Source organism: Camellia sinensis, chromosome 1 (assembly GCF_055761805.1).
Source record: "Camellia sinensis isolate YWXY chromosome 1, ASM5576180v1, whole genome shotgun sequence".
Classification (NCBI taxonomy): domain Eukaryota; kingdom Viridiplantae; phylum Streptophyta; class Magnoliopsida; order Ericales; family Theaceae; genus Camellia; species Camellia sinensis.
The window spans coordinates 12,056,703-12,128,791 of NC_138961.1; the positions used below are offsets into that span (position 1 = coordinate 12,056,703).

General features: G+C 34.7%; 5 protein-coding genes across 20 annotated transcripts in view; 2 read left to right on the plus strand and 3 right to left on the minus strand.

Moving 5' to 3' along the window:
* The window catches only part of NUP1 (nuclear pore complex protein), an 11,162-nt gene extending 10,105 nt beyond the window's left edge, over positions 1–1,057 (plus strand). For all 8 annotated transcript variants that reach the window (XM_028231121.2, XM_028231124.2, XM_082922990.1 and 5 more), the window contains one exon: positions 1–1,057. This exon is cut by the window's left edge and continues 994 nt beyond it. In XM_028231121.2, the coding sequence (XP_028086922.2) occupies positions 1–573 (573 nt within the window). In that variant the 3' untranslated portion in view covers positions 574–1,057.
* A 23,782-nt stretch (positions 1,058–24,839) lies between these two features.
* Positions 24,840–33,001, minus strand: LOC114287680 (uncharacterized). Of its 9 annotated transcripts, none has more exons than XM_028231113.2 (5): positions 32,807–33,001; positions 32,398–32,517; positions 31,440–31,687; positions 25,751–25,998; positions 24,840–25,385 (listed from the first exon to the last, which is right to left on the minus strand). In XM_028231113.2, exons 3-5 carry the CDS (start codon positions 31,648–31,650, stop codon positions 25,035–25,037), a joined length of 810 nt encoding a protein of 269 aa, XP_028086914.2. In that variant the 5' UTR covers positions 31,651–31,687; positions 32,398–32,517; positions 32,807–33,001; the 3' UTR covers positions 24,840–25,034. The 9 variants fall into 9 exon arrangements, with proteins under 9 accessions (XP_028086914.2, XP_028086917.2, XP_028086915.2 ...); XM_028231116.2 differs by having other exon boundaries at positions 31,440–31,650; positions 32,398–32,466; positions 32,807–32,990; XM_028231114.2 differs by having other exon boundaries at positions 32,398–32,466; positions 32,807–32,990.
* Positions 33,002–44,176: 11,175 nt separating this feature from the next.
* Positions 44,177–46,375, plus strand: LOC114287678 (mitochondrial acidic protein MAM33). The gene is made up of 3 exons (XM_028231108.2): positions 44,177–44,426; positions 45,046–45,374; positions 45,978–46,375. Exons 1-3 carry the CDS (start codon positions 44,265–44,267, stop codon positions 46,156–46,158), a joined length of 672 nt encoding a protein of 223 aa, XP_028086909.2. The 5' UTR covers positions 44,177–44,264; the 3' UTR covers positions 46,159–46,375.
* Positions 46,376–49,168: 2,793 nt separating this feature from the next.
* On the minus strand, positions 49,169–52,320 carry LOC114287677 (uncharacterized). Its single transcript, XM_028231107.2, has one exon. The coding sequence runs from the start codon at positions 50,522–50,524 to the stop codon at positions 49,367–49,369; it is 1,158 nt and encodes a 385-aa protein (XP_028086908.2). The 5' UTR covers positions 50,525–52,320; the 3' UTR covers positions 49,169–49,366.
* Positions 52,321–52,496: 176 nt separating this feature from the next.
* Positions 52,497–56,684, minus strand: LOC114287676 (dnaJ protein homolog). Its single transcript, XM_028231106.2, has 7 exons — positions 56,457–56,684; positions 56,141–56,310; positions 55,323–55,491; positions 55,077–55,218; positions 54,504–54,780; positions 54,223–54,421; positions 52,497–53,026 (listed from the first exon to the last, which is right to left on the minus strand). The coding sequence occupies exons 2-7, from the start codon at positions 56,288–56,290 to the stop codon at positions 52,704–52,706; spliced, it is 1,260 nt and encodes a 419-aa protein (XP_028086907.2). The 5' UTR covers positions 56,291–56,310; positions 56,457–56,684; the 3' UTR covers positions 52,497–52,703.
* Between the last annotated feature and the right edge of the window lie 15,405 nt (positions 56,685–72,089).

Below are 72,089 nucleotides of genomic sequence, written 5' to 3' on the forward strand. Positions count from 1 at the left end.
AAGCCTTCATTTAACTCAACATTTAGTTCTGCGTCTCCGTCAACTGGGTTCTCCTTTGGAGCATCCTCGGTTTCTGTTGCTGCTACCAACAGTGCCCCTATGGTGTTTGGATCATCCACTCCTACTAGTGGCTCATTGGATTCCATTTTCATGTTCACTTCAGCTGCTTCTACTGCTACTGCCTCTTCCCAAGCACAGCCCATGTTTGGTAGTGCTGTTCCTGTCTTCACGGCTGCCTCAGGTAATGGTGATCAGATGAGCATGGAGGATAGCATGGCTGAGGACCCAGTACAGGCATCCATCATGCCTGCAGTTCCGGTATTTGGTCAACCGCCCATCTCAGCTCCGTCATCTGGCTTTATGTTTGGTTCAACTGCTCCATCGCCAGGGCTCGCCTTTCAATTTGGTAGCCAACAACCAAATCAGAGCGCTCCGCAAAATCCATCTCTATTTCAGTCATCGGGTAGTCTAGAATTTGGTGCTGGAGGCAGCTTTTCATTGGGTTCTGGTGCGACCACTGACAAGTCTGGTCGAAAAATTGTCAAAGTAAAACACAAGAACCGGAAGAAGTAAGACATTAATGTTGCAGGTAATTGGCTTCTTGGCCATCACCCATGGTTATATGGGTTAATGTGAAGATTATTGTTATTCTGTGTCTCGGAGTTCTCAGTGTTCGCAAATGTCAGATCAGACCCTTCAGACCTTGAAATTCTAATGATTCTGTTGGGTCCTTTACATTTTGTTTTTTATGGGCAAATTTTCTTTGTTGCTATGCAGGCTTTAAATGTCGCAATTTTGGTTCTCTCTAGTGCACCCAAGAACAATTGTACTGTATCCTTAGGACTAATATTTCATAGGGTTTCTGGTCTGGAAATTTGTGTTATCGGCCCTTTCTGTAACATGAAATGGAAAATACCCGAGGATGTATTTATTGTTGTTGCACATCTTTTAAAGTCAGAAAATGCGGGCCTTCTTTTCCGATTTGGTATACAATACAAGTTTGGGTTGGAGGTTTTTAATCCCAATAATCAGCAGAACCCTATCAAATTTAACAAAATGTTCTATGTTTTTTGTTTGTCTTCTCTTTGATGCAGCTTATATCAGCAGTAAGTTTATGGACTATTGTTGAAATCTATCATAACTTGCTGTTGCAAAGGATTTAATGGCCTTTTATGATGCTTTTGTTGCCTTTTGGGTCATTTTTCTGTGGTTTTTTAAATTTTTTATTTTATATCATTTTTGGTGTCTGTCTTGTTATTATATTATTATTAGTCCACTGAGGTCATCAACCAGTATAAGGAGAGTTCTCACTCTCTGTCAAATGGGTAACACAAAATAACATAGCAGAATGAGAAGATGCCTTAAAACTGTGTTCTTGTTAGTGATGCAATCAATTCTATATAACGACATCAAAATGTTCGTGCTCAGGGAAAAATGGATGAACAAGGAGAAAAAGTCCGCATTTCTAATCAACATAGTGGCTCCTTCATAAATAGTCAAGGTGAAGATCATTCTCTATTTCACATTCAAACAACACCAGAATAGAAACATGAGAGAGAGCGAGAGAGAAGAATGCAGTCAGTATGCTGTTCCAACCAACTTATATGTATTTTATTGCAACTGTTATATAAGTAATAGCGGGCACTGGTATTGTTGTAAACACAGCCCTCAGGGATTGGAACTCTAGCCTCAGTTCGTTGATTCCTCCCACCCCCAAGAAATGGTGTTCTATCTGTGTAGGACTCAGATTGACCAGTGGCATAAGCCCGGTGTGCTTCTGTGGCTGCTGCCCCACCGTAGCCACCACAAGGATCAATTGGGCTTGCATTGGTTGGGTGGTGGTGATTCAATCCAGCTTGCTGATACTGATGTAGCCGAACCTGCGCCTCCTTGAGAAAAAATTCTTCTTTTCGTTTGGTTTGTTGGGTTCGAAGTGATAACAGTTTCTCCTAGTACTGTGTATTTATTTGCATTATTTTCTGAAAATAACAACACAATAAAATGTTAAAACTCTCAATAATGGAAATAAGAAATTCAGCCCATCATGAGATCCTTGTTTGACACATCATTCCACCTTTTCTCTCAGGGTTGTGGGGAAGAATTTGAAGGTCAAGCACATACTCAAGCCAATGAATGCGTATTCAACTAATCAATATTTCTCATCATTAGGAATGTAAATATGTTGGTTAATCATTCCAAATTATCATCCCAAAATAAAAATTCAAATCTAGCAAACTATCTATTAAGAATGTTAGTATATACTTGTTAATTAGAATAGTTTTAGCTTTATCATTATTAATTGTATAGCTTTACTTTATGCTTTCGGTGTAATTGTTAATTGTATAGCTTCACTTTATGCTTTCTGTGGTAGTGGGTTCTTTGGTATCCAATGCCCATATTTCTCTCTATAAAGAGAGACTTCATTCTCTTTGTAAATTAATGTATATACAAACATTTCAGAGTTTCTCTCTCGCTCTATAGCTTCTCTCACTCTCTCAAACTAATCTTACATGGTATCAGAGCCCAGTGTTACATTTCTGGCAATTTTTTAGTCCCGTATACAGTGGCACACTACATCAAACTGTTCGAAATTTTCTCCTGATTCCAACGGCACCAAGCCCGTTCTCAGAAAACCTAACACGCGCCCTCACGCGCCGCCCTTATCCTCTGCGCGTCAACACTTCCGCCACCACTCTCACACGCGCCCACACGCGCCATCTGCTGTCGCTCACTTCTGCCACGCGCCAACATGCGCCCACACGTCCGCGGCTCCCATACGCCGCGCCTGCTACCGTACGCGTTTCGTGCACCACTTCGCTAGTGTGCACCCGCGTGCGCCAAACCAGCTAACGTGCGCCGCGCCTGTCTGCTACCGTGCGCCGTCGCCTACCTGCTAACGTGCTCCTCCCTGCACTCTGCTAACGTGCGCCGCTGACATCACTGCTGACATCATCTCTGTCCAGCATACCTTTCCTTGCTATTTTCGACCTTCCGGACTCACTGGTACACTCTGTTTTACCTAATTTTGCTCCTACGGGTCTATTCCTATTACTTTAACCCTACTCAACTAGTATTATGGATCGTCATGATGCCTCCCATCCCATTTCCGTCATTTTAAATGGTTCAAACTATGTTCTGTGGGCCCAAGCCATGTCCTCTTTCCTCAAAGGCAAGAAGCTCTGGCGAATTGTCACCGGGGATGTGGCTAAACCAGTCAAAGACAGTGCCACTACTGAAACTCCTGTTCATACTGCTACATATGAAGACCGACTTGAGGAATGGGACAGTAAGAATTACCAAATCATTACCTGGTTTCGTAATACCTCTGTTACCTCTATCAGTCTTCAATTTGGCCGCTTTCAGCTTGACTCTGTAACTACTCCTGCGAAAGACATTTGGGATTTTTTGAAAGAACGATACTAGACTACTGGTCTTGCCCATCAATATCAACTTCAGAACCAACTTCACCGCATGCGCCAAGAATCCACTCAGTCCATTAATGACTTCCTTTCTCAAATATACTTTGTTTGGGATCAGCTTGCTCTTTCAGAACCAACCTGGCATGACCCCGAAGATGCCGTTTTATTTACTATCCATCGCAACCAGCAAAGGTTGGTGCAATTTCTCATGGCTCTTACCCCCTCTTTTGAGCCCGTACGTGCCTCTCTGCTTCATCGCCATCCTTTGCCCACTCTTGAACAAGCCATTTCTGAGTTGCTATCAGAGGAGACTCGTCTAGGTACTCTTCAAACTCATCATGTGGACTCTATTCTTGCCACTCCTCTGTCCCGGCCATCATTTACCCAGCGGACAACTGCTTGCCTCTATTGTCAGAATCGGGGCCTTCCTTCAACCCATCTCCTGGTCAATTGCCTCGTCAGATCCTGCCGCTACTGCAACAAACTTGGTCCTGGTCATCTGCAACAGGATTGTTTTCGCAATCCATCCCGCTCATCCTCCAATAGCCACTCCTCTCGCGGTGGCTCTTCCCGGGGAAGTTTTCATCGTTCCGGCAACCAGTCTCATTACACTGCTACTTCTGCTTCCGAGAATCAGTCTTATCACACTGCTGATGCTGCTTCCGGGAATCAGTCTCATCACACTGACACTGCCCCCTCTGCAGGGTTCTCTGAGTCACCTGCTCCATCTACCCCTCACTTTTCTCCAACGGATGTAGAGGCCATGCTCAAACAACTTCTCTCCTCATCTGGTACACCTCCTCCTACTGCTTTGTTTATAATCCCAGGTAACTCTTCTTGGTATTTTGACTCTGCCTGTTGTAATCATATGACCTCCAGTTCTACTATCTTTTCTTCCTTATCTTCATCTCCTCATATTCCCTCAATACATACTGCTGATGGTTCCCTCATGTCTGTTCGTCATGTTGGTACTGTTTCCACCTCTTCTTTATCTCTACCTCACGTTTATCATATCCCTACTCTTACCTTAAACCTTATTTCCATTGGTCAATTATGTGAACTTGGTCTAACTGTCACATTTTCTGCTACTGATTGTTTGGTACAGGACCCTCAGACGGGGCAGACTATTGGGATCGGCCGTAAGCGTGGACGTCTCTATGAACTCATTCACCTTCATGTTCCTGCCTCTCCTCAGATTGCTGCTCCTATATCTACTTCCTTATTATCTCCCTTTCATCTTTGGCATTGTCGCTTAGGGCATATTTCTGTTACTCGCTTAAGGTCTTTGGTTTCTAGTGGACAGTTGGGTCATGTAATTCCCGATAATTTCGATTGTATACCCTGTCAACTTGCCAAACAACCTACTTTATCATTTAATAAGAGTACTTCTGTTTCTCTTGCCCCTTTTGATCTTATACATTCGGATATTTGGGGGCCCTCCCCTACTACTACTATGGGGGGATCCCGCTATTTTGTTGTTTTTATTGATGATTTTTCCCGGTTTACTTGGCTTTTTCTCATGAAAAATAGGTCTGAACTTAAACACATTTATTATCGATTTGCACAAATGGTTCACACCCAATTCTCCAAAACCATCAAAATTTTTTGCTCTGACAATGCTATGGAATATCGGGATTCAGATTTCCTTTCCTTTCTTCAGCATCATGGTACACTGCCTCATCGTTCCTGTGCTGGCACGTCCCAGCAAAATGGCCGCGCTGAACGGAAACATAGGCATATTCTTGACACTACTCGCGCTCTCCTTCTCTCTTCTTCCTGCCCTGAAAACTTTTGGGGAGAAGCTGCCCTCACTGCTGTTTACACTATCAACTGTGCTCCTACCCCTGTCATCCATAATCAAACTCCCTTTGAACGTCTGCATGGCACTCCCCCTCCTTACGCCAATCTCCGGGTTTTTGGCTCTGCCTGTTTTGTTCTACTTCAATCCCATGAACACACCAAGCTTGAACCTCGCTCTCGTCTTTGTTGCTTTCTTGGGTATGGCATTGAACATAAAGGTTTTCGCTGTTGGGATCCTCTCTCTAAACGTCTTCGTATCTCCCGCCATGTCGTTTTCTGGGAACACCAAATGTTTTCCTCGCTATCCTCCTTTCACTTACCCGGACTTTCCACTACTGCACTGTTTACTAATCCTTCCATCGATCTTTTCTCTGCTGATTTTGATACAGGTTCCTCCTCCATCGAGACATCCTTGCTCACCCCTGATCCTGTCCAGCTTGCTCTACCTGAAGGTCTACCTCTTGTTGCCACACCTCCTTCTCCACCGGCTCTTCCTCCCACCGATCCTCCTACGGGTCGACCACGCCGGGTAACTCAACCTCCTATCCATCTTCGTGATTATATTGTTGGATCTGCTGCCTTCTCTACTTATGAACCTACCTCCTATCGTGAGGCTTGTACTAATCCTCTTTGGCAGCAAGCTATGACTGATGAACTCCATGCCTTGGACAAAGCTCATACTTGGGATCTTGTTGATCTTCCTCCTGGCAAGACTGCGATTGGCTGCAAATGGGTTTACAAAATCAAAACACATTCTGATGGCTCTATTGAACGCTACAAAGCTCGTCTTGTTGCCAAGGGTTTCAACCAAGAATATGGCATTGATTATGAGGAGACATTCTCTCCTGTTGCTCGGCGTACCTCTGTTCGCAGTTTACTTGCTGTTGCTACTGCTCGCCACTGGGGGCTCTTTCAGATGGATGTCAAAAATGCTTTCCTCAATGGTCATCTTCTTGAGGAGGTCTACATGCAACCTCCACCTGGGTCCACTTTTCAACCTCATCAGGTTTGCAAACTACAGCGTGCTCTTTATGGTCTCAAGCAAGCGCCTCGTGCTTGGTTTGCTAAGTTCAGTTCCACCATTCATGACTTCGGATTCACCTCTAGCTCCTATGACTCTGCTCTTTTTATACGGACTACTTCTCATGGTACTACTCTTCTTCTTCTGTATGTGGATGATATGATTATCACTGGTGATGATAAAGCTGGTATTCTCCACCTCAAACAATTTCTCCACCAACAGTTTGAGATGAAGGACCTTGGTACTCTTAACTACTTCTTAGGCCTTGAAGTCTCTCATGATTCTACTGGTTCCTATTTGTCCCAGGCCAAATATGCATCCGATCTTCTGGCTCGGGCTGGTCTTACTGATTGCAAAACTGCCTCTACTCCGGTTGATCCTTAGATTCGTCTCACTCCTCTCGATGGGACTCTTCTCTCTGATGCTACTCTTTATCGCTAGCTCGTCGGCCGTCTTGTCTATCTCACAGTCACTCGTCCTGACATTGCCTATGCTGTTCACATTGTCAGTCAGTACATGTCGGCTCCTCGCACTCCCCACTATACTGCTCTACTCCGCATCCTTCGCTACCTCAAAGGCACTATGTTCCATGGTCTTCACTTCTCGGCTTCTTCCTCTCTTGACCTACGTGCCTTTTCCGATGCTGATTGGGCTGGGGATCCTACGGATCGACGCTCCACCACGGGATTCTGTTTCTTCTTAGGGGATTCTCTTCTTGCTTGGCGTAGCAAAAAACAATCCCTCACTGCCCGCTCTAGCACCGAAGCTGAATACCGAGCTCTTGCTGATACTACTCAGGAACTTCTCTGGCTTCGCTGGCTCCTTGCTGATATGGGTGTTTCTTCATCTGCTCCTACCCCTCTCTACTGTGACAATTAGAGTGCCATTCAGATTGCTCACAATGATGTTTTTCATGATCGCACCAAACATATTGAGATTGATTGTCATTTTATTCGCCAGCATGTCACCTGTGGAACTGTTCATCTTCTTCCTATTGCTTCAGTCGATCAACCCGCTGATATCTTCACTAAGGCTCATCCTCCTGACCGCTTCAATGATCTTGTTTCCAAACTCAACTTGGTTGATGCTTTCCCTCCTTGAGTTTGCGGGGGGCTGTTAGTATATACTTGTTAATTAGAATAGTTTTAGCTTTATCATTATTAATTGTATAGCTTTACTTTATGCTTTCGGTGTAATTGTTAATTGTATAGCTTCACTTTATGCTTTCGGTGGTAGTGAGTTCTTTGGTATCCAATGCCCATATTTCTCTCTATAAAGAGAGACTTCATTCTCTTTGTAAATTAATGTATATACAAACATTTCAGAGTTTCTCTCTCGCTCTATAGCTTCTCTCACTCTCTCAAACTAATCTTACAAAGAAATTTATCGTAGAAGAAGAAAGGTCAACTTAAAATGGTTAATAATTTGAGAGTCATATAGACTTAACCTTCCGGTGCTTCCTTTGCTAATTTCATAATTTCATCAAGGAACCTTTGCTCGAGACCTTCAAAAGTCAGTGTTGAAGGCTTGTCCTCGTAACCAATTTCCATGTCCTGCTCATGAGCCTGAAATCCAGATTCCATGTTGGGTTGTTTCAATGAATCCACTTTTGGATCAGGCATCTGTCCCTCGTAAACAGAGCGAGCTGCATTGCCCCCTTGACCTGCTTCATGACTAGGGTACGAAAATAATATATATTAACTATGTCTATTGCAACCAGTTCACATGAGCTCTCTGGCTAACAATAATCCAAATAAAGGTGTGTAGAGAGAATGCTACTATTCAAATAAACATTATTCATCATAACTCGCCTAGGGATGACCATTGGTTCAATGGTAAGGACTTAGCCTAATAACCTTGAGGTTATGGGTTCAAGTCTTGGGACCACCACTTTGTGCATTATGCCGAAGGTTAGGTGTGTACTCAATCTTTCTCCTCCTAATTGGGCGTTGTTTTATCATAACTCGCTTAATAATCAAGCTCAACTATGCTACCAACCAGCCTACCAGCTTCTCATAAATTTACTCGACTCCTATTTTATCTTCTCTTATGCTGCCACTTATTGATCACAACATCCTGATTCGCCTAAAGTGTTTCTAAACATGTTCTTTGATAGTATTCTCTGCATCACTTAATTGGCCTCAAATCATTTTTAAAATGTATCCTTTTAGATTAATGGGTAATCTATGATCACAACATTGCAGAATCATGGCATTGGTTGCATGGTTCAGCAAATATCATTCAGCAGATAATGCATTCATATGGTAAGTGTATGATTTAAGCATAAAAAGAACCAGCATAATTAGATGTTCCGAATTTCTCAAAGAACTTTTACCTCTAAAAGAAAACTTACTGATTAAATGCAAGAGCAGAAATGGGTTGTGCAACAATACCAGGTTTGAATCAGCTTAGAAGAGTTATAAGCAAAAAGTGCTCTCTCTTTACCATGGTGCTACATGTAACCAATTAGTGTATTAACTAGTGTACCAACATTAGTTATGACATTATTATTGACTGTGCAATACATATAATTAAACATATTTTGTCTTATTTATTTTTTTATTTATATATCAAGATAATTTTGTTCAAATATCATAATAATTAAATTAAAATATCAACTATATAAAGAAATCTGACAACGAAAAAATTAAATACACGATGAAAAATATATAAAAAATAAATAATTCTCAAATAAAATCCATAAAAATTTGGTTGTTATAATTGAAATTAAGTTTATATAGAATTTTATATATAAATACAAAAGACATGTTGATATAATTTATTTTTAAAAAAATAAATTTTAAAATATGTCACATATAAAAATAAAAAAATTAATAAAAAATAAAAAAACTATTTATATCATTGTTTGGGCATCATGATCGCGTGGTTGGCGTAACCGCGTCGATGTCAACGTGAGGTGTATACCCCCCAATTAATTTCTTTTTGGTAGTTGTAAATTGGATAATATCCATATCCATATCCATATCCATATCTATGTCCTTATATAAAGCGTCGATCAGATGTGTATAGTAATTGTGCCTTGCTGAAAAGTCAATTTTAACCTTCTATTTTACTCTCTGTCCATTGGCTCTTAAGGGTAGCAATGGAAATTTCACATATCTATCTTTTTTGTCCTTTGTGGTTGATGTATTTCTATGGGCTGAGCTCAACCATAGCATTGATATATACTTATTAATAGTGACTTATAGATTGAGTGAAAGTATTTACATAATTACATAAATATTTTTGATCAATTATGAAACATAAATTTTTTATTTTTAACAAATTACAAATATACTCATATTATTTGTTTAAAATATGAATTGGTCCTATAATACTAGAAATTACAATTACCGTTTGTTATAACTTTTCATTTAACACAATACTCAAGGAGAAAAAAAATACTAATTCTCATATGTAATAATAAATTATCAAAATCATTTATTGAAAAATATTTCTCGTATCATTAAAAACTGTTAATTGACTTAGTGATTTATTTATTAACAAAATGATTAACTTGAAAGATATTTTTCATATTAATAAAAATTGTTAATTTACTTAATGATTTACTTATTAATAAAATTAGTCATTCGCTATGCCAGTATGATTTATTTATTAATAAAATTGGTCATTTGTATATATATGTATGTATTTTTTTCTATTTCTTTATTAGCTCAGTGAATTATCTTAGCAGTATTTTTAGATGAGAGAATTATCTTAGTATTTGTTTTATATTTATCTGTTGAGAAAAGTTACACACCATAATTTTATATATATATATATATATATATATATATATATATATATATAAATTAGGAAGAAATGTTAAAGACTCATAAATTCATCCAAAATGATATGGTAATAAAATTGGAGTCTACATCATTGTTGTATAACAAATCAAAAAATGATACATATCATACCATATAATTCTATTATATATCTAATGATATATTCTATTCAATTTTATAGAATAATATTTTATTTTATTTTAAAAATTATCAAAATATAAAACTTAAATATACTACAATAATAGTACGGACCTTCTTAAACTAGTATATATATATATATATATATAACACGTAATACATAACACATTGGTAGAAATTTGTTTACACGTAACACATAACACCTTATTGGTAGATTAATGAAGTAGTAGAGAGTTAATCTGTTGCACGAAAACATACCAAGATACCTTGTTTAACCAAAATAAAAAAAGGTATTGTATATATTGTATTAACAAATTCACGCTCGTTAAAAGCAAATGTTAAGACTGCATTTACTCAAAAAAAAAATAAAAAAATAAAAAAAAAATAAAATGCTAAGACTGCATTTAGTTTAGTTTTAAAATTAATTTTGGAATATAAAGTTTTAAAAAGAGTTTTAAAAATTAAAAATTTCTTTGGTTATAAGTTTTCAAAACTAGTTTTTGAATTGTATATTTTGAAAATAATTTTTAGAAATTTGAAAATTCAAAATTTGTTTGACTATTAGTTTTTAAAATTAATTTTTCCAAAACAGAGTTTTGCTTTTTGGGTTTTGTGTTTTTGTTTTGTCTTGTAGTCAAAACTTTTTCATAATATTATAGCAGTTTTATTTACTTCTTTTACATATCTAATCTAAATGTGCTTTCTAGATGAATCTAATCTAATCTATAGTTCAGAGTTTCACTCTATATATATTAGTTCTAATAAACATTTTAAAAATTTTATCACTTTCTTTTTTGATTTATATCCACTCATTCTATATACATTTTTACATTTAAAACGTTTCACATTTATGGAAAAAAATGTCTAAAATTATTGAATAATGAGAAATATAAAAATAAAAAAATGTACTCAATTTAAAAATTAGTACAATTTTAATGTTGAATGTATTTATTAAATTTATCTTTCATTTTATCACATTTTGTTTACTATTTAAGTATATGTAAATCATACATATCTGAAACATAACAAATTATTTAGTCAATACTTAAAAATCAAACTAAAATTCTATAGTGGTCTATCGAATTTAAATGTAGCTAATTTGGCCCATTAATTTGAAAAATAATTTTTTATTTGATCAAACAACAATGATTCATCCCCCTTTTCTCCTCACCCCCTTTGACCCCTCTCTCTCTCATTGGTTACTTTTTCTTTTTCTTTTTTTTCCTACTCCTCCAATCACCACCCGTCACGTGGCAAAAGGGGGTGAGGGGGTGACCCCCAAAAGGGGTCCCAAGCATTATTCTTGATCAAAATAACAATTCATGTTATTTCAATTTTTTATATGAATTGGGAAAGCATGCATTACAAAGTTTCATAATAAAAAAATCAAAAAACCCAAAATCAAACAGGTTTTTAGGTTTTAAGTTTTGGGTTCAAATGGATTTTGAAATGTATTTTTAAAAATCCAAAACCAAACAGGTTTTGAGTTTTGAATTGTGAAAATTGAATTTAAAAAGTAAACCAAACAGAGGTGTTAGGGCACTTTAAAATGTAATAAAAAGTGTTTTGAAAAAAATATAAATAAGTTATGCAACTCCTCTCCATACTATTGTGCTCCATATTTTTCCATATTTCATTATATGTAGGGACGGAACTAGGAGAAGACTATAGGGGACCATGACCTCCGTGTTTCTATGAAAAATATTGTTTGTCGTAGTGTTTTAAGAATATATATACTATTTTATATGTAAAATGGCCCTCCAATATAATATATATATATATATATATATCTCATTCTTCTTCCCTCTTGTATTCTCTTTATATTTTTTACCAAATTTTTTTTTTCATCCCATTAGAGATTGTTTCTATGGCATATAATTTTTTTTTCTATGTATATATATAATTTATGTCATATTGTACATACATGTGTATTTGTGTATATGGTGAAAAAATTATTGTTCTTTTGGCCCATCTGATAATAAAATTCTAGGTCCAGCCCTGATTATATGGCCCACAATAAAGATTTGAACGGATCATTTAGTAAATCTTGTAGTGAATATCATCTATGTAAAAAATTAACTTTATTGAATATTGATGAATAGATGAATTAATGACATTTTATTTTATAAAATAGAAGATTTAAGTTTAAACTCAAATTTGTTGTCTATTTAAAAAAAAAATATTGATTTTTTGCACAACTCATCTTTATTATAGGGCTTACAAAATGAACAATTTGAATTGAGTATTGCTATTCAAGACCAAAAATTATACACCTATCTAATTTTCAAGTCCAGTGATATGACAATCAATTATGATATTATTAAAGATAATATTCTCTCATATATTTTTTAATTATCAACTAATCATATCACTTATGCATCATTAGATTCAAAAAATAGACTTGTATATTATTTTTCATGTGGATTATTGTTATAAGCCTGAGATAGGCCTCACAAAGCTAGAGTATAAACCGAATATAAATAATAATGATATAGATGCAATAATGGTTGTGTAAGATTGCTCAATTCCCACACACTAACTACGGATTAGTTTTTATATTTCAAAATCGCTCCATTATATATATATATATATATATATATTTTTTAAAATATTAACGTAAAAATAAGTGAAATAGAGATTTCAGATATGAAATATATTGTAAATAAATATTATATGTATGGAAAAAATATTATGTAAAATTAGTTCATATAATATATATAAAAAATATTATACAAATTAGTATCTATATATTATATAAAGAAAATGGTGTTTTTATGGAGAAGCCTTCTAAAAGTTCTAAACCCTTATTATAAAATTATTGAATTTTCTTAATTTTAAACAATTAAAAAAATTTTCATTGACTAACTTCCATTTATCTTTTATTTTGCAACCCCACATCAAGAAAAGAAAGAAAAAGTGAATTATTTCACTTACATAAAGTGAATCTTATATTCTTATTTATATAAGCAAAAAGCGATTTTTAGTGAGAAACCTTATGATTAATATTTCGTACTAATTTTTTTAATTTTCTCAATTTTAAACAATTAAGAAAATCCCAATTGGCTAACTTCTAATTTAACTTTTATTTTGCAATCCCATATAGAGGTTTTGATTTTAAAAATAGTTTTGTATGAGGTTTTCAAACTGTCATAATATCTCTTCTTAAAAGTATTCTTTTGTAAAATATACAGATATATTGATAATCTCAACGTCATTCTTATTGCTCCTTAATATAAAAATTATGAGATAATTACGATAATTTTAAATTTGTATTTAAAACTTATAAATCATACGATAGATTATTATAGTTTTAAATTTATATTGTGTCAATTTTAAATTTTAATTAATAGATTGCTTTTAAAATAAAATTTAAAAGTTTTAATTAATTAATTTTTGTATAAACTGGTTGATCTTTTGACCTAACTGATTAAGCTAAATCGTTTTTGGTTTGAATGATTTGCTGGTTTAACCGTGATTTTAGTGGTTTTACAAAAATATATTGGTTAGATTTGTTTGATTCGAAATAAACTAAAGAATGACCTAAATAAAGATTGAAAGGCTAAGATTGTTTGATTAGAAATAAATTTCTCGCCCAAACAATTATTAATTTTTATTTTACAATCCAACATCGGGAAAAGAAAAAAAAAAGTAAATTGTTTCACTTATATAAAGTGAATCTTATAAAGGAATTAAGAAAATTCTCATTGGCTAACTTCCATTTACCTCTTATTTTACAATCCCAGAGAAAAAAGGAAAAAAGGAAAAAAGTGAATTGTTTCACTTACATAAAGTGAAACTTATGCTATCATTTATATAAATTATTGATTTTTGTTAATTTTAAACAATTAAGAAAAGAAGAAATTTACAATGTGCATCATTCCAAATGGTGCACATTGTAAAAATGTTATGATTTTTAATGATGAATGTTATGATTATTTGTGATGTGTATTATGATATTTTGTAGTAAAATTATAAATAGAGAATTTATGATGTGCAGCCTAAAGTTAGGAATGATAATGTTATGACATTTTGTGATTTTTGTTATGACCTTTTGAGATTTTGTTACGACATTTTTCAGTGAAAAAAAGTTATGACTTTTGTAGTGAAAAAGTTATGACATTCTGGGTTTAACTTGTGAAATTTTATGAAAAAGTTATGAAAGACATATCATATGCACCTTTTTGAGGGTGCACATTGTAACATCTCCCTTAAGAAAATCCTCATTGACTACCTTTCATTGAACTTTTATTCTATAATCTCACAGTGAATTGTTTCACGTACATAAAGTGAATCTTATGTTCCCATTTATATAAGCAAAAGGAAATTTTTAAGGAGAAGCCTTATGATCGATATCTCCAACTACTTTATTTTTTGATTTTCTTAATTTTAAATAATTAAAAAAATCTCCGATTGGTCAACTTCCATTTAAATTTTATTTTACAATTCCACATAGAGGTTTTGATTTTAAAAATAATTTTATATGATATTTTGAAACTCTCATAATATCTTTCCTTAAAAGTATTCTTTTGTAATATATATATATATATATATTGATAATCTCGACATCACTTTTACTGCTCTTTAATACAAAAATTATGAGATAATTATGATAATTTTAAATTTGTATTTAAAACTTATAAATCATGGGATATATTATTATAATTTTAAATTTATATTGTGTCAATTTTAAATTTAAATTAATATATTGCTTTCCATATTTAGTGATTGTTTAAATTTTAATTAATTAATTTTTGTGTAAGCTAGTTGGTCTTTTGACCTGACTGATTAAGTTAAACCGTTTTCGGTTTGAATGATTTACTGGTATAACCATAATTTTAGCGATTTTGCATGTTACGGTGATTTTTTTCTTACTCATTTAGTTTTTAAAAATTATTTAATTACTTCCCTTTCAAAAACCAATATGACAATTTTTTAAAATTCATATATTTTTATTCTAAAATATTGAAGTATTAGAACTATGTCATTTTTTTTTATAACAAAACATAATTTTAATTATTAATTGTCAATATGACAATTTTAATCTATATATACTATATATAGGTAAAGGAACGTTTGAAACAAAACCTTTAAACTTATATATAAAATTTTATTTACGAAAGATAAAATATTAAAAAATTAAATATAATTATCATATTTTTAATAAATAATATATTATTTTATCTCGTACATAGCACGGATGATATACTAATTATATATTATGTAAATAGTTGATAAATGTTTAAAAAAAAATTTCAACCAATTAATAAATTAAAACTGCCCTAAATAGTCTAAATCGTAATTTGGTTACAATTTAATTTATAAATTTATTCTCAAATTCTCCGAATCACACCCAATGTCTTGGAAGCAAAAATTCAACTTGATATGTAAGGTTACATACTATATATTCATCGTTTGAATATTAAATTTTCACTTAACATTCACATTGGCTAATTATTATTATTTTAATTTGGATGGAACTTTTTTCCATAAATCCCTATTCAAAAGTTTTTCCAATACATTGGACATGCATATTTTATTTTTTATTGCATCACGCGCACATTGAGTTACTTTTTGATAGAAATGTTATTTTTTATTTTTCAAACTTTAAATTTATACAAAATTGTGAAAATTTATTCAAAGATGGGATTTTTTTAATTTTATTAAAATTTATTTTAATGGAACTCAAAAAAATCAGATCTTTATACTTATTAAAAAAGTCTCAGTAAAATAGTAATTATTCTCAATACAATTTTTTTTTAGTACTCAAATAAAATTTATTGGGAGATTTTCAAAAAGTGGTGTGTAGACAAAATAATTTCAAAATAATAAAAGAACAAGTGATTTATGTATAAATTTAAGCAATAAAAACTTATACTTCCATCATTTTGAAATTAATATTTCTACCCTTCACTTTTTTAAAATTCTCCCAAATTTATTTGCATGTATAATAACTAAAATTATATATCAAAATTTACTTGGATAAATTAATTAAGATATGAATATGACCGAAGATACAGTCATTTATGAGTGATTATTTAGTGGTTTTTAAGTATTATTTCATATTATTTATCACTCGACAAGTGTTAAGTTGTGTCCCAAAATACTAATAAAAAATATTAACTCCACTCTTTCAACCAATGAATGTTAACTTGGGCGCCATATGAATTTGTCTCAAAATCACCAAATAATTTTTGGTCAATTACATTGGTGTGGCAATGCCACGTCAGCACAAGACGCTGACCACAATATGAGATCAAATAGAATAAAGAGTAAATTAGGCTCACCTCCTTAGAGTTTTGAGAAAAATGCAATTAACTCTAAAAGTTAGGCATAATTATAATGATACTTTTTTAATAAGGTTAAAGCGATCAAAATTAATACATATGATGAACATATATCGAAATAAATAAAATTAAATATACATTTTAATATAAAAGAGATGAAAAAAATCTAAGTGTTATGCAAATTTAAAACTTTGAGAGAGTTATATGTAATTATATTAGAAGTGTGAGACTAATTTTATTTTCTTCAAATATCAAGAAAAATAAGTGTAATTTACCCTAAAATAAAATAAAAACAAATTAGTTTTGAAAGAGGGATTGATGATGGTAAAACTAAAGGGCAGTGGAACAACCATCAATCTGATCTCTCGTTAGCAATGGTGGCAATGACCAACACCCTCCAATCTAAATGATGGACTCTTTCACAAGATAGCTATAAGAAAATTGAGAGAGATTGAGAGAGCAATTTAGCTCTGTATGTTTTTGGTTTACAAGACAGAATGATATGAAGCCACCAAAAGGTAGCAAAAGGAAAGGAAAAGCAAGCATCTCTGTGCTAGCACCAACTATGCAACAACTAGCAAAAGGAAAAGAAAAGAAAGCATACAACTATGCAACAACTATCTACAGATATTATCTATTAAATTATTAAATATAATATCTACATATATTATCTACTATTATAATATTAACATCCCCCCTCAAACTCAAGGAGGACAAACATCAACCAACTTGAGTTTGGAGACAAGGTCAATGAAGCGGCCAGGAGAATGAGCTTTGGTGAAGATATCAGCAGGTTGATCAACAGAAGAGATCGGATGGAGATGGACAGTACCATGAGTAACATGTTGCCGAATAAAATGACAGTCAATCTCAATGTGCTTGGTGCGATCATGAAAAACATCATTGTGAGCAATTTGAAGAGCATTGTGATTGTCACAAAAGAGGGCAGTAGCGCCAGAGGGAGTAACACCCATGTCAGCAAGAAGCCAACGAAGCCAGAGAAGCTCCTGAGTAGTATCAGCAAGGGCACGGTATTCGGCTTCGGTACTAGAACGAGCAGTAAGAGATTGTTTCTTACTGCGCCAAGAAATAAGAGAATCACCCAAAAAAAAGCAAAACCCAGTAGTAGAGCGGCGGTCAGTAGGATCGCCAGCCCAATCAGCATCAGAGAAAGCACGAAGCTGGAGAGAGGAGCGGGCGGAATAATGAAGACCATGAAACATGGTGCCTTTGAGATAGCGAATGATACGAATTAAGGCAGCATAATGTGTGGTACGAGGAGCTGACATAAACTGGCTGACAATATGGACGGCATAGGCAATATCAGGACGAGTAACAGTGAGATAGACAAGACTGCCAACCAGCTGACGATATAGAGTAGCATCAGAGAGAAGAGTGCCATCAAGAGGGGTAAGACGACTCTGAGGCTCCAGGGGAGTTGAGGCAGTCTTGCAATCGGTAAGACCAGCACGGGTGAGAAGATCAGATGTGTACTTAGCCTGAGAGAGAAAAGAACCCGTGGAATCATGGAAGATTTCAAGACCCAAGAAATAGCTGAGAGGACCAAGGTCTTTCATCTCGAAATGATGGCTAAGAAATTGTTTAAGATGAAGAATACCATTGACATCATCACCGGTGATAATCATATCATCCACATAAAGGAGAAGCAAGGTGGTCCCTTGAGCAGTTTTGCGGATAAACAGTGCAGTATCATAAGAGCTGGAGGTGAAACCACAGTCATGAATAGTAGAGCTGAACTTGGCAAACCAAGCGCGGGGAGCTTGTTTGAGACCATATAAAGCACGTTGAAGTTTGCAGACTTTATGAGGTGGATAAGTAGACCCAGGGGGAGGTTGCATGTAGACCTCCTCAAGAAGAACACCATTAAGAAAGGCATTTTTCACATCCATTTGATAAAGATCCCAGTGGCGGGTAGTAGCAACTGCAATGAGGCTGCGAACAGAGGTGAGACGAGCAACAGGAGCAAAGGTCTCCTCATAGTCAATACCATATTCTTGATTGAAGCCTTTAGCAACAAGGCGAGCTTTATAGCGCTCAATAGAGCCATCAGAACAGGTTTTGATTTTGTATACCCATTTACAGCCAATGGCAGTCTTGCCAAGAGGAAGATCAACAATGTCCCAAGTGTGAGTTTTGTCTAAAGCCTGTAATTCATCAGTCATAGCTTGCTGCCAAAGGGGATTAGAGCGAGCCTCCCGATAGGAGGTGGGTTCATGAGTAGAAAAAGCAGTAGAACCAACAATAAAGTCACGAAGACGAGTAGAAGGTTGGATTACCCGGTGTGGTCGAGCAGGAGGAGGAGGAGCCACAGGAAGAGACTCAACAGGGGGTGAGGAGTCCGAGGGAGCAAGATCAGGACCATCAGAGCTGGCAGGTGCTTGAGAAAGACCAGTAGGCAAGGCAGTCTCAAGAGAGTCAGGCATGGGCAGTGAAGGAAGCTCATCAGAAAACAGATCTGCAGAAGGGTTAGTAAAACACAGAGAGGGTGAGGGAACGGATAAACGGAATTGAGAGAGGGAGGAAAACATTGTGTGTTCCCAAAAGACCACATGACGAGAGATACGGAGACGCTGGGAGAGAGGATCCCAACAGCGATACCCTTTATGTTCAATACCATACCCCAAGAAGCAACAAAGGCGAGAACGAGGTTCAAGTTTGGTACGTTCATGAGGTTGGAGAAGAACAAAACAGGCAGAGCCAAAAACCCTAAGGGTGTCGTAAGGGGGACGGGTGCCATGTAAACGCTCATATGGAGTGTGATTATGAATGACTGGTGTAGGGATACAATTGATAGTGTAAGCAGCAGTGAGAGCGGCTTCACCCCAAAAATTTTCGGGACAAGAGGAAGAGAGAAGGAGGGCTCGAGTAGTGTCAAGTAGATGCCGATGTTTTCGTTCAGCACGGCCATTTTGTTGGGACGTACCTGGACAGGAACGATGAGGTTGAGTACCATGACTCCTAAGGAAAGAAAGAAAGTCAAAATCTTTATATTCCATGGCATTGTCGGAGCGAAAAATCTTGATAGTTTTAGAAAATTGGGTTTTAACCATTGCAGCAAAATTGTAATAAAGTTGTTTGAGTTCAGAGCGATTTTTCATAAGAAACAACCATGTAAAACGAGAAAAATCATCTATAAAAACAACAAAATAACGTGCGCCTCCCATAGTAGGAGTAGGAGAGGGTCCCCAAATATCAAAATGAATGAGATCAAAGGGCGCAAGAGAAACAGAATCACTTTTATTAAACGACAAAGCAGGTTGTTTTGCAAGTTGACAGGACACACAATTGAAAGCATCAGAACTTACAGTACCCAAATGACCACTAGAAATTAAAGACTTCAAACGACCAACAGAAAGATGGCCCAAACGATAGTGCCAAAGCTGAAAATGAGATAAAGGAGGAGCAGTGGTAGCAGTGGTAGGAGCAGTGATTTGAGAGGAATCCGGAACATGAAGATGGATAAGTTCGTAGAGACGTCCTTGCTTACGGCCGATCCCAAGAGTTTGCCCGGTCCGAGGGTCCTGCACCAAACAACCAGTATGGGAAAAGGTAACAGTTAGACCATGCTCACATAATTGACTAATGGAGATAAGATTTAAAGTGAGAGCAGGCATAAGATATACATGGGATAAAGATAAGTGAGAGGTGGAAACAGACCCAACATGACTTACAGACAGAAGAGACCCATCAGCAGTATGGATAGAAGGAACATGAGAAGTCGAAGAGAGAGGAGTAAAAATAGTAGGATCAAAGGTCATGTGATTACAACAAGTGGAGTCAAAGTACCAGGAAGTGTTACCTGCGGTGGTAGACAAAGCAGGAGATGGAGGAGTACCGGAATGCTGCCAAAAATGTTGAAACATGGCTTCAACATCGGTATGAGAGAAGACCGGAGTGGAAGGATCTACAGGGACAGAAGAAGGTGAATCTTCGGAGGCGGCAGCAGCAGTGCGTGGAGCAGGCATGTTGTTAAATGGAGTCCCAGAACGGTGAGAGTTGCTGCGGGAAAGATTCCCGGTGGAAGGACCATGGCGAGAGGCACGGGTAGGATTGCGGAAGCAATCTTGTTGGAGATGACCGGGGCCAGTCTTGTTGCAAAATCGACAAAGACGAACGGGACAATGAACCAGAAGATGAGTCGATGGAAGATTGCGGTTGTGACAATAGTTGCAGGTAGTGGACCGCTGTGGTGAAGGAGAACTCCGAATCTGGGGAGTAGCAAGAACAGAGTCCACAGGGTGTGGATGGAGAGTACCAAACCTGGTTTCCTCGGACAGGAGTTCAGAAACGGCTTGCTCAAGAGTAGGTAAAGGAGTGCGATGTAGGAGAGATGCGCGGACGGGCTCAAAACGAGGAGTGAGAGCCATGAGAAACTGAACCAAGCGTTGTTGGTCACGGTAGGTAGTAAACAAGGCAGCATCCTCAGTATGAGGCCATGGAGGCTCAGAAAGAGCGAGTTGATCCCAAACATAATACATTTGGGAGAGGAAATCATTAATGGTCTGAGTGTTTTCTTGGCGCATACGGTGAAGATGACTCAGAAGCTGATATTGGTTAGCAAGACCGGTAGTCTGATAGCGTTCTTGCAAAAAATCCCAGATGGCCTTGGCTGGAGAGGAAGCAGACTCAAGTTGGAACCTACCAAACTGAAGGCTGATGGATGTAATAGAAGTATTGCGAAGCCAGGTGATGATCTGATAATTTTTACTATCCCAATCTTCTAGTCGGTCGATATATTTGGCAGCGGAGTCCGTGGCAGCGGAGTCCGTGGCAGCGGATTCCGTGGTTGTTGGGACTGGTTTGCACACATCCCCAGTAATGATACGCCAAAGTTTCTTGCCTTTGAGGAAGCCAGACATGGCTTGTGCCCAAAGGACATAATTAGTCCCGTCAAGAATAACGGAAATGGGGTGATTAGAGGAATCCGGGCGATCCATGAGGGAAAAATAGCACAATGGCGGTAGAATCTGAAAAAACCGAGGTTACCAATGAATTCAGAAGGCCGAAATTAGTGGGAAAAGGAGTGAAACGACCCAAAATATGACCACAGAGGCACAAAAATGAGAGGCAAAGGGGCGCGGCGCACGTTAGCAAGAAAGGCGCGGCGCACGTTAGCAAAAACAGGCAGGCAGTGCACGGTAGCAGAGAGGGCTGACGTGTGCTGACGTCAGAAACACGCGGCGCACGTTAGCAAGGTAGTGCGCGGTGCACGTTAGCACGGGACAGTGTGGAGGACGCGTAGAGCGCGTGTGTGGCGGAAGGCGGAGGCAGGCGACGAGCCGGTCACAGAAGCGGCGCGTGAGAGCGCGTGTAACGTCGGATGGGGTTGAAATTGGTGGCGTTAGAATCGTCCGGAGGAGACGAAGGCTCTGGTGTGGTGAAAAATGTATTTCAGAGATGGACGAAAAAGGGATACAGATGAAATGCAATCTGTAGAAAAAAAAAAATATGTGTTGGCAGAAGAGGCTAGGCAGAAAACCTGTGCTCTGATACCATATAAGAAAATTGAGAGAGATTGAGAGAGCAATTTAGCTCTGTATGTTTTTGATGTATTTAGCAATCAAATGGAACCTCCATTATATAGGAGATGGTTTACAAGACAGAATGATATGAAGCCACCGAAAGGTAGCAAAAGGAAAGGAAAAGCAAGCATCTCTGTGCTAGCACCAACTATGCAACAACTAGCAAAAGGAAAAGAAAAGAAAGCATACAACTATGCAACAACTATCTACAGATATTATCTATTAAATTATTAAATATAATATCTACATATATTATCTACTATTATAATATTAACAATAGCGATTAATATGTTAATAGTTAGATAAGATTACAAAGCAAATCAATGTCTCCCCATGATATTTCCTCTACATTTTATTATTTTGAATGACATTTTATTTCTAATTTCACCCTTTTAATTTTTATTAACACCTATTTGTTGAAATTAATTCTATTTGTGTAAAATTTCTATCTGTTGAAATTTTATCTATGTAAATTTCTATCGGTTGAAATTTTATATGTCTAAATTTTATCTGTCCAATTTTTTATCTGTCTAAAATTTATTTGTTGTTAGAGGATTTGGTTTAAAATTTTAATTATTGAAAGAGGGACGTAAAAAAATGTGTTTGTAGGTTGGATTTACTGACACATCATGCAGAATTATAGAAACAAGCATACTGTTTTACCAGTTTTCTTCCTATTATCACCAAACGTTGGAAAGACTACAAATTACTCTTTCATACTGTTGATATAATGTGCTTGTTTGTATCCAAACAATCACTTTTGTTTGGTTAACTCTAGTTATGTTTTGGGTTGGGTTTTGTTAATTAGAATTAAATTATGTGGAGGAAATTTGTGGGAAGCTAGAAGAGGAATAGAAAAAGCTGCTAAAGGGGCTGTTCAATTTAGACCCCTTTTCTCCTCTGTTTTGATATTCTTCTCTATTTTCTGCAGGAAAAAAAAAAAAAAACAGATTTGATTTTGTGTGTTTTAGATTGATTTCTTTGTAGTTTAAACACAAACTTGCTTCCAAAAACACCCAACATAAAGTGATATCAGAGCCGAGTTCGAAGTGGAAGCTTAGATTTGAAAAAGAGGGCTGAAAATAGGTGTGTCAAGAAGAAAAGTGGGTTTTGCAGAAAATCTCCTTCGCTAACTCAAGCAACCAAAGTATGGGTATTCAGCAACCATATATGCCCATTTTTGCTGGAGAAAATTATGATTATTGGTGTGTGAGGATGAAGACCTTATTTCAGTCCCAAGGTTTATGGAACTTGGTACAAAATGGGTATGATGAACCCGATTCAACAACTACGTTAACATCAGCACAAGAGCAGCAGCTAGAGGAAACCAGAAAAAATGATGCTAAAGCACTCTTCTTCATCCAACAAGCACTCTCTGATGAGTTGTTTCCAAGAATCATTGAAGTCAAGAAATCAAAGGAAGCATGGGACATTTTACAACAAGAATTTCAAGGAGACAAAAAGGTGAGAATCATTAGCGCCAGTGGTGCCACTTCAAGCTTATTTAATTCCACTTGGCAGCCCACCAAGCGTTCATTTAACTCAACATTTCCGTCAACGGGGTTCTACTTTGGTAGTGCTGTTCCTGTCTTCACGGCTGCCTCTGGTAATGGTGATCAGATGAGCATGGAGGATAGCATGGCTGAGGACCCAGTACGGGCATCCATCATGCCTGCATTTCCGGTATTTGGTCAACCGCCCATCTCAGCTCCGTCATCTGGCTTTATGTTTGGTTCAACTGCTCCATCGCCAGGGCTCGCCTTTCAATTTGGTAGCCTACAACTAAATCAGAGGGCTTCGCAAAATCCATCTCCATTTCAGTCATCAGGTAGTCTAGAATTTGGTGCTGGAGGCAGCTTTCCATTGGGTTCTGGTGCGGCCACTGACAAGCGTCGTCTTAAAATTGTCAAAGTAAAACGCAAGAACCGGAAGAGGTAAGACATTTTAATGTTGCAGGTAATTGGTTTCTTGGCCATCACCCCTGGTTATGTGGGTTAATGAGAAGATTATTGTTATTCTCAGTGTCTCGGAGTTCCCAGTGTTCGCAAATGTCAGATCAGACCCTTCAGACCTTGAAATTCTATTGATTCTGTTGGGTCCTTTACATTTTGTTTTTTATGGGCAAATTTTCTTTGTTGCTCTGTAGGCTTTAAATGTCGCAATTTTGGTTGTCTCTCTAGTGTACCCAAGAACAATTGTACTGCATCCTTAGGAGTAATATTTCATAGGGTTTCTGGTCTGGAAATTTGTGTTATCGGCCCTTTCTGTAACATGAAATGGAAAATACCCGAGGATGTATTTATTGTTGTTGCACATCTTTTGAAGTCAGAAAATGCGGGCCTTCTTTTCCGGTTTGGTATACAATACAAGTTTGGATTGGATGTTTTTAATCCCAATAATCAGCAGAACCCTATCAAATTTAACAAAATGTATCATGTTTTTTGTTTGTCTTCTTTCTTGATGCAGCTTAAATCAGCAGTAAGTTTATGGACTATTGTTGAAATCAATCATAACTTGCCGTTGCAAAGGATTTAATGGCCTTTTATTTTGCTTTTGTTTCCTTTTGGGTCATTTTTCTGTGTTTTTTTATTTTATATTTTACATCATTTTTGGTGTGAATTGTTATTATATTATTATTAGTCCTCTAAGGTCATCAATTAATATAAGGAGAGTTCTCACTCTCTCTCAAATGGGTAACACAAAATAACATAGCAGAGCGAGAAGATAATATGGATATGAGAAGATGCCCTAAAACTGTGTTCTTGTTAGTGATGCAATCAATTCTATATAACAACATCAAAATGTTCTTGCTCAGGGATGAATGGAAAAATACAAGGACAAAGATCTTCACACAAACAAGGAGAAAAAGTCTGCATTTATAATGAACATAGTGGTTCCTTCATAAATAGTCAAGGTGAAGATCATTCTCTATTTCACATTCAAACAACACCAGAATAGAAACATGAGAGAGAGCGAGAGAGAAGAATGCAGTCAGTATGCCGTTCCAACCAACTTATATGTATTTTACTGCAACTATTATATCAGTAATTGCGGGCACTGGTATTGTTGTAAACACGGCCCTCAGGGATTGGAACCCTAGCATCAGTTCCTTGATTCCTCCCACCCCCAAGAAATGGTGTTCTATCTCTGTAGGACTCGGATTGACCAGTGGCATAAGCCCGGTGTGCTTCTGTGGCTGCTGCCCCACCGTAGCCACCACGAGGATCAATTGGGCCTGCATTGGTTGGGTGGTGGTGATTCAATCCAGCTTGCTGATACTGATGTAGCCGTGCCTGTGCCTCCTTGAGAAGAAATTCTTCTCTCCGTTTGGCTTGTTGGGCTCGAAGTGATAACAATTTCTCCTGGTACTGTGTATTTATCTGTATTATTTTCTGAAAATAAAAACACAATAAAATGTTAAAACTCTCAATAATGGAAATAAGAAATTCAGCCCATCATGAGATGCTTGTTTGACACATCATTCCACTTTTTCTCTCGGGGTTGTGGGGAAGAACTTGAAGGTCAAGCAAATACTCATGCCAATGAATGCGTATTCAACTGATCAATATTTCTCATCATTTGGAATGTAAATATGTTGGTTAATTATTTTAATCATTTGGAATGTAAATATGTTGGTTAATCATTCCGAATTAAAACAAAAATTCAAATCTAGCAAAATATCTATTAAGAAATTTATCGTAGAAGAAGAAAGGTCAACTTAAAATGGTTAATTATTTCAGAGTCATATTGACTTAACCTCCCTGTGCTTAGCATTTTCTGCATCCTCGGCATCACTCTGTTCCTTTGCTAATTTCATAATTTCATCAAGGAACCTTTGCTCGAGACCTTCAAAAGTCAGTGTTGAAGGCTTGTCCTCGTATCCAATTTCCATGTCTTGCTCATGAGCCTGAAATCCAGATTCCATGTTGGGTTGTTTCAATGAATCCACTTTTGGATCAGGCATCTGTCCCTCGTAAACAGAGCGAGCTGCATTGCCCCCTTGACCTGCTTCATGACAAGGGTACAAAAAGAATATATTATTAACTATGTCTATTGCAACCAGTTCACATGAGCTCCCTGGCTAACAATAATCCAAATAAAGGTTTGTAGCGAGAATGCTACTATTCAAATAAACATTATTCATCATAACTCACCTAGGGGTGACCATTGATTCAATGGTTAGGACTTGGCCTAATAACCTTGAGGTTACGGGTTCAAGTCTTGGGCAGTTTGTGCACTATGCCGAAGGTTAGGTGTGTACTCAATCTTTCCCCTCCTAATTGGGCATTGTTTTATCATAACTCGCCTGATACTCAAGCTCAACTATACTACCAACCAGCCTACCAGCTTCTCATAGATTTACTCAACTCCTATTTTATCTTCTCTTATGCTGCCATTTATTGATCACAACATCCTGATTTGCCTACAGTGTTTCTAAACATGTTCTATTTTAATTGACAGCATTCTCTGCATCACTTAATTGGCCTCAAATCATATTTAAAATGTATCCTTCTAGATTAATGGGTACTCTATGATCACAACATTGCAGAATCATGGCATTGGCTGCATGGTTCAGCAAATATCATTCAGCAGATAATGGATTCATATGGTAAGTGTATGATTTGAGCATAAAAAGAACCAGCATAATTAGGTGTTCCCAATTTCTCAAAGAACTTTTACCTCTAAAAGAGAACTTATTGATTCAATGCAAAAGCAGAAATGTATTGTGCAATACCAGGTTTGAATCAGCTTAGAAGAGTTATAAGCAAAAATTGCTCTCTTTAAGTCTCAAAGCAAGTCCACTGTCTCTATGACACACACAGTGCGGTTGACATGGGGAAAAGGAACAATGAAGTGAAGACGAAACAAAATGACTATTGTCATTCAAAATATTATGTGTTTTAAGAGCTTATTCCAAAATATTTTGTGGCTATAGCATCCTTTTAACAGTCTTTCAAAAAATAAAAATAACCTTAATTAATTTTCACAAAAGGAACAACATATATATGCATGCACCTTTTTTCACAATGGAATTATACAAGTGCAGTCAATTTATCTCCTCATGTAAGCCTATTGTCATTCAAAATTCACTTGCCACTTGTTACTCAAATTCAATCCGAATTCAATTAGGGAGATTTTCAACTTTGAAGATTTATAACATATTGGTTTTCAATATGCTCAAGCAAAGTATCATTGTTAGAATTAGGCTATAATTGACTTTTGAGCCTTGTTGCTAGAGATGTTTTAGTAACTTTATTTTGCTAAGCTTTGAAGTACTCAACCTTGCTAGCCACCAACTTCTGACCCAGTACTTCACATCACCACAATTGTCAAATCAAGATTCGTATCGTGAATCGTAAAAAGTTGGTCACTTTTTCTAAATTACTTAAAAACATATGTTTACACATTTAGATATTAAATATATTTTATGAATATGAAATATTTAGACTTAAATCTATGAAAATGTTATTTTGAATGATAATCACGTAATTTAATAGGTAGAAATTAACAAAAGTTCCTATGTAAAATCACCATTTTATTTTTCTTTTTTTTTAGATATTTCTTATCAACCATTCTTAATTAAGATAATAACCAAATAGACAAACTATTAATTTTCAATATAACAATAATTAACAACGATATTGATATTTGGACAATAAGTATACATACTTTTTTAAGTAACAGTGAGCAAATAGTAAGAAATAATTATTTAGAATGTTTTATTTTAAAACCAAAAATATTTTAAAAGGCATAACTGACCTCACATATGTAATATTCAATTTAATAATAGCAATAGATAATTCATAATGTAACTTTAATCTTAAATATTTTTAGAAAATATATTATGATTTTATAAAGAGAGAAAAAAAAGAAAAGAGATTAAAGGTTAAAAATATGTTGGGCTGACTGAATCTGATTGAATTCTATTAAAAACTCCATAATCACTAAAATAATAACAAATCATGTATATATATTGGTTATTTTGTAATGTAGGACGAGTAGGGATTACTTTCCTACAAGTAGTGAGCCCGGTTTTAAGTATATTGGTAGCAGCAACAATAGACTTATAGGACTTGATTTGGTGGGATTTTGTGACTGCAGAAATATTTAATAGAATAAGAGTTTAAGGGTTTGTAAAAGGGTAGGATTTTGGGAATAAAAACACAAGTGTTTAGGGACAGTTGGGTGGTTGTTCTAAGCACTGTGAACAGTGACGTGAACAGTAACCTTGCTGGATAGAAGAAGAAGAAGAAGAAGAAGAAGAAGAAGAAGAAGAGAAGAGTTTCACCCTCACAAGGGATAGGCAATCACGCAAACACAATATCAAATTTTCATAATATTAACTCTGCCCTTAAATCATTGAGATTATACATATGTTTATAGGCTAAAGACTTTCCTAATTCTATAAGGACTATTTCTCAAATTTAGAAACTACTAATATTCTAAACTAACTATGACTTCTAATTCTACTTCAATCATAATAGGAAACTTTAATGACTTCTAATTCTACTTCATATCAAAATAGGAAACTTGAACTTAGACCACTAAGATTATTTTAGACATAATAAAACCCATATATAATAACCCATTTAATAACTTGACCCAAAATAAAACCCATGGGTGACCCCTACAACCCATGTCCAACAATTATTAGAATTACCATTATACCCATAATTACTAAAACCTACTATAATGACATAAAGACTCAAAATTATTCAAAATCTTTAATTCTTAATGCCTTAAATGTGCTTCATGCGAAAAGATCTTTTTCCTAAAATTCCTGTTTGGTCTACTTATATCATAACTCTCCTCAATGAATATTCTATTTCTATTGTTCAGTCAATCCTTAAATGCATGGATCAGATATATCATGGCGAATTCTTCAGAAAAAATGGTGTCTTCCACAATGGAATCTGATAAGTGAGATTTCGAGTAAGTGTTTACATAATCTTCTTCTGTCCGAAGAAATGATTCATCGAAAAAATGAGTCACCATCGACACATCTGAGATCGCCAAATGTTCGGGAAGATTTGCTCTTTTTCTTCTTTCCATGATCTTCATCATTTTGGTTTTAAATGCTATAAGAAGTTATATTATGTCATTTTTACTAAAAAGATGGTGAAATAAAGAGTCAAAAATATATCGGACACAATCATTTTAAAAATTACACGAATCATAAAAAGTGAATCGAATCGTGAATCGATTGTGAATCATGCGATTCACTAGAAATTCATTTCCAAAATAGATTCACCCATAGATTTGTATCTATTTTACAAAAATTATGAATCAAATTGTGAATTGAATTGCGAATCGTAAGATTTTGATAACAGAGCATATCACCACAAACACTTCACTTTTAAGTGACTGCCTTAGCTAGGTTATATTGACAGTTGCAACTTTTGTTTTCACGGTGTTAGGCATGGATGACTGAACAAATTAGTATTATGACTTTCCGCAGGCATGAAAAATAGTACAAATCATAGGAGTTATCCACGGAGAAACTCTCTTTTTCCATCTTTCATCTTTCTTCATCCCCAAACACTTCCTCTCCATTCTTTCTGGCTTTCTCAAATCTTCTCTCAAACCTATATTTTAACCACCACCGTTCCCTTAAAATCTAACCCTTATTCTTAAGCTATCTAAGCTTCCCTGCATCAGTTTTGTACCAAAGAAAACATTAAATACTAATTTTATAATGGTTCAACTTATACCATCTTTTTGAAAAAACTAATCAATTCATAAAGGGAGAAAACAGTTTCTTGAGAAAATTTCAATAAGCACTCCCTCAAGTTAACGAATGCCAAGCTCGCACTAACTCGAGGCTTGATCTCTTGAATCTAAGCTTCAAGAAACATTAATGAGTTTAAGTAACACTACTCTTTCATGAGAAGAAAAGCTTTGCTAGTTCTTCATTTCCAACACCAATTCAACAAGCCATAATTCTTTTTTAAAAGATATCAAAGCCGGAGCATGAAGCAGTAGAAGATACTTGTGCAGTGAAGAGTTGAAGTAAACATACTTGAGAATTTCTTCAGGTAAAGAAGACCAACAAGAAATAAAACAATGCAACACACTTGTTTTGGCTGTTATGTTCTTCCACAAACCACGAAGAAGTGATCCCAACAAAATTTCTCCCATCATTGATTTCAAATTATTATTATTTTTTTGGACAGATTTAACGAAACAATGATCAACAACAGTGGATTTGGTGTCATTCCACTTGAACCTTATGAAATCTGGACTCAAGAAATAAATAGAAATGTAAGCCAAAAAATTGTACCTTTGGCATTTTAAGGTTCCTGGGTGAATTTTTTCTAATAAAAGGAGGATGCTAAAGACCATAAGAGAAGTCTAAGAAAGAATAAATTCAAAGCAAAGAGAAAATTTAGAAGATTTGTTCAATTTCAAGGTGGTTTCCATTTGGGAGATTGATAGCTTCATAGATATGTAACATCTCTGCACAATTACGCATAGCCCTCCCTTCATACAAATTTCCCCATTTCAGATAAAGATGTATTCAATTCCAAGTCTCTGGTAAAATTACTAAAAATCTTCCAACTAAGCTAGTTGGCACCTTCATCCACCTTTTCTACTTCCAATAATAGTCACCATTTTGAAAAGACAAGATAAAAAGGTTCTATTTTGCCTAATTCATCCTTTTAATGGAATATTTCTAAAAAATTCTCAACTAAGCTAACAATGTGAATCTCTAAATTGTGAAGGTTAACTATGGAATGTTGTACTTACCACTTTGTTCCTTTGACAATCTTAGACGGACAAGCAAGTTGCACCAAGAAAGTATGTTTCAGAAAGTCTTTCCATTAGATGTAGACTGGAATATATATAAGTTAGAACTAATTCTACGTTATTAGGAGTATTAACCTTGTTACAACCACCTTAATGGGTTGCTAGTGTGATCTACTTGCTTGTTCCTACTTGTTACCTATTCCTTAAGTAGAATGTTAACTCACTTTCAAGTATTTCACTTCTACATAACCTCGCCTCATTAGCCGGGTTATATAGCAGGCTGTAACTTTGCATTTTAAAATTTACAGTGTTGAAAAAATAACGGATGTAATTTTTATGTTTTTTTTTTTTTCTCCAATAACCAGTGGTAAGCATCATAGGATACCTAAGTAGAATATTTCTCCAACTATCATGTTTCTTTTTCTCCTACTCCTTCAAACACTTCTTTTCCTCCTTTATTCCTCTCTCCTCAAATCTTCTCTGAAATCAGTTTCTCCCATTACCTTCTCTCACAAGACAGTCCATACCCTCAGGTTGTCTATCAATTAAAAATGAACGCACCTTGCACACAAATATGATGAACATATAACGTACAAAGAATATACAAGAAACATCAAATCAAAGTCTCACCACTTTCAATAGCAATAGTGTACCAAAAATCTAGGGATATAATTTGCATAGTCCAGAAAAATACTTGCCTTCGCTGTATGGGTGAGATGACATTGGATGTCTATGCCCTTCTTTTGAGAGCATGTTTATATGTTCCTTCTCAGAAATGAAAGAGTCAAGCCTTCCAGGAAAATTACTCATTCCAGCATTTTGTTGCATTCTCTGCAGGGCTATCTGCTGCATTTGAGCAGCAGCATATGGATTGACGTTGTGATCAGCATAAGGTGCCTGCCTTTCCATCTTCGCTTGTTAAATCAAAGTCAAATGTTTAACCAACCTAACAACAAAATACCATTGACCATATGTCCAAAAAGTACACCACTGCACGTTACTACTTCTGGAATATAAGTAATGAACTATTAAAAGTATATATTGAAATATATGTGAAAATTATTAGGGCAAGAGACATCATTTTTTTTTGGATAAATAAGAAACATCATGATTTGTTGCATAATAAACTTTTTATTTTTCAAAACAACCATAGCATGAAAAGTTGCAACAATCTTCAAATCAAATTCAATACATAGAAATGATTAAAAGCAAGAAATGTATAGAAATGAATAAGAAATCATAAAATAAAAAATAGGAAAAAAAATCACCTTCAAACTATCTTTCTTGTGTTTTAAATTCAGTCATTTTTCTCAGTTGTGGTAATCTAAATTAGCCCTAAGCTGTCCACAGACAAAGCACCCAAACCCATCTTAGTTATAAAGTAAGAAATGTAAATAAAATAGTTTTGGGGGGGGGGGGGGGGGGGGGGGGGGCGCGGGGGCTGTGGAACTTCTTCAGACCACGCCTCTTTATGTTTTAAATTCAGTCATTTTTCTCATTATTGGAATCTAAATTAGCCCTAAGCTGTCCACAAGCAAAGCTGGATAACCAAATAATTCATTTGTCATAACAGTTCAGCATAATCAACAAAACTACACACATAGAAAACACTATAAACAAGAAATGTACAGAAATAATTAAGGGGGAAAAAATCACCTTCAGACACCTCTATTTATGTTTTGAATTCAGTCATTTTGCTCATTATGGGAATCTGAATGCCCTAAGCTGTCCACAAGCAAAGCCCCCAAACCCATCTTAGTTTTTTGGGTACTTTTACTGGGTATAAACCAAGAATCCAATTGTCATAACAGTTCAATACAATCAACACAGCTACACACATATATAGATATACACAAATATGTATGTATGCAGAGAGATAAAATTAAATAAATAAAATAAAATAAAATAAATTGACCCGAGTAGACATTAAACAGATATAAGGAATTGACCAAACCCAAAACCCTAGATCGATATAAGTAAAGAAAACACCATGGGAGTACTCAACCTTAGCTTGATTTTTTTTTTTTTTTTGGGTATTTATTTAGTTTGGTTTCTTCACACTTACCATTGATTGGAGAATCAATCGAGTGTTGATTTCAAGGAATCAATGTGTGCGAATTGTTCGTGTTGTATGTATCATATCATCGTCCCATTCACTCTCAAACAGCAATGGTCCTCGACAAGTATGGCAAACTCGGCCCTGCTCGAAAATTCAACCCGGCACTTTCGAAGGAAAGAATCGTTTTGGCATTTTTTTTTTTTAAATAAAAAAATTATGTATATATATATAACTTTACTCAATTTTTTTTATCAAATTTAAATAAAAGTTTGATATTATATGATGTGTTTTAATTTTTTCATCAAATTTGGCCGGTCATCCGATTTACTATAAATTTTTATCAAATCTTTTTTAATTTGGTCGTTCACCTAATAATTACTTGTGAGATTTGATAAAATGTTAAATGATTTCTTGATTTTATGAAAAAAAGTATGACTTTCTTCATTTGATACCAATTTAGTGAAATGGTTAGAACATAATTTTCATCAAATTTAAATTTAATGAAAGATATGAGTCTGATGGTCTAACTAATCAGATTTTGGGTTTCACACTAGTAACTAATTAATTTAGAGTTCTAATTTTTTTTTTTTTTTTTTTTTTTTGTCAACTAACACCATAGTTTATAATATGGGTCTTGCTAAAATAAAATATAAAAAAATTGAAAAATACAATACATTCTTTACTAAATTTATTATATTGTTATTAAAATTAATATATTTTTTGACCCTTTTTTTTTATTTTTATCTTAAAGATATTTTTATACCAATTTGGTGAAACGGTTAAAACACAATTTTCATCAAATTTAATGAAAGATATGAGTATGATGGTCTAGCCAATCAAATTTTGGGTTTCACACTAGTAACTAATTAATTTGGGGTTCTAATTTTTTTGTCAACCAACACTAGAGTTTATAATATGGGTCTTGGAAATATAAAATATAAAAAATTTGAAAAATACAATACATTTTTTTTACTTAATTTAATATATTTTTATTAAAATTAATACATTTTTTGACCCCTCCCCCCTTTTTTATTTTTATCACGACCCAAACCCGGCCTTATGGGTTTAGCACCGTAACCGGCCAGTAATCCGAGATTACCGAAGGCCTGCAGAACAGTAATACAGTAAAACAGAGTACAGGGCCTGGCGGAAGCCAACACAGTAAATAAATAGTGTCCATTGAGCTGTGACATTCTGTATGCAAAAAGGCTTTTCATGCATTCATACATAAACAGTGCAGAACAGTATGTACAAGATTTACATCTATTCAACTAGGGACTCAACCCTACAGAACAGTACAGAAAACATTCCGTCTGTACAAAACAGTACGGTCTATACAAAATTTACAGTCACACAGTACAGGGACTTAATCCCTTTATAACAGTACGGTAAACAGTCAGTCTATACAGTACAGTTAGACAGTATGAAGACAGGCGGGGGAAAACAAACAAAACACCCCCAAGCCATAGCATGGCAACTCGGAATCTCGCAGTGAGGCACAAAGGCTGGCTTGACAAAACTGGAGTCTAACCCGCGCTCCTAGCTCCGGTCTGGTGCCTGTACACCTACATATATATATGAGCAGTGAGCTAAAGCCCAGTGAATAACGTAAAGCGTAAAGGGGTTTAGAATGAATGTCCTTACAGTAATGAAAACAGTTCAATTCAATCAGTACTTCAGTTGTTCAGTACAGTAAACAGTCATATGTGGTACATCCATTAGCATAACAGTAACAGTAGGTCTTAAAAGACCGAACAGTAATGATGGCCATCAATCAGTAAACAGTAGTGGTTCCACGAGGGAACCGACAGAGATCTCTGTGACAGTAACAGTAACAGTAAACAGTAGGTGCTAAGGATGCCACAATACAGTTCAGAATATAGGACATACATTCATTCAGTTAACAGTAATCAGTTCAGAAAACAGTGCAGTTCATTTGTTCAGAAGATATTCATTTATGAACATATCTTTACACAATCGTTACTCACAGAGTTCTGGGTTACAGTATGCTAGAGCGTGTCTCCCCAGTCGCCAACCCTACACAGTTTACAGATTGAACACACTAAGCTACACAGTTGGGAAATAACATAACTTAATTCCTAATTGGCCTTGGTGTGTTCTACAACGATATCCTCATCTAAATGTCTTAAACTAGGCCTAAGAATGCCTAGGATGGGATGAGGATGCAAAGATACACTTAGAAAACATTTTGCAAACTTTGCTGAAAATAGGGGCTTCGCTCGAGCGAGACTTTCTCCGCTCGAGCGTAAGTCCAAAATCAAAGGCTTCGCTCGAGCGAGTAATCCTTCGCTCGAGCGGTCTGCAAAACAGTAAAAGTACTGGATGCTGAGATTTTACGCGCGATGGTCGCTCGATGGTCGCTCGAGCGGAGCCCTGGACAAAGGTGCTCGCTCGAGCGGGGAATCCTTCGCTCGAGCGAGGAAGCCAAATCTGGAATTTCCAGATCTGCCTCCCAAGCTCAAACCAAGCATTCTACCACTCCAAACTCGACCTCTTGGGCCCAAATTCTGGAAAACATAACTAAATTCAATGTATAACAAGTTTCAAAGCTCAATTTATGAATTCAAGCCCCAAAGGTGAGTCAATTAAAACCATATTCAAACCCATTTTCAAGAACAACATTCAACACATGCATGAATGAGTTTTAAACCAAATTGAAGCTCCAAAGCTTGCTCAAATGAGCTCATTTCTTTCCAAAACCAGATGAAAAACATGGTCTATAACAACAATATGAGCATGCATGCACCAATGTCCATGAAATCAACCTCAAAATGCAACAATACTAACATGCATGCAAGAGATGAGCTTCAATCCAACATGTATGCACCAACACATGGCTTAACTCTACAATTAAAGCATGAATTGTGCAAGAATGAACTCAAGAACAACAACAAGAAGATGAATGTCCTACCTTAGTCTTGTATTCAAGGTCTAGGAGCTCAAAGTAGCAATCACACTTCAATTCTCAAACAATTCCAAGCAAAACCCAAGGTAGAATTCAATTTCTCTCACTCTCTCTCTCCTCTCTTCCCTCTTGGTCGGCAATGAAAAGGAAAATGGCTGAGGAAATGTTGTTCTTGGCTCAAGTATGTGTGTGAGATAGTGGCCCACTCAATGGCAAAACGGTAATTAAATCCAACTCTTCACTTGGCTTATTTTAATCTAATTTAATCACACCTAATCAGTTTTCAGATAATTATACCATAAAATCACATTAAATATGAGGGTCACGGAACATCAATCGGTTTCTAGTTCGGCCGCCGATAAGGCCTTCAATTAGCAGTTTAAACATATAAACATGAACAGATAATCAGACAATCAAACAGATAGGATGCAATTAACTAACATATACTCAGTCAATTCAGTTTCAATTTCAGTCAGTCAGTTCAGTATTTTATTCAGTTCGATTATCAGTCAGTTATCAGTCATTATCAGTTTCGTTTGACAGTAATCGGTGATTATCGGTAATCGGTCAGTCATAAATCAGTAAACAGTATGAGGGTTGTTACAATTTTTAAGATATTTTTATACACTTTTCAACATTAAATAATACCTATAAGTAGGAGTCATCAATGGGATGAGAGACATGACAGTCTTACATGGCTTGCAATTATTGTATAAACATCCCATATATTAATGGATTTTCAGGTTTTGACCAATCAACAAATGATGTCCCACCTGTAAGTCCAAATGTTACAAACCAAAATCAAATTGAACCAAGTTACATATTTTTTATTCAAAAATGTTTCCACGACCCCTAGGTGAGCTGGACAGGCACGTGATCGGTTATGTGATAGACAGGGGCCACGCACCTCTTCTTTTAGAATTCAAAATGAAAAATACATTCAGATTATATCTCTCATCTCTATGACAAGAGAGCCCGATAGCTCCGCTCCTCCCTTTCACTCGGACGACAACTCCTCAACTTCGATGGTCGACTCCCTCAGCTCCTCCCTTTCACTCCGACATCCTTGACGCCTACGCCCGACTCTGGACTCTTTTTCTCTCTCTTTCCATCTCATTCGACGAAGGACAACTCCTCCCCTTCACGCCGACGACAGGTCCTCCCCTTCAGTTCGACACCTTACAATGTCCTCCTAACGCCCTACTTTGTCCTCTCGACGCTCGACTCTCTCTATTTCCATCCCATTTACGACGAGATAATCTGGTAAATATATATATATATATATATATATCTACATATATGTATCTTGTATATTAGGGCAAAATTCCTCAATCTGAAAGACAGATTTTGTATATAATCTGAATGTATATATATGTATCGGGAAGCCAAGTGTCTTAGAAGAGTCCGTAAAGGTATCCTAATACCTAGTAGCTAGGGCAAGTAGTCCCTATTTGTTATCTGCGGCTTCAGCCGCAGATAACAAATGGGGCACCCCAAGACTTTGTAGTTAGCTTTGTCTGTGGGCTTGCCCACCCAACGCACCAAAAAAAGACCCTCAAAGGAGTAATATATTCATTTTCTGAGTGAATTTCTTATGAACAAAGGTGTATATTAGGGCAAAATTCCTCAATCTAAAAGATAGATTTTGTATATAATCTGAATGTATATAATTCCTCAACAAATCCAAATAGTGATAAATCTGATACATATATGTATCTTGTATATTAGGGCTTTTGACAATATTAGGCAGATTTAGGGCTTTTAACAAATCCAAATGGTGATAAACAATTTGACAAATCCAAACACTAACAAACAATTAGGGCTTTTGACAAATCCAAACACTGATAAACAATTTGAATGTTGGATTATGGCCTTTTGATTTGGGAATTGAGTATGGTAATTAGTTGTTGCCCTTTTGAATGTGGTAATTAGTTTAGTATGGTAATTACTTGTTGGCCTTTTGAATTGAGTATGAGAATTGAGCATGGCCTTTTGAATGTTGGATTATTGTAGTACTATTTTTGGAATTGAGTATGACCATATTGTTCCATTCACTCTAACACATCATTCACTGTAAAATGCTGTTTTGATTAGCTATGTTTTTTATGATTGTGAATTTATTATGAGCTGAAATTATTTTTCAGTTTAAAAAATGTAGAATAATTATGAGACTAAACATGTAATAGTGTTTGAACATGTCAAATAATTTGAACATAACAGTTATAGGTTGAACATAATAGTTATAGTGTTTGAACATGTCATAACAATTATAGTTTGAACATAACAGTTATAGTGTATGAAGGCAATAACTGAAATGAAATATTGTTGGAATAATTTATTAGATGAAGTTGCTATAATTTATTAGTGTTTGAAAACTGGGACTTACCCACAAAACACAAGTCCAATAATATTATAAAATAATCATTCTGAAATCATTCTATTTGAATTTCATTTTTGATTCTCATATTGTCGTCGGTGTTATTTACATTGTGATAATTTAAATTTAAACCCTGATTATTATAGTTTAATGAGGATAACTTGTTATTGCAGATGCCAAGTTCAACTGTCAACCGCAGTAGCTCAGATCGGTTGACGTACTTGAACAAAAATTGTCCTAGATGTAATAAAAAGGCCACTATTCAAATTTCTGAGACTGATCGAAAGAAAAACAAGTTATTCTACTCTTGTAATGATTGTGGTAGTTTCATTGGATGGTGTGTGCCTATGAATTCACAATGTAGAGATCATGAAATTCCAAGACAAGTAGAAGGAGAACTGCTAAGATTTATGACGGAACAACTTCGAATTCAGGGCTCAAAGATGCAAAAAATAGAATTTGTATTGTTTGTGTTGCTTAGACTTATTACTTATGAAGATGTAATGCTAGTTAGAAGTAGAAGTAGATTGAACTATGTTTTGTTGTGGAATGGAATATGTATTATTAAGAAACAGTTTGTTATTTTAGAGTGGAATGAAATATCTATTTTAGTGTTTGTTATTATACAGTGAATGATGTGTTGTTGTGGAATGGAACAATATGATGTTTTGTTATGGCATGGAATATCTATTTTACAGTTTGTTATTTTATGTTGGAATGGAATGTCCTACTGATTGTTTTAGATTATTGAGTGCATGGAACAGTGATTGTGGAATGGAACACTTATTGACTGAATGGAACACTGATTGTTTTGTTCGCTGATTGTTTTAGATTGTTGAGTGAATAGAACACTTAGTGTGGAATGGAACAGAAGATACCTGTTTTTTTAATCCTTTGTTTTAGATTTGCCCCACTTAATATCTTAGGGTGATCCCTTGAGTGGTTTCCATCTCAATTTAATGTCATTTTATTAATGTCAATTTATAAAAGCTACCAATTTAATGTCATTTTGCAAAGCTACCAACCTGTTAGGATTAGTGTGATGTTTAGCTGGGCAATTCCAATTAGTGACTGATTCTTTTTGGTGCACATATCTGCACCTGGTTAGAAGCATAAGCCTTGTGTTGAAGCCTTGATGATTTCGCCTCAAATTTTTTGTTGAATACACCAATAAGGACCTTAGCAAACTCTGTCAACTATTTAGCCTCAAATATGTCAACTATTTAACCCAGTATGATGTTTTGGGTATCTACCTGAGGGAGAAGCAAAGCCTTTTAAACCTTCTTGGTGGTATTCAAAATGAATTGTCAAAAAATAATGATTTCAAGACAGATTTTTGAACTGTCAAAATGAATTGTCAAAAAATCATGCTCAAACACTGTCAAAATGCTCAAACACTGTCAAAATAGCAAACTCAAAGACACATTTTTTTACAGTGTTTTAGTAATAACAAAATAGCAAACTGTAAAAGTGGGACTTAATAGCAAACTCATGAACTTCATTACATAGCATAACCAATAACAATGTCAAAATATCAAGCTCATGAACTTCATTACATAACCAATAATAATAATAATAATAATAATAATACCAAATTGTGTTACAAATTCATACACTGTTTTGAACTTCATTACCAATCTTGCAAATTCATACACAACATGTGTTAGACATCTAACGTAAGACTTAACATAATAAGTTTCAATCTTAAAAACAAAATGTCAACGTTCCATAAACTAGTCAAACATGTCTACAATGTCCATCATTCATTCCCGGTGTGCATGCATTAGAACCCCATTGGGGTTAAAGATCCAAACCCAAAAATTTGAGTTGGAGCACTCATCAAACTTCTCGGTGTACCGCTTACAAAGTCTGATGGGATAAGAGATGTGCCTCCAATAGCATTTACCACCTGTGATAATTCAAGTAAAAAAGCACATGTTACAAAATATTTGTAAATGAAAACAAACAATTGATATAAAGTCGTCTTATGAACACATACCGGTGCATACATACTATTTTGCATGCCAATCATATAAGGATAATACGATGTATAAGCTTGAGCTTGAGCTTCAAATTGAAGCACCTTGGCAGCCTATATTTGTTCAAGAGTTTGTAAAAATGTACTTGAAAAGAGTTTGTTAAAAAAATAAAAAACAAGTTCAATTCAATATACAATTTACCTTTGTTTTTGTTTGTTTTTTTGCTGTTGTCTTGAACCGATTCACTATTTGATCTACTTAGCAACCTTTCGTTTCATAACTGGACGACCTCTTCGCCGAACAACCATTGAATGATTGTTCCTAGACACCCCAGTCCTTGCTTGATTATTGATTTCTAATCTTCTCTTCACAGGAGTACGAATTTTCTTATTCATTGCAAAATGACGAGAGTCGGTGGGAATCAAACCATGATTATGCTCAAGGTTAACTGTGGTTAACATATATCTCCCATTTTTTTGTAGACTACCTCATACCCTTGCATTGCAACCAATTTTTGTGGACAAAGATGGCTTCAAAGGGTTCACTTCTAAGTTTTTTTTTCTCTCCCCACTCGAGAACATTCAATTGCAAAGTTTTTTAATTGGCTATCATCTCCAAAATGTTGTGCTCTATGAGCTATAGAAAAGCCAACATGCTTAGCATTTTTGGCATAAAATGTATACATTTCTTCTTTTGAGCTAAAACATATACCCTTCTTAGGTTCTTCAACTTGTTCACCCTCATTTACTGAAGGATTGTCACCACCATTTGAATCAACCTCCATTCTATGAGAATCAAAAATGAAATTCAAATAGAATGATTTTAGAATGATTATTTATAAAATTATTGGACTTGTGTTTTGTGGATAAGTCCCAGTTTTCAAAAAAAATTATAACTGTTATGTTATTGCCTTCATAAAAAAATTATAAGATTATTTTATAACACTACTAGATTATAGCAACTTTATCTAATAAATTATTCCAACACTATTTCATTTCAGTTATTGCCTTCATACACTATAACTGTTATGTTCAAACTACAACTGTTATGACATGTTCAAACACTATAACTATTATGTTCAACCTATAACTGTTATGTTCAAATTAGTCTTCATGTTCAAACACTATTACATGTTCACTCTCATAAATTTAAATTTAAACTTTGAAACTGTTATGTTCAAATTTACATTGTGATAATTTAAATTTATGGTATAACTAAATTATAGCAACTTCAATTCCTCACATAGTCATGGTATATCACAGAACACATATTAAACACTATTAAAAAGTTCATAATAAGTTCATTACATTTATGAAACTGAAAAATAATTTCAGCTCATAATAAGTTCATAAACTAGTTCACAATAATTATTTTACATTTCTGAAACTGAAAAATAATTTTAGCTGATAATAATTTCAGCTGAAAAATTTTCTGGGGAAATTATTTTTAGCCATCTGCCACCATAAATTTGAGTGCAGAGTTAAAAATAACAAAAATGTTTCTGACCCTCACATATTTATAAGATTATATACAGACATTTCACAGAGATTGATCAATGTATGTAGATAGAGAGAGGGGGAGAATGAGGGGTTTTGGAGTAACGTTACTTGAGAAAATGTTATCGGAATGCGATCGAAGATTAGTAGAGCAAGAGATAGAGAGTTATGGCTGGAGAGCTATGGCCGTCGACGGAAGAGAGCAATGGCGGAAGTAGGATGGAAGAGGGAAGAGGGATAGGGGTGGGGAAGAAGAAAATATCAGGTTAGGGCTTCCCGTTTTTTGTTTTGTCTTTGTTTTCAGCCTATGTATATATATATTTTTTGTCTTACAGGTGCGTGCATCACACCTTCCTCACAGTGCAATTGTTCTTCACATGGCTTCAAGCAAATGACACCTCAGAGGGGGTCCTGGGGATGGTTTTTGGAGGGGGTCCATATCACTTTTGTTTTTTATTAGACTTGTATTATTAAGTTATATATATTATTATTTTTTTAATAATTTATATGATCAAATTAATTAAAACTATTAAAACAATCAAATTAAAGTATAAATTACCAAATTAACAAATTATGACAATATTATATGTAAAAAGTTGAGTTACGAAGATATTATCGGTCACTATCAAATTCAATTTTTAACAATTTATGTTTTGTGTATTTTAAAAAAAATGTAATTTACAAGGATAATATGGGTCGTCAAATTTTTTTTTAGTGGAACAATATTGATTTTAATGGATTAAAATTGAATTTAACAATATTTTTTTTGGATCGGATAGTTTGAGTCAGGTTTATAGACTGAGTCAGGTTTCAAACTTTTGTCCACAGCCCAAATGATCTTTTATGGGATGGGACGAGCTGGGCAATCAAACAAACTGGAACAAGTTGAACAGATTAGGTAATATTGAAATTTTTTCTTGCGTACCATGTGATGACCTGTACCCATAAGGCACTTGTTAGTACTTATCTACATAAAACCATTTGCAACTCAGCAACTTTTGTTTAAATTTGATGAAAACAGATGCATTTTGTTGCTCCAACCTTTTCACCAAATAAGTATCAAATCTAAAATTTCTTAGATCTTTCATCAAATTGAGGATGGATTTGTTTTTCATCAAATCACTATTCATAACCGTTAAAATTGCAGGTTATTTTCACCACCGAATGATCGGCCGGATGTCCAGCCTATTGTCCCTCAGGATAACCACCTCCTTGCAAAAATTTGTGAAAAAATTACACTGGCCGATCGATCGACTGGACATCCGTCCTATCGACCGGCATTTTGATGAAAGTTCAAAATCTTTCGTTGAAGTACATGATATCAAATAAATTTTTTATTCAAAGTTAATAACAAAATACAATGTTAGAGATGCTCTAAGAATGTTAATCATTTCTTTATTTTCTATTTACAAGTGTAACCTTAGCCGCTTCCCCATGATTCCATACCTCCCTCCTTGGCCCCTTTCCGATTGCCTTCACTCACTACTTAGCTCATTTCTTGTTGCCTCTCAATCTCTCTTCCAACCCCTTATCATCTTATTATAAATTCTCTGTCAATTTCCTTTTTTTTTCGTGACTTTTTCTTTGAAAAAATAATTCTCTAAAATAAGAAAGACATTTTAAAATTAAAATTTAACAAAAAATATATAAAATACTATTAGAGATACTCATTTTTAAATGAGTGTTTAACGCATTAAGAGATTATTTGGAATGATTTAAATAAGTATACTTTTTAATTTTTTACAAAAAATGTACGATATGATAGAGATGTAATATGACCTAAATAAGAGTTAATGTGATCCAAATAAAATAAAAATATAAAAAGATATACTAAAATAATGTACCCCCAAAAGCCCCTAAGTTAGATTAAATTTATAATTTTGTAATAAAAATATAAAAAGATCCAATTTTTTTTTTATCAATTTTCTTAATGAAAGTTATATGTTATAACAAAATGATATAAAATTTTATTTTATGTTAAAATCAAGAGAAATTCTAATATGCACATATTTGAAAGGGGTATATCATATGTATTCTTAATTATGTCATTTTTTTTTTTAGTTATGATTAATTTTTTTTAATTATGACATTATTTTAGTTATGACTCATGAGATTTTTAGTTATACTTTATATTATGTTTTGTTATGATATTTTTTTTAATTATAACTTAAAAAATATGAAATTATATTGTTTTATTATTTAGTTATAAAATGCATTTGGTACAGCCATAGTGTTTCCCTAAAAAGAAACCAAGTTCCAATATAAAATGAAAGTACATTTAGAAAATGATAAATTATAAATACATTTTTTGAGATTTACTTAAAATATGAATTATCCCTATAGTTCTAAAAATTATATCTCGCCTTTTGAAATTTATAATTTCATAACAAATGACCTATTTTATCAATAATAATCAAATCAATTAACCGTTTTTAATGATATCAAAAATATATTTCAATTAATAATTCATCTAATTTTATTATTTTATAAGAGAGTAACTATGGATTTTATTTTTATAATTAATTTTGTTAAATAAATCTTTTTTACAAACAAATATTTATAATTTTTAAAATTATAAACAACAATTCGTAAGTATATATGAGGTGTATTTGTAATTCATTGAAAAAAAAAAAAAAAAAACGAAGTGATAGCGATTCGAATCGCAGACAAACCAAACGAAGCAAAAATGTGGAGACAGGCATTGGCAGGAGCCAGAGGCGCTCTGCAACAGTGGTGCATGTTATCATCCCGGCGGTCGTCGACGAGCGTGTCCTCCGCCGTCAACTCTATGTTGCTCCGTCACCTCAAAGAACACTACCTTGAACTCTCCAAAATGACTCCTCCCCCTGTAAATCTCTCTCTCTCTCTCTCTCTCTCTCTCTGTAATTATGTGTGTTTTTGTATATCTATGAATATATGTAGGTCTTCTGCTTGATTTATCTCGGGTTTAGTTTATCAAATCACTCACTGTTATGCATATCTCATTTTGCTGAATTTGTGGAGGGTTTTAGTATCTAACTTTGAATTCGTTTTATTTTGGGCGTTTCTGGCTGCGTTGCTTAGGGTTTTTATTGTTTTGTCTCAAATCTAAATACATTTTATGTTTACGGCCTGTTTGGATTGTGGGTCTAGTGAGAAAAGAAAAGAATGATCAAGGAGGTAAGAAATGACGAGAAACAGAAGTCTTTAAGATTTGGTGAAGAACCAAAATTGCTAGATAGTGAAGAATCACAATAATTTATTTTATTTTCAAACTTAGGTGAGAAACTACAATAATTTACTTTCGTTTCTCATCTTACAATCCAAATGGTTTCTTAGGGATTTACTGGGGTTTTAATGTCTTTGTCTGAATATAGATACATTTTATGTTTGTGGTTTTAGTGGGATTGTCAACATTTAGGTGCATTTTTTCTTGTTTAGGGTTTTAGTGGTTTGATCTTAATTTTGCTACAATTTGTGTTTTATAGAAGGTGAGCCCTCCTTCATCGTTTACAATTGTGGAAGGAGCACTTGACAGAAGTGGTCCTGTTCTAAAACGGACTTATGGTGATGAGGAGATCAGTCTCCGGGTAATGCAGTTGGCTAACATTATTAGTGGAGATGATGATGGTGAAGACGGTATTAACCAGTTGTTCCTTCACGTGGATATCTCGAAGCCTGGACAGAAGGAGTCTCTGCATTTTCTGTGCGGGTTGTACCCTGATGCATTGGGGATTCACTCTGTTTCAATGAGGCCCAAGCTTGAAACTTCTGGGTTTCTTGTAGTTCCGACCAAATACAATGGCCCTGTTTTCCAGTAAGTCTAGTACTGCATTTATGAGGGTTTTATTTTTCTTTGTTGATTGATTAACTATGAGCTAGTAGCTTTGCGATAGAAACAATGTTGTAGTTATTTGTTGTTTATATCCAACATATTCTAAACATGTTCATAGATGCATAGCATGAGTAGATACGAAACTATCAGTGGAATCCAATTTAGACAACATCATTCATGGAAGTAACTACAAAGAATGTTGTGCAATACAAAATTATGGTTCAATCAAGATTGACTCAATGACATCAGTATGTGGGGTTTGGGCCTTCTTGTAAGTGATATATGGTTTTAAGGGAAAATTAAAGGTTAAGGAATTTGGAATTGAGGTTATAAACTAGCTAGGATAAAATGCAATTAATCTAGTTGTCTGATTCAGAATGGTACTTTTTATTTAATTTCTTGACCTTTTTGACATATCTATTGTGTCATTGTATGGTATCAAAGCTGGAAATTTTTCTAAGAATCAAAACATCTAATAACTTTCATGTTTAAACTCCATAGTTTTTTTGTATTTTGTTTTTTCCTTGTGATAAAATCTGTGTAATTGTCCAAAATGAAGTTACACATTTGTTTATTCACATACAGAGATCTTGACGAAGGGATGAGAGATGCACTGCATAGTTATATCGAAGAGCGAGGTATAAATGAGAACCTCTTTCCTTTTCTTCAAGCTTGGCTTTATGTGAAGGATAACCGGAATCTAATGCGTTGGTTCAGAGCAGTAGGCACATTGATTAAAGAGCGCAAGCAAGCTTCAGATGCTTAATGTGTTTTATGTTATTCTATGAAATGATTCAATTGGCATGCAGAATGAGATGTTGTTGTTCCCAAGTCAGTCCTGCATTTGCTAGAAGGTTAAGATGGGTTTCGAGCTTTATATGAGCTTTAGCTTTTTACACAATTTTAATTTTGGGAATGATATTCACACTTCACTTTTAACTCACTTCTTTGTTTTTTTTTAATTTATGTGCTTATCTTGAAAAGCTGTGTATTCTAGAAAAGTAAATGATGGTTATGCATATTTTCTTTAGTATGAAAAGATTTTGAACTAGCCTGGAACAAATTGTTGATGATCAATCCTTTGTTTAGCTTGGAAAAAAACATGTTTGCATGCTTGTCTTCACCCAAAAAAAAAAACATGTTTGCACGGCAAGGAGACCGGTGTAAATTTGGGCACAAGACGGAAATAACCATGTTATGTATCAGAAAAAAAAACATGTTTGCATTGGGCACAAGATGGAAATAACCATGTTATGTATCACAAAAAAAAAAACATGTTTGCATGGCAATGAGGCCGGTGTAAATTTGGGCACAAGATGGAAATAACCATGTTATGTATCAGAAAAATTAGCTAAAGAAGTGTTTAAAATTAGAAATATACGAACCAGATTCACTCTAGATGTGACTCCATAGCAAGTTTAAATCTGAGCACTTTTGAGATAGTTTTTTAGGGTAAATAGGTAGTGTTTCTAGACTTAAATCACTCATGCCCAAAATAAAGAAATTATAATTTACCAAGTACGGAAATATTTTCTTGCAAAGCTTTGCTTCCACTGCCCTTTCTGTTATTTCAAACACCAAAGAAAATGCTTAGTTCTTATGCGAGTAAAACTTGAATTATGTGCCCTAGCGGTATAACAAGTAGAAAATCTTCCAACAAATTGTCCATATATATATATATATATTCTTTCAAATTTTAGGAGAATAGAGAAAAGCCCCATTGATAACCATTTACTCTTAAATTCATTAGACCAAGATTCTTGTATCTCCAAAATCTCTCCGTCCTAAATACATGAGAAGTTATATGACAGGTCTAATAACTTACTAATCAGTGACTGCGCGGCAACATGACCATTTTTCCCCTCCTAAAAAATAGGGTAAATTACACTTTGCATCCCTGTATTTTATATAAAATTTTACTTTAGTCCCTACATATCAAATTGTAACATTTAACCCCTTACACTTTTGGTCAAGTGCCACATTGGCTCTTTTGTTAATAGTGAGGGTACCTTTTAGCAGGTAACATGTCACAATTTTAATGTGTAGGGATTAAAGTGAAATTTTGGGTAATTTATCCTAAAAAAAATCATGATCACATCATCACATGATCTCACATTTTTTACACTCTTTTTTTCTTCCATAAAACTAGTTTTTAATCATCTCCTCAAAACTCCTCTGTATGTGATTTGCACCTATGCATAGATTGGATTTGTGTGTTTTTTTTTTATCTCCTTTAAAAAAAATTATTCTCATATGATTTTTTTTTAATGAAGATTGTTTTGAGAATTTCAAAAATATATGATTTTTGTGTGTTTATTTCATCAAATTAATTTTTCTATTTAAAAAATAATAAATTCAAAACATAACTAAACATACTAATTACTTTTTATTTATTTTAATTTTTTTATTAAATATATTTAATATTAGTCTCATTTTAAAGGTATATTTTCAATGATATTTTAATTTTATAAAATTAAAATTTTATATTAAAAATTATATATATTATGAAAATAAAATGAAAAAGATTAAAATAGTTTTTTTAAATTTTTTATTAGGGGAGAGAGAGAGAGAGAGAGAGAGAACATCTGAGGGTAAATTATACTATGCACCCCTGCACTTTTCACAAAATCTCACTTTGGTCCCTACATATCAAAATTGCGACACTTAACTCCCTAAATGGTAACTTATGTTAGCCTTACTGTTAACAAAATGGCCAATGTGAGATTTGACCAAAAGTGCAAGGGGTTAAGTGTCACAATTTGATGTGTAGGTACTAAAGTGAAATTTTGTGTAAATTACAGGGGTGCAAAGTGTAATATACCCCAAAAAATAAGGAAAATGTGTTAGAAAATGTGTAACCTTACCTCTTGTTGGCTAACCACTAACACTATGTTTCGAAATTCAAGAGAAAAAAGAAAAGAAATAATTACTTAAGTTATAAGAGAAAAGAAAAGAAAAGAAAAGAAAAGAAAAGAAATAATTGTGGTTTATCTTCTTCTTATTTGGATAAGTAAGAAATAAAAGAAAAGAAAAGAAATGATTGTGATTTCTTTCATTTTTGTTTAGTTAGATTTCATAAGAGAAAATAAAAGAAACTGTTTTATATTATATTACTATAATAACCTTTTTATATTTTGTCAATCATTTTATTTCTTTTATTTTTACGGGAACAAAATTAGTATTATGAAAATATAAGAATCTGTCGGTTTCTTTTCTCTCCCAATTTCTCTATTTTTTGGAAGATAGAAAATGAGTTTTATAAGATAAATGGGTTTATCTCTATTTTACTCTATTTCTTTCTATTCTTCTCCACTTAAGTTATTCAAACAAATAAAAGAAATATATCTCTCTCAATTTCTTTTCTTTTCTTTTCTCCCCCAAACCACTCAATCCAAATGGAAGAGTCCTTGTGAAATTCACGAATTTGACCCAAATTTGTCCACAATTCGTGGATCCGCTCTCAAATACACAATCCACTAGTCTTTAAAAGATGTATCAAAATAAAAATATATGAGATATGTAAAATATATTTTGACATTTTGTTTTCCTTGTCATTTATAGAATAGAAAGGCAAACAGGGCCTAAGATAAGAAACCAACTGAAAGCTACTTGCCAAACATGGCCAGTCGATAAGAAAATTCAAGGTTTACACTAAAATAAAGATGTCGAATGTTGTATGAAAACAGAAAACAAAACTCAATTCACCTTTTATAAACCTTTCGTTGCTCCAAAACTTACCAAATAGAACCAAACTTATCACTTCAAAATGCATCATATTTCTCCAATCCAAGTCCTTTCTATTCTTCAATTTCAATTAACTTCAACGGTCTTCTTATTACACTCCAACCCAAGTCATAGAAACTTCAATTTCTATCACAACCATCACCAAATAATTGAAAAGAATATCAATAACAGTAGACAGCAATCAACGATATAAAGAAGAAAAAAAAAAATGCAATAAAAAATGATCAAATTTAGCAACAAATTGGGCATATAATCAGCCCATTCTCATTACACTCCAAGCAATTTTCCGGCGACCCACCATCGTCGTTGCCGGAAAACACCTTATGACTTCCATTGCATCTAAAACACACTACGAACCGAAACCCGACACACCCTTCACACGGGCCTTCTGATCGGTCCATCGGAAGGCCCTCGAAGAGCGGCCGGAGCTTCCCTTGCTCGTGCATGGTCAGTACTTTCTCAGCTCCACCAATGTACCTCCCTTTGATAAATAGTCTCGGAGGGACTACTTTCTCTCCCATTATCCTCCATAGCTCTTCTCTGAATTCGGAGTGCATCGACACATCTCTTTCGAAGAAGAGAACCCGAAAGCTCTCAAGTAGGAATCGGATGCTATTACAGTCCTCGAATGTCTTTCGAATCCCTCTGAGGCCTGTGGTGTAGAAAATTACCGATTCTGAACCTCCCGGAGGACACTTTTCTTCGAAATCAGACAGCGGATTCCTGTTTTCTTCTATTTCAAACAGGGGATCTCTGTTTTCTTCGATTTTTCGGGCTTTCAATGGCGGTTCTTCTTGGGTGTTTTCGCGATTCATTTCTTCAATTCTGGCTCTTCTCTCTGCTTCTTCCGCCTTTATTATCATTACTACCTGCTCAAATGCCGCGAGGAGGTTCGGGTCGAAGAGGCTGCCAGAGTTCAATTCCGGCCGCCGGAAATTGTTGACATCAATTTCCGACAAAGGGGTTTGTATGGAATTACAATTTCTTGATTCTGGCAATTCATGGGGTTCTGAATTTCGATTTTGTGGCTTCAATGAACTCGAAATCTCTATCGGAGCAACTGGGTTTTCAGACTCTGTTTTTGGCCTAATGTTTTCTTTGTTGTCGATATCGTTTTCCAAGTCCACTTCATCATCTGTGAGGTCTCTCATGAGCTCTGAAACATCGATAATCTCTGGCTCTTGAACTGTTACAGTGCTCTGATTGATGTTCTCTTTGTCTTCTTCTTCGCAAACCATCTGGGTATGGACTTTGGGATTTGATTTAATCGGCAAATAATCGACGAACCCATCTGATGCATTGAGGTGAAGAACTCGGTCTGTCTTCAAATACCCAATTGGCTTAATGGACTTCAATTTCTTTAGTAACTTTCCCTTCATTCCCTTCATTTTTGACTCAAGTTCAGTTCACAAAAATTGATATGGGTATCAAGATAAGCAGTGAAGAAGACTAGGGAGCTTTCAGCTCGACTAAGGAGGTTTAGAGAGAGAGAGAGAGAGAGAGAGAGAGAGAGAGAGTAGGGGGGCAAAGTCTGTGACTTGATTGTTTTCTACTTTTGGTATTTCACGGAGAAAGAGAGATAGATACATTACAGAGATCGATAGAGACTCGATGTCAATCTTAACGGTCCGAAAGTTGGGATGACATTTTAAAATTTGAAATTGATTAGGTGGGAGGAGGTGTATTGAGAGCCGTGGAACACATGATGGGCTGTGTTTGGATCTCTGACTCCGTTGCTTTTCATCCCATTTTTGTCCGACTTTTGCTTCTTTTTATGGGAGTGTTTGGTGTGGATTATTGGACTGATTATAGTTTATTTTAATTTGAGAATTTATACGAGATTGTTTGATGCAGTTTCTGCTTATAACTTTTTAAATATTAATAACTTAAATAAGTTGATAAAGCCTCCGTTTGGGAAGTAGGTTGACTTTTTGACTATTTGAGCTTGGGCTCAAAAGCTTTGTTTGGGAAAGACTTTTTGATTTTTTTGACTTTTTTTTGTAAGAGAAGAGTGTAATGATTATGGGTTGAATGTGATGTTTTGTCTGTTGTGGCTCAAATAGCCTATTCTGTCTTTTGTGGCTCAAATAGCTAAAAGAGTCCAAATGAGCTCTTCCCAAACGACACCAAAAGCTTATTATTTTGAAGCTGGAAATGGAGTGTTTTTGATTTTTACTTTTTGATTACTAACTTTTAGCTTATATTAAGCTGTACTAAATAGCACCTATAATATGTTGCCTTGCCACTTGTACATGTGGCCGTGGGAAGGTAAATTTTTAGTTAAAAAATTAAAAAATTATCATACATTCTCAATATATATTTTTTTAAATAAAAATTCAAAAAATTACTTTAAAAAGTTAATTTTCAAAACATAAATTTTATTTATTTTTTTTTTTAAAAGAAGATATAAATGTGAGATAATGAGTGGATATTATATTTGTTTTTCAAGATTCATTTTCTATTTTCAGAGCTGATAGATAGCTCTATTACAGCTGTCTAAAAGCAGCTCAATACTATTTTAGAACTCTTATTTTAGAGCTTTAAAACATTTTTCTTTTATTTTTTATGGTGTCTTATTTTGTTATATATATATTTTTTATTTTTATAACACCAAGTGTAATAAAGAAATTGCCACAGTAACTACTCATCGCTATGGATTTGATTACATAGCTCCAGCACACGTGTAGAGCATGTATTGGTTGACAAAGTGTGCCGCCAACGGTCATTATTCATTATTAGGGAGGGCTCATGGTCTCTTGCAATCGAGTGTCCATAATTTCACCCTAACTTTACTACCTTTCCTAATTTTTAAACATCTTTTTTAAGAAATAATCAATGCAAAAATTAGTAGTTAAATTAGCATAGAGAGGCCTTGATCTACTCATGCCAAAAAATTACTAACGTGCATACTATAAGCAAGTAATGATATTATCATAAATATCATAACTAAATTCTTTTCTTCAATCATAATTAAAAAAAAAAAAAAAATTATAACCAAACACCATATTATATTTAATTAAAATATTTTAAAAAGAGTCATAACTAATACCATAATAAATTACAATCAAGTCTAAATCAAAATAATAATAAGTCATAATTAAGACATAATCCACACCTCAAAAGAGATATATTATAGAATTTCCCTAAAAAGATTACATGCTGATGCTAGCATGGGGTAAACTTTTTTGAGCTGTTCAAGCATATCCTGCTACTATCTATATACTTTTTGGCTCTGATCTTAAACTTCTCAGACTGTTTTTGCATAGAACAGAAGGATTTGTGAAGATGCCTCAAAAGTTAAAAGAAAGGGAATTATATGATTCATGTGAAAGAAAGCACAAGACGACCACACATTGTCAATAGCAATAATGATTACCTTTATCCATTCATTCCACAGCCGGTCCAAGATTAAACCTTACATTGATTATCAGTTTGTGTGTCCAATAAGAAAATTCCAAAACCAGAAATAAGCATATAACAGAAAAACATTCCTAAGAATGTTATTGTCTTGCTAAATCTATAAAACAAACACAACTCTGACCTCCAACCGCATCCTCAAACAAACACTCATTGCTGAGCACACTGGACTCTCTGGGCACCACCACCGTGCATATCATCATCTTCCTCGTATGCCTCTTGGGCAGCTTGTTGCTTCCGACGCATCTCCTCCTCAATGTTAATGTCGTGCAGTGTAGTCTCCTCGCATTCATCCAACTCCATTTCGCTCATCTGCAATGTAGGCCTTGGAGGCAACACACCTTCAAGAGCCTTGCACTGCTCCGGTGCTAGGGACTCTGGGAAATCCACTGTGAAATGAATATACAATTTCCCTTTCATGAAGGGCCTCTGGTACATTGGCATTCCCTCGTCATTTATTGCCTTGAATTGATCTGTCAGTTTCACCAAACAAGATCAGTGCATTGCTGTTATAGGAGTAAATTTAGAAATAAATTCACATTAGCTGTGTAAAAAGTATAAAATTAATGGCACATACCATTTAGTGAAAAACAACCAAAAAGAGCACAAAAGACTGACAAAAAAGGTCAAAAAAGGAGGAGAAAAGGGGGGATTGGGATAAATATGCAAGGGTAGAAAAACATGTGGGTCCCAACTTTTTTATATCCCTTGTTTCGTCACAAGATATGAAATCTGGTATAACCAAACACAATAAAAGTAGCACCACAGTATATATTATATCCTCCGAAAATATATTATATCCTTCAAAAAGTATATGATATGGATCAACCTTCATCGTAAAAAATACTCTCCTCTTATCCATGTTGTATCCTACACTAACCAAACAAAATAAAAGTGACTCCACAGTCTACATAATCTATCTCATACACTAAGGCCTCGTTTGGAAATATGCTAATTTAGTAACTTTTTAGCTATTTGACTAAAATATAAGCTAAAAAAACTACTATGTTTGGGATGATTTTTTGGCTTTTTACGAAAAGATGTGCAAAAAATAAAAAAAAAAGAAAATCTTTGACTTTTTGATATGGATTGTTGACTTTTTGGCTAATTTAGTAACTTTTTGACTTTTTGGCTAAAAAGGAGGGTTCCCAAACGAGGCCTAAGCATATTGTGGGTGTTTGGGAAGTGGGTTTTTTTTTTTAGGTTTTTTGAGTTGTAGGATTTTTTAGTTGTAGGATATTATTAGAGAATTTTTTTTTTTTGTGTTTGGGAAGACAGTTGGGTTTTTTTGTGGTTGGATGTGATGTTTGTGAGAGAAAATGATTATGGGATTTGATGTGATATTTTGTTTAGATTTGTTTTTTTTGATTTTGTAACTAATTTGTCTTTTAGTGAAAAAAAACAAAAAAAAAACCTAAAAACTAACTTCACAAACACCCCCATATATCCCATCCCATATTCCAAAGTATTATATTTCTTCCTCAACCCCTCATATCCAACCCAGAAAATCAAACAGGGCCAACAAAGTGATGGTTTACAGCATAAGCGATTAAGGAATAATCCAGAATCAAATTAACTAAATTGTGGAGCAGCACAAGTGAAGTTGTGTCTAGTAGATTTCTAGAGAATTATGACATGGTATAGGAAGATACAAATTTGATGAACTTACCAGGTTTCACAACTTCTCCAGGTTGGGATTTAATGAGAAGCTGCCTATTATCAAGATGAGTCAGAATAAACTGGAAGCCACAGAGTGCCTCGGTAAGTGTTAAGGTGTGTTCAACAAATAGATCATCACCCTTTCGCTTAAACTTAGGATGCTCCTTCTGTTGTAGAACAAAGACTATATCCCCTGTAACTGTGTCGGGCTGCAAAAACACGAATTGGTTTAAAACCGGTCAAAACATGATTCATATGGGCAACAACTCTGAAAAAGATGATTTGGCTTACCGCTTCATCAGCCTCTCCCGGGAATGTGATTTTCTGTCCGTTTTGCATTCCCTTCTCTACATGGACTTCCAACACTTTCTTCTCCCCTACAACCTTTTCACCCTTGCATTGCGGGCAGCGATCCTTGTCACTGATGGTTTCACCAGTACCCTTGCACTCGTTGCAAGGATGCTGCATCTGCTGGATCATAGATGGGCCAAGATGTCTGATAGAGACTTTCATTCCAGATCCTTGACACCCAGCACATTTCATGGAAGCACCCGACTTTGATCCTTTACTGCAAATGATCGATAGGTCTCCATGTTAGGGCAATGAAATATAGTTTACTCAACGTGTGGCACAATGGGCCTGTTTGGCGCAACTTATTATAAGCTAAAAGCTGATAATTAAAAAGCAGAGCCAAAAACAACCCTTCAGCTTCCAAATAATCAGTTTTACACTATTTCCACCTAATAACTGTAAGCAAAAGTTGCACCAAATAGCCCAACACAAAATCTCAAAGTAAAATAAAATAAAATAAAAACTGAGTAGCTCATATAAGTTGCACTAAACAGCCCCAATGCAAGCACTCACCCCTTGCACTTGGAGCAGATTACATTCCGTGAGAGGGATAGCTTCTTGGATGTCCCATTGTAAAGGTCCTCAAGAGAAACCTTGAGGGGATGAATCACATCCTCTCCTCTTCTTTGCCTACGGCCTCTGCTGCTACCACCACCTGGGCATAAAAGAATTACATCCCAATGTATCAAAATAGTTTGTATATTTTTCACATTGATGGAAGTTTCAACTTCAAAAGTGCATAAGGTGATGCATCCTTACCACCAAATGGGCTACCACCGCCAAAGAAAGATTGGAAGATGTCAAATGGATCGTGTCCACCTCCTCCACCACCCATTCCTTCCTTGAGAGCATCCTCACCATACTGGTCATAAATTTCACGCTTCTCTGGGTCACTCAAAACCTCATAAGCTTGCGCCAGCTCTTTAAACTAAAAACACAATTGAAATTCCACAAAATGAATGCACCGAATACTTCCAAACGCAGCATAATTATTATCTTAGAAAATTCAATCAACCAAAATCATTTCAATTTGAGCTTGGGGAACTATTTAGTAAAAGAATTTCCAAACTACTCAGCTAACCTTGAGTCTACTCATGAAAAATCATCAATAACTTCAGAAATGAGAAAAAAAGGCACAACAAATTATGCAAAGAGTCATTCTATACTAATTTGTACTAGTTTCAGAGTTTGCAATGAGAAGGGGGAATTGGGTATTGCTGAAGTACTCATAACAAATTCACAGCGCACAAATAATTGAAGTTTTCTTTGTTCAACCCACAGATACACAAATTCCAGTGAAACATACCTGCCAATGCTATTTCAGGTTTGAAAGATGAAAAAGTAAAGGGTTAATTCACTCATCCCCCAAACTATTATCATATTCTTGTAAACTATCAATTTCTTCTGTATAGTCCTAAAGTTTAGGAAATTTTACAATATAAAAAACCTAAATTGTATAATCAAACACCCATTAAATTGTTGACCAGCTCAAATACACAGACACAGATCTAGGAACATATACATATATATAGATCCAAAGAGCATATCTTTGAGAAATCTAAACAGAAATTGAGTACCTTCTCAGGATCACCACCCTTATCAGGGTGGTTTTTGATGGCGGCTTTACGATAGGCCTTCTTCAGATCATCCTGTGAAGCGTTCTTCGAAACCCCAAGAATTTCATAGTACTTTGTGTTGTCGCTCTTCTTAGGTGCTCTCCCAAACATCTTCGATGGTTAATATCAATCTACCAAAAAAAAAAAAAAAAAAAAAACCCAAAGCAAAGCACAAAACGAGATCGATCAAACCCTAAGACATCAAGATTGTTAAAGATCGATACAAAATATATATTTTTTATGCATATATTTATAGATTTAGAGAGAGAAAACTTACCGACGATGGAAACCCTAGAGAGAGGTCAGAGGACTTGGTGTTCCAAAAAGAGGGCTTTCTATGGTGCCAGATTTGAGTTATATTCGAGAATTTTTATTTTATTTTATTGAAATGGAAATATTGAAGAAGTACAATAAATTACTTGTTCTTAAAAACAAAAAAATAAAAAAAAATAAAATAAAAAATACTAAAAAATATAATAAATTACATTAAGTGGCTGTTTTAGATGAGGTAAATAAATATATATTTTTGATATTTTATGAGATAATGTGAAAAAAATAAAGAGGTGATATGATTTGAAAAAAAATTAAGATAAAAAAATGTACTACAATAGATCAGGTAAAACAAGCCCTAAGCTTATTTTTGTTGCCATTACTAGTGGCTCACAAAATATGAAAAAAAAATAAATAAAATTGAGAATTGTTTTGTTGTTTTTTTGGTTCAACGGTTTAGAGTGTCCGAACTAATTTATATGCTGACAATGATAGAGAAGTCTAATTTTAAAATTTTAAAGAGAGTTTTAATGATGTGACAAGAGGGAAAAAAAAACAAAAACAAAAGAAAAATGAGTGGTAGCTCGAAATCACTGTGGCCTGAATGTCTCGACTGCCCAAAACGACGTCGTTTTGGGCTGTCTTTTTTTTTTTTTTTTTCTCTTTTTCTTCTTTATTTCTTTCCTTTTCATTCTTTACCCTTCATTCTTTTGAACACAGAGACAGAGAGGGAAGAGGAGAGGAGGGAGAGGGAGGGAGAGAGAGAGAAGAGAAGAGGAAGAGAGAAGAGAAGGAAGATCGGTGATGGCGCGGTGATGGCGGTCGGTGATCTGAAGCTGTTGAAGTTGATGATGATGTTGAAGATGATGAAGATGATGATGATGTTCAAAATCTGAAGCTGTTCAAAAAAAAATTTGATCTGGATGATGGCGGTGCAAAAAATTTGTTTTGTATATTTATTTATTTTTTACTTGTTCTGGATCTGAAAAAAAATAAATAAAAAAAAGTTGTTGATGATGATGAATCCGAAAAAAAGTTGTTCTGTTCTGTATATTTTTTTTGTTGAACCAACAAGAAGAAATTTTTTTATTTATTTGCAGAACCAAATTTTTGTTGTTGATCTGCAGAACCAGATTTTTTTTTTTTTTTTTTTGGTTGATGTTGATCTGGATGTTGATAAACACAGCTCTAGACGGAGGAGCTGAACCTGACATCCACATCTAGAGATGTTGATCTGGATGTTGATCTTCAGATGTGGATCTGGATGTTGATCTGGATGTTGATCTTCAGATCAAAGACCAAATTGTTCATCTTATTCTTCTCTTTTATTTATTTCTTCATTGATGTTGATCTGGATGTTGATCTTCATTGATGTTGATCTGGATGTTCATCTTCTTCTCTAGACCAAATTATGCAGATCAACATCTAGAAATAATTTATTTCATCTTCAGAAAAAACACGGAAAAAAAAGGACACCAAACGACGTCGTTTTAGTGTCGAACCAAATTCGAGCCTCCGAATTTAGAGCTATGAATCGGAACTGAAAACAAAAACAAAAATATAGGCATACATATCACATCACATGTAAGTCCCACTCCATACCCATCAGTAGAATTCTCTTTAAAGTTCCAAAATTAAAACTCTAAATCTTTACTCTTTATATGCATATGGATTAATCCCTTCTCATTAAAAGCAGGTCATTCATCTATCTAAAAAAAAGACAAGTCATTCATGATGGGATTAAAGAATTCATAAGAAATTACCTTCCCATAGCCTAAGCTCGAAAATCAAATCCTTTGTAATTATGTAAAGAATATACCCACCAATCCCTTAAGACAACCCACTACTACAAAAATAGTTAAAGATTATACTTTGATAAAAAAAATATCTCACTTTTATTGGAAGTGTAATTAAAAAAATTAGATTGATATTTTAATCACACTTTATTTGATTGAGTGTGATAATATTTATTTTTTATGTCACTTTTCAATTAATTGTGATTATATATATTTTTTAATCACACATTCTAATTAAAGTGTGATTATATATACACTATTACTTTTTAATCACACTTTTTAAATAAGTGTGATTGTATAAAATATTTCAATTTGATTTTTATATAAAATATATAATTCCTAAATTCGTGCCTCTACTCTACCCATGAATGACAGAGGACAACTCTTTCCATTCCCAACAAGAGTGAGGCCTTGTTTGTCATAACCTAAAAAAGTCAAAAGTCACTATCCTATTTAAGTCACATCATCTTATTTAAGTCACATCACTTCTCTATCACATCACTTCAAACCCAACCTATACCCAACTCATATTTCATAAAAAGTCAAAAAGTGCATTTATTTAGATTATCTCAAACCACCCCTGAATTTCGCAAACTATCTTTCACTCTTCTCTCTCCAAACCCTAACCCTACATCCTTTGATCGGCGGCGACTACAAGTAGCGGCGAGCGGCGAGCAACAGTGGCCTACAGCGGCGGTGAGTGACTTAGGCATATTCACCCCCCCCAAAAAAGAGCGACTGAGGTGTATCCTTTCTTTACTCTTCTCTTTTCTTCTCTTCTTCTATTATAATATTCTAAGTTTTGTTGAAATCAGCCCTTCCAAATCGATTTTTCTCTGCCTTACTAAAGTTACATTCAATATATTTTATTTTAGTTCTAGTAATTTCACATTCTGTATATTTAGATATATTGAAATTTTCTTTTGTATTAATCATCTCATGTTTTTTTTTATATCCGAGCTTGCACCATTTTGAAATTGTTCTTTTTTGGGGCTTTACATAATATTTAATATTTTAACTTGAGTTTATATGCAGGCATTGTTGTTTTTCATCTAGGGTTTTGGTTATTCATGTTGGACAATCTTCACTGTATTTAAGAAATAAATTATGTTTGTGTACTTAACAACAAATAGAATACAGAAGCAATAAAGAAAATGAGAGAGTTTGTTTGACTATAAAAATCAAACCAGAAAATAAAATAAAATAAATAAAACATACTTTTATTTTGTTACAAAAACAAAATCAAAATCTGAAAAAAAAAACAGAAAAAGTAAATTAATTACTTACCAAATTAATTTGTTGAACAAATTTTCTCATCAAGTACAGTGTTTAATACTGTGTCCTTCAGACAGATTTGTCCTCTCTATGGTGCTTTCAAATTGTGAGCATCTATCTCCCAAGATAAAATGATCAACAGTGAATAGTAGCAGCACTATATACTATTCACACAACGAACACACTTTGTGTATACACTCTTTTGCATAGAAAATTAATTACACTCTTTCTTACAGAAAATTAATGTAATTAATGCAGCAAAATGCAGAGATGAATGACAGTAGATAAGAACGAAAATTAGTGTCAAAAATCCAAATGAGAGACTGCCTATTTATATAGGAAAATGGTGGCTATTTGGTTTGAATCCAACATGTATGATACCTGTTCGGTTTAAATTAAACAGATACAAATATGTTTGAATTTAAATTAAACAGGTAAGGGAGAGAACTGAATCTGTTCGGACAGTTTCAAAATTTGTACAGAAAGGTGCAAATTTTCCAACCAAAATTTGAATTTCAATTTCCGACCAGAATTTGAAATAAAAAATGAACAAATTTTATTTTTAAATAAATAAAATAAATTCAAATGTTTTTGGCCCAAAAAGATAAGTATTAGGCCGGACAAGCCCAACCCAACCTTACACCACGCACCTGCGCCCAAGGCCAGCCCAGCCCAAGCCAACTCTACTGACTGGACGGACGGTGGCGGCGGCGCACGCGTGCGTTTATTTTGGGTCCAATAGGTCTAGCCCACTTTACCCATAACCTCTATCTCTACAAAACTTGGGTGCTCCTTGGGGTCTACCCCAAGTTCCAAACTCAACCTTTATAAACCCACTCAAAGTTTGCCCACCAAATCAATGTGGGACAAGCTTTAAACCAAACCTTTAGGAAATTTCACCAAAAACACAATTTCTATAGAGCTCTCATTGGCTTCAATTTTCCATTCACCCGATAATAGTTTTGAGCAACCAAATATACCACGTGAATCACAATGCGGCATAAAACACGTTACCACTTAGACCCGCCAACTTTGGCGTATGGGTTCCAACTAAAAAATAGACCAAAGTTAAGGAAAAATCATATATTTCCAAAACCATATCTAACAATCCCCCACATGAATGGAATTTGATGACAACAGAAATGCAACAATATGCAGAATTTGTTGAAAAAGTATAAATCGAAAATATCTCGCATCAGGATAGGTAGCTTTCAGCCTTGAACCTTCCCTAGTGATAACCTATCGGACTTACTAGCTAACCAATGGATGTGATGCCTTGAATTGTTCAGTCGTTTGTGTAAGCCATGACAATAGACTTCACACAAAATATCTTTTGACACATCGTGGTTCTCATAGTTGTGTTCATTTTGGCCTTGAACGCTCCTAGTTATTCATGAGTGCTTTTAGAGAATCTAGCCTCTTCATTCTCATAGAACTGGCCCCAGTTCGACACTCATATAGGTGATTCTTATTATGAGTATCTCTTATACTCGTCTTGATCCTTATGCCTAAATCAAGATATAAGTAATCATTAAAAGCAAAACTTATCCTTAAACCCCTACATACAAAACATGTTGCAGATATCACTCTCACCATAGGAATGGGTAAGGAATTTTAATCCCTTGGTGATTTCTGGCAAGCTACACATAACTTAGTTGTCCCTTTGAACTTAGTTCTTGGGATCTCTAGTCATTTAAGTAGGGTTACCATTATGATGACTCATATATAATAGGCTTTAATCCCATCTCCTTTGATAAGCTATACACTTACTCTTTAGTCAAACCTTTTGTTAACGGATTTGCAATATTCTCTTTAGATTTTATATAATTTATTAAGATTATTCCATTTGAGTGCAATTGCCTTACGGTATTATGTCAACGATGGATATGTTGTGACTTGCCATTATACATATAATTTTGTGCCCTACCTATTGCAGATTGACTATCACAATGAATGCAAATAGCTGGCACAGGTTTAGGATACATTGGTATGTCTTCTAAGAAGTGGTGAAACCATTCTGCTTCTTCTCCTGCTTTGTCTAAAGCAATGAACTTAGATTCCATTGTGGATCATATGATGCATGTTTGTTTCGTGGATTTTGAATCTTTAGTATTTGATATCCAATTTGCATCACAATAGCCTTTGAGTACTACTGGATATCGAGTAAAGTTCAAACTATGATCATGGGTAAATCTTAGATATCTATGAACCCGAATGATAGTTTTTCAATGGTCTCCTCCGGGATTACTAGTGTACCTACTCAATTTACTGACAGTATAAGCTATATCAAGACGAGTACAATTCATTAGGTACATTAGACTTCCAATGATTTGGAAGTATTTTAGCTAAGACACCGCATCACCTTTATTTTTCGATAAATAAAGACTGATGTCGACAGGTGTTCTAGCTACATTCATATCATCCTTGATAAATTTACCAAGAATTTTCTCAAAATAATGTGATTGAGATAATGCAAATCTGTTAGATGTTTTAGTAATTTTCATTCCTAATATTACATCTGCAACCCCCATATCTTTCATATCAAATCTTTTGTTCAATATTTACTTAGTTGATTTGATCATGTTTTGACTGCTTCCAATGATAAGCATGCCATTCACATAAAGACAAACTATGACATATCCTTAGTCAGTGTTTTTAATATAGACGCACTTGTCACATTTGTTTATCCTAAACCTATTAGTAAGTATAGCATGATCAAATTTTTCATGCCATTGCTTAGGTGCTTGTTTTAATCCATAAAGAGATTTTACAAGTCGACAAACTTTTTTTTCTTGCCCTGGCACTACAACCCCTTTGGGTTGCTTCATATAGATCTCTTCATTTAGATCACCATTTAAGAAAGCTGTCTTAACATCCATTTGATGTATTTCTAAATTATACAACGCTGTAATAGCAATAAGCATGTGAATGGATGTTATTCTTGTTACAGGAGAATATGCGTCAAAATAGTCCAGACATTCCTTTTGTTTGTAATCTTTTACCACAAGTCTTGCTTTATATTTGTCTATTGAACTATCTACTTTCATGTTTCTCTTGAATATCCACTTATATCCAAGAGGTTTAGAACTAGGTAGAAGATCCACTAATTCCCAAGTATGATTTTGCATAATGGATTCAATTTCATTATTAATAGCCTTTTTTCACAAAGCTACTCCAGGACCTATCATTGCTTCCTTAAAGTTTTGAGGTTCATTTTCTAATAGGTATGTCAGAAAATCTAGACCAAAGGATTTTGATGTTCTTGCTCTCTTACTTTGTCTTGGTTCATCATTAGTTAAATCCAGCTGGTCGAGACCATTATTAGTTTTTTGTGTTTGATTATCATTAGTCTCTTGACTTTGTGTACAATCATAAATTCTTTTATGTGAACTTAATTCCCGTTCTTTCTTGTAAGGAAATATATGTTAAAAAAACACAGTATTTCTTGACTTTATAATAGTGTTCACATTTATTCATGTATTTTTTATTTATAAGTCAGAAACCGATATGCACTACTATTCTGAGCATAACCAATAAACACACAATCCATTGTTTTTGGTTCTATCTTTGTCTTTTTCAGAATAGGAATTTCAACTTTTGCCAAACACCCCTACACTTTTAAGTATTTATAGGAAGGTGATCGACCTTTCCATAATTCATAATGAGTGCTATTGGTTTTCTTGTGGGATATTCTATTAAGAACATAATTAGTAGACAATATTGCTTCTCCCCACAAGTTCTGTGGTAAGCCTGAACTTAGTAACATGACATTCATCATTTCTTTAAGGGTTCTATTATTTCTTTCAGCAATTCTATTTTGCTGTACAGAATAAGGTGTTGTAGTTTGGTGAATAATGCCATGTTGTGCACAAAATTCATTTAATGGTGTATCATATTCACCACCATTATCACTTCTAACCATTTTAATAGTTTTACCAAATTGATTTTTAACTTCAGTTTTGTAGAGTTTAAACATTTCTAAAGTTTCATCTTTACTTCTAAGTAAGTATAAATAACAATATCTTGTGCAATCATCGATAAATGTTATGAAATACTTCTTGTCTCCTCTAGTTTGAACAAATTTAAGATCACACACATCAATATGAATTAATTCTAGAGGTTTGGTTTTTCTTTCAACCGATTTAAATGGAGTCTTAGTTAGTTTCGCTTTTACACAAATCTCACATTTGTGATTAGGATCAATTTCAAACTTTGGTATATAATCCAAACCAATTAATCTACGCAAAGCATCAAAATTTACATATTCTAATCTACCATGCCATAAATTTGACTCAAGAATATAAGCAAAAGATGTGTTATTCTTATTAATAACAAGTTTTGGTACAACCGTTATTACATTCAACTTGAAGAGACTATCACTCATGTATCCCTTACCAACATACATACCACTTTCTGTTAATACAAATTTATCAGACTCAAATACAAGCCTAAAACCATTTTTACTTAATAAAGAACCAGAAACTAAATTCTTCCGGATTTCTAGTTCATGCAGTACGTTGTTGAGGGTAAGTTCTTTCCTTGATGTCATCTTTAAGATCATCTTTCCTTGTCTAGCCACAGTAGAAGTAGAAGAATTTCCCATGAAAAGTTGTTTACCATTTGCAGCCTCATTGTAAGTAGTGAACATCTTCTTGTCTGCGTAAATGTGTTGAGTTGCCCCAGTGTCAACCCACAATTCCTTGGGATTTCCAACCAAATTAACCTCAGACACCACAACAGAGAGATTGATGTCATTTACTCTGTCAGAGATGTAATCAAGTTCTGTCACATTGGCTTGATTGGTGGTCTTCTTGCTTGTACTTCCGCGATCTTTCTTAGGGCGGTGGCAATCAGAAGCTCGATGTCCAGTCTTGCCACAGTTATAGTATTTTCTTTTGAACTTCTTATTGCCATTATTGTCGCCTTGTTTAGGACCATCTCCAGCAAACTTCCTCTTTTTGTTATGTGGTTTGTGCACTTGTTCAATCACATTAGCTTTGGACTTAATGAGATTTTTACCATTCCTCTTTTTAGCCTTCCGGTTATCTTCCTCAATTCTTAGTTTTACAATCAATTCATCTATGGTCATCTCCTTGCGTTTATATTTTAAATAATTTTTAAAATCATTCCAAGCCGGTGGTAACTTTTCTACTAAAGCAGTGACTTGGAAAGACTCGCTAAGAGACATACCTTCAGAATGAATATCATGCAAAATTAATTGAAAATTTTGAACTTGAGAAATTACTGTTTGGTAGCCTACCATAACGAAATCCAGAAATTTACCGACAACAAATTTCTTTGTACCGGCATCCTCTGTCTTGTATTTTTTCTTCAAAGAATCTCACAATTCTTTTGTTGTTTTTAGAGGGCTGTAAACATTATATAACATGTTGTCAAGGCCATTGAGGATGTACTTTCTGCATAGGAAATCAGAATGTTTCCAAGCATCTACAGCGGTAACAACTTGCCGATCACTTTCATCCTCTCTAAGTACTGGAGCCTCTTCACGGAGACACTGGGCCAAATTTAGAATTGTAAGATAAAATAGCATTTTCTGCTACCATCTCTTAAACTTAGTGCCATTAAATTTTTCCGGTACTTCTCTATGATTTATCGAAACTTGAACATGGTTCTGGAAAGGGACCAGAGTCGTTGTAACGATCGAATTTAGAGTATTACTTTCAACCGCCATAATATCTAAAAACCAAAACAATTTTATAATACAGAAAATAAATTATAAAACCAAAACAAAAATTAATTTTCTAGTTACTAAAACCAGAAAATAAATTATAATACAAAATAATTTTATTTTCCTTGTTACTAAAACTAGAAAAATAAAATACCATAATAATTTTCTGCATCACAAATTAATATTCTGCAATTGTTAATGACACTAGTATATTACTACCAGTTGTCAAAGAAAATAAACATTCTATTACTACTATTTGTCAAACAATATATTACTACTATTTGTATTTTCCAACCAGAATATCACTTTGTGAAAGCACAGAAAAATAAATACAATGAAGACACCAAAAAAATATTTTGTCTTAAGATTGTTGGACAATCTTCACTGTATTTAAAAAATAAATTTTGTTTGCGTACTTAACTACAAACAGAATACAGAAGAAACAAAAGAAATAAGAGAGTTTGTTTGATTACGAAAATCAAACCAAAAAATAAAATAAAATAAATAAAACAGATTTTTATTTTGTTACAAAAACAAAATCAAAATTTGAAACAAAAATAAAAATAAAAATAAAAATAAAAATGAAACAGAAAAAGTAAATTAATTACTTACCAAATTAAATTGTTGAACAAATTTTTTGATCAAGCCCAGTGTTTAATACTGTGTCCTTAAGACAGATTCATCCTCTCCACGGTGCTTTCAGATTGTGGACGTCTATCTCCCAGGATAAAATGATCAACAGTGAATAGTAGCAGCACTACACACTATTCACACAACGAATACACTTTGTGTATATACTCTGTCTCATAGAAAATTAATTACACTCTTTCTCACAGAAAATTAATGTAATTAATACAACAAAATGCAGAGATGAATGGCAGCAGAGAAGAACAAAAATTGGAGTCAAAAATCCAAATGAGGGACTGCCTATTTATATAGGAAAATGGTGGCTGTTTGGTTTAAATCCAACATGTATAGTACCTGTTCGGTTTAAATTAAACAGATACAAATATGTTTGGATTTAAATTAAATAGGTAAGGGAGAGAACTGAATCTGTTCGGATAGATTCAAAATTTGTACAGAAAGGTGCAAATTTTCTAACCAAAATTTGAATTTTAATTTCCGACTAGAATTTGAAATAAAAAGCAGACATATTTTATTTCTAAATAAATAAAATAAATTCAAATGTTTCTAACCCAAAAAGATAAGTATTGGGTTGGATAAGCCCAACCCAACTTCATACTAGCGCCCAAGCCTTGGCCTAGCCCGGATGGCGGCGGCGTGTATGTGCTTATTTTGGGTCCAATGGGTCTAGCCCACTTTGCCTATAACCTCCCTCTCTACAAAACTTGGGTGTCCCCGAGTTCCAAACTCAAGCCTTATAAACCCACTCAAAGTTTGCCCACCAAATTAATGTGGGACAAGCCTTAAACCAAATCTTTAGGAAATTTCACGAAAAACACCATTTCCATGGAGTTCTCTTTGGCTTCAATTTTTCATTCACCCGATAATGGTTTTGAGCAACCAAATATACCACGTGAATCACAACGCGGCATAGAACGCGTTACCACTTAGACCCACCAACTTTGGCGTATGGGCCCCACCTAAAAAATAGACCAAAGTTAAGGAAACATCATATTTTCCAAAACCATTTCTAACAGTTCCAAGGTTAGTTACAATTTTTTTTTCTTCATTTCTTGTCAGAACTTTAGTTGTACAATTTGTGAGGCTTTTGGTTTTGCTTCTATTGTTGTTGTTGTTGTTGTTGTTGTTGTTGTTATTATTCTGTGATTGGCCCCATATTCATCAGTTTCAGATTTGATGGGATTCTGTAATGAGAATGAGTGTAGACTTGCAGGATCTATTTCTATATGTGGCATTTTTGTATTATAATCCTTTTCTTCTTGTGGTTAGTGAATTCTATCTAATTTATTTATTTTTTGTTGAATTAGTTTTTGTTTTTTTTTTTCTTTCCTTGTATCAACACATTTTCTTTTTGCTATGGTGATGTAGACTATGATGGTTTGGCTTTGGGGAGTAAATTTATGGGTCTTTGCCCTGGCTAATGTCCCTTATTCTAAAATTTTTGACCTTGATCAAAATCATCTTACTCGCAGAGAAATATGGAAGGTACCTATATTTAATCATTCAATTCAGTCAATCACCAAAAAAGATAAATAAATAAATAAATCTCTAGTCTAGTGGTTGGCTGGATTTTAACAATGGATTTCAATTTGAGTTATATAATTATTTATTTGCTAACATAAAAATCATGTGCATTGTCTAGCAAATGACATGTCCAAACCTGTACTTGGATGAACCCTGCTCCTTAACACATACCTTCAGCAAAGCTCTATTTTGCATAGCTATATGTAATACATGTATTTCAAATCTACTTCTATCATTCTTTTACACTATTGGCTTGAGCCATAGGTGTTAGCAACTTTGTATCTCTAGATATGTGCAAAAACCTTTTTCCCCCCATAATCAACTTCTGGCACATGGCAAAAGACATCATGTGCTGGGTTGTTAATATTGGTAAAACAAAGAAAACTTACCCTATCCTGTTAAATAACTATTTATAGTTTGGTTTTGTTTGTTTAGGCTGCCTAAGTGAAGTTTTAATTCTTTACCGGATGTTTGTGACTTTGGTGTTCAAGTATTGTTAGTGTGAATGCATATAATGTTGATTCACAGGATTATGCTATCAAGAAAGTCATGTTGCATTTGTCTTCGTCATTTTTCCCTTTTATTTTTATTTTTTAAGAAATCTGTTTCTTAATAAAAGCTTCATCTCTGTCTCATCTTCCCTATCAATTGAAAATTGCCTATGTTCATTGTTTTTATTGTGTTTCATCTGCGTGACCTTCTCAATCTCCATTAGGTGATCAGCTAGCAATAGCAAAGGAAACAGGATGATGTTTGGGAATGGAAACTAATATGTATCCATCATCTGCCTTGTTAGGACAAAACAAGGATGAGTCAATTTCAGCTTTACCAATTGATGAGTTCATTGAAAAGGCCGATGGTTTTGCTGGTGTTTTCCCCGGTAATTTTTCTTTTCTTTCCTTTTTATACTTTGTTCCTTTAGTAAGTTGAAATGTAATATAGTTAAGTTATGTGCACAACAAAATGCTGAACTATCAGATTAAATGTTCACTGAGCAATTTTGTGGTTCTTGTTTGATTGGCCATAATTTATTTGTTGGCACGGAGCACAAATATGAGATTGTAAGACATCTACAAGCTAGAAAACATATATGCGAAATGACTGGTGATGGGGTTAATGATGCTCCTGCTCTTAAAAAGGCTGATATAGGCATAGCTGTTGTTGATGCAACTGATGCTGCTCGTAGTGCTTCTGACATAGTCCTGACAGAACCTGGCCTTAGTGTTATCATCAGTGCTATACTAACAAGTTGAGCAATCTTCCAGAGGATGAAAAATTACACTGTAAGTTTGGGTTTTGATCATGAAGTTGTCTAACACCTAAATTTAGCCGAGTACAAGTTACTTTTTGAGTTGGGTTACTGTTAGGTTTTATTTCTTGGCAATCCCGTTTGACAAAACTCCTTTGAGTTGTTATTTTATTCGCATTTTTATTTCAGCGAGGCTATGAGTTGTTAGATGCGAATCCAACCCGAATCAAGCCTTTCAGAGAAGTTTGTGATGATAGAGCGTTCAAGATTGCCACTTCGCTGATTATGACGGGGATCGAGGGGCAGCGCCCCCGAAGCAAAATGCAAAAATGCATTCAAAGTTGCCTATTCGATCATGTTATATTTATCCAGTTTTTCCATTTTTGGCCTTCCCGCTCGAGCGGGGAAAGGGACGCTCGAGCGGGGATTGGAAGCTCGCAGCATCTCTGCAGTCGCCTGTAAAAATACTGGATTGTGTGATTTCACGCTCGAGCGGATGCTCCTACGCTCGAGCGCATCTCAGTTTATTCGCACGCAGTTTTTGGTCAGTCCGCTCGAGCGGGCTGTGTTGAGCTCGAGCGGAGATCGCGGGACAGATTCTATAAATTCGCGTATTGGGTCAGATTTTGATTAGAACTTCTCCAGATCTTCTTTTTGGTTTCTAGGGTTTATATCTGGGGATACTTTGGGAGTTTTCTTTGATGTTTTTATTGAGTTTTCAACTCATGATCTAAAGAGAGTACATCAAAGGTTTGTTTGCTATACACAAAAGAGAGAGTTATTCTTCAGTTGTGGATTCTGAAGAATTCGAGCCTGAAGCTTTGGTGGAATCCGGAGTGGCTCATCAGAAAGACAATTCCGTGGTGAAGATGGGGTTAGAAGAGGCATATAGAGGTTGGTTCAATTAGGCGTTGTGGATTCGCTAGGTAATTGAGAGTATACCTGTGTAATTCCTTTAATTCTTCTTAGTGGATTGTTCTTGTGGCTGTTGCCCGTGGTTTTTTGATCACAGTTGGAGGTGTCCAATTGTGGTTTTTTCCACGTTAAATCGCTGTGTCTCTTTGTCTTGATTGTTTGATTGTTTGATTGGGATTGTTATATTCTGCTTAAAATTGATACATAATCACAAATCAACATCTAGGGGATTCCTAGATTTTTCAATTGGTATCAGAGCAGGTCGTTCTATTTTTTTTTAAAAAAAATATTTTCTTTTAGAACGAGATCTTGTTTGATTTGTGATAATGGATACAATTCGTGAAGGAAATTCTATGGTTCGACCACCCCTACTTGACGGATCCAATTATCCTTTTTGGAAAGCTTGGATGAGATCTTTTTTAAAATCTATTGATGAAAAAGTTTGGCAATCCGTCATGAATGGGTGGACTGAACCAACAATTACTGTTGATGGAGTTACAATCCCCAAACCAATTGATCAGTGGGACACAACTGATTACCAAAATAGTAGCTGGAATAGTAAAGCTATCAATTCTCTCTTTTGCGCCGTCACACCTGAAGAATTTAGTCGTATTTGTAATTGTGAAGTCGCAAAAGAGGCCTGGGATATCTTACAAACTATTCATGAGGGCACTCCTTCTGTTAAACGCTCAAAACTTCAAAGGCTCACATCTAGTTTCGAAAACCTTTCAATGAAAGATAGTGAGACCTTTGATGAATTTTATGCGAAGTTGAGTGACATTGTAAATTCCAGCTTCAATTTAGGTGAAAAAATTCCAGAATCCAAAGTTGTGGGAAAAATTTTGAGATCCTTGCCCGATTGGTTCCAACCAAAAGTTACGGCTATTGAGGAGGCTCAAGATGTTGACAACCTCAAGCTGGATCAGTTGGTTGGAAACCTTCAAACTTATGAAGCACATAGGAATTTCAAAAAGAAACAAAAAGATATTGCTTTTAGTAGTGCTCATAAAGTTAGAGAGGATTCTGATGAGGATTGTGATATAGATTCCAAGATTATGGCTGCTTTTGTTAAACAATTTAAAAAATCTTTTTTGAAAAAGAATCCTAATCTTTTGGAATCTACTCATTCTCATAAATCTAAAGGCAAAGATAAACTCAAAATTAATTCTATAGCCAAGAAGGAGAAAGGAAAGATACAAGGAAACTCTGAAAGACTCCAATGCTATGAATGCCAAGGATTTGGCCATTTTGCTCAAGAATGCCCCACAAAAGCCCTTGCCATCACTTGGGATGATGAATCTGAATCTGATGAAGATGAAAGTGACAATGAAGGTCAAGGCGAAGAGGGTCATAAACAATTTCTTGCTTTCATGGCGGCTTCTGAAGCTGAAGGACAAACAGATTCTCCAAAGAGGTCAGTTGAGAATATCACTGATGATGAATCCTCGGAGAGCGATCATGAAGAGCTTGAGCAAGCTTATGAAAAGTTGTATAAGGAGTCTCTTAAGTTATTCAAATTGAATGACAAACTCACAAAGAAACTCAAAGCATGTGAAAGTGAGAATGTCAAACTTAAGGAAGAAATTTCCGAGGCCAGGATTAATGCCATCAAGGCAGCTGATGATCGACAAGTTCTTTGTACAAAACTGTTGACTTGTGAGACAGAGAGGAATGAGCTACTGCAAACCCATGCCATGTATGAAGAAAAGATTGAATCTCTCGAGATGTCACAAGTTGCTTTGGAAGAACTAATGATCAAGAAAGAGGAAGAGCTCAAGTGTGCTATGGCTACAATTGGTCTTTGGAACAAAGGATCAAAGACCTTGGAGGATATCATTGGGTCTCAACAAACAAGTTGTGACAAGAGTAGCATTGGCTTTGGTGGTAAGAAAGAGCAAAAACAGAGTGCTTCAACTTCTCATGAGACAAGAACTCAAGGAAAGGGGGGACAAAAGATTCAACAAGAGAAAGGACTTCTCAAACTTCCTAGAGTTGGTAAGGTAAAGGAAAAGAAGGTACACCCTGTGTTTATTTGTCATCATTGTGGTATGCATGGTCATATTCGCCCTTATTGTTATAAGTTGCATGGGAGAGTGCCTCAAAAGGGTAGAAATTCGACTTACATGTCTAGGCGGAATACCAAGATTCATGCGGGTGTTCACTACACCACGACACTTACCAAGACCGCTAGACCTGATTTTGTTAAGACCAAAAAGATTTGGGTGAGAAAAGTTGACTTGTGTTAATTTGTTTGGTCATTTTAGTTTATAGGTTTTTGTGTGTTTTTTTTTCGGGTCCTTTAATGTGTGCTTGTTTGTTTTTTGTCTTGCTTTGGTTAAGAAAAAAAATTGAAAAAAAAAAAAAAAAATCCCAAAAAGATTTTCTTAGTATGGTTTTGCAAGCTTGAAATTTTTGAGTGGTCCTTGGTACATATTGGAATTGATGAGAAAATCCATTACATGTTAATATGTGTGTGCTTTCTGTGGTCTTTACTCATTTTGGAGTGTGTGTTCTTTGATTAGTATGTCTCATTCTGTACACATTCTT

What these genes read in the sequence shown, in the direction of transcription:
- LOC114287680 (XM_028231111.2), bottom strand. An exon ending in ATCTCACCCATACAGCGAAG is followed by an intron (nt 25,999 to 31,439) that starts GCAAGTATTTTT and finishes GTCATGAAGCAG; the next exon opens with GTCAAGGGGGCAATGCAGCT. An exon ending in AAAATGCTAAGCACAGGGAG is followed by an intron (nt 25,386 to 25,750) that starts GTTAAGTCAATA and finishes TTTTATTTTCAG; the next exon opens with AAAATAATACAGATAAATAC.
- LOC114287677 (XM_028231107.2), bottom strand. Translation starts at nt 50,524, where the DNA reads ATGAAGGGAATGAAGGGAAAGTTACTAAAGAAATTGAAGTCCATTAAG.
- LOC114287678 (XM_028231108.2), top strand. Translation starts at nt 44,265, where the DNA reads ATGTGGAGACAGGCATTGGCAGGAGCCAGAGGCGCTCTGCAACAGTGG. An exon ending in CCAAAATGACTCCTCCCCCT is followed by an intron (nt 44,427 to 45,045) that starts GTAAATCTCTCT and finishes TGTGTTTTATAG; the next exon opens with AAGGTGAGCCCTCCTTCATC. An exon ending in TACAATGGCCCTGTTTTCCA is followed by an intron (nt 45,375 to 45,977) that starts GTAAGTCTAGTA and finishes ATTCACATACAG; the next exon opens with AGATCTTGACGAAGGGATGA.
- LOC114287676 (XM_028231106.2), bottom strand. Translation starts at nt 56,290, where the DNA reads ATGTTTGGGAGAGCACCTAAGAAGAGCGACAACACAAAGTACTATGAA. An exon ending in ATCTGCTCCAAGTGCAAGGG is followed by an intron (nt 54,781 to 55,076) that starts GTGAGTGCTTGC and finishes GATCATTTGCAG; the next exon opens with TAAAGGATCAAAGTCGGGTG. An exon ending in TGGAGAAGTTGTGAAACCTG is followed by an intron (nt 53,027 to 54,222) that starts GTAAGTTCATCA and finishes TGAAACTGACAG; the next exon opens with ATCAATTCAAGGCAATAAAT.